At 38.7% G+C, this 70,377-nt stretch overlaps 7 protein-coding genes across 16 annotated transcripts in view; 4 read left to right on the top strand and 3 right to left on the bottom strand.

Moving 5' to 3' along the window:
• mgrn1b (mahogunin, ring finger 1b) overlaps nt 1-2,595 on the bottom strand; it is an 8,057-nt gene extending 5,462 nt beyond the window's left edge. For both annotated transcript variants that reach the window (XM_034893584.1, XM_034893585.1), the window contains exons 1-4: nt 2,252-2,595; nt 905-1,023; nt 640-728; nt 390-536 (exon numbers count right to left, since the gene is read on the bottom strand). In XM_034893584.1, the coding sequence (XP_034749475.1) occupies nt 390-536; nt 640-728; nt 905-1,023; nt 2,252-2,339 (443 nt within the window). In that variant the 5' untranslated portion in view covers nt 2,340-2,595. The remainder of the gene's footprint in view (nt 1-389; nt 537-639; nt 729-904; nt 1,024-2,251) is intronic.
• Nucleotides 2,596-5,274: 2,679 nt separating this feature from the next.
• On the top strand, nt 5,275-10,453 carry cdip1 (cell death-inducing p53 target 1). 2 transcript variants are annotated; one of them, XM_034893591.1, is made up of 6 exons: nt 5,344-5,476; nt 6,109-6,163; nt 7,210-7,359; nt 7,720-7,863; nt 8,120-8,396; nt 9,059-10,453. In XM_034893591.1, exons 3-6 carry the CDS (start codon nt 7,284-7,286, stop codon nt 9,168-9,170), a joined length of 609 nt encoding a protein of 202 aa, XP_034749482.1. In that variant the 5' UTR covers nt 5,344-5,476; nt 6,109-6,163; nt 7,210-7,283; the 3' UTR covers nt 9,171-10,453. The 2 variants fall into 2 exon arrangements, with proteins under 2 accessions (XP_034749481.1, XP_034749482.1); XM_034893590.1 differs by lacking the exon at nt 6,109-6,163 and having other exon boundaries at nt 5,275-5,476.
• polr3k (polymerase (RNA) III (DNA directed) polypeptide K) lies at nt 9,727-13,327 on the bottom strand. Its single transcript, XM_034893595.1, has 3 exons — nt 13,054-13,327; nt 12,817-12,904; nt 9,727-11,099 (listed from the first exon to the last, which is right to left on the bottom strand). The coding sequence occupies exons 1-3, from the start codon at nt 13,162-13,164 to the stop codon at nt 10,972-10,974; spliced, it is 327 nt and encodes a 108-aa protein (XP_034749486.1). The 5' UTR covers nt 13,165-13,327; the 3' UTR covers nt 9,727-10,971.
• Nucleotides 13,328-13,528: 201 nt separating this feature from the next.
• On the top strand, nt 13,529-16,101 carry snrnp25 (small nuclear ribonucleoprotein 25). Of its 3 annotated transcripts, XR_004659558.1 has the most exons (6): nt 13,531-13,952; nt 14,876-14,966; nt 15,069-15,174; nt 15,556-15,630; nt 15,718-15,838; nt 15,874-16,101. XR_004659558.1 is itself a non-coding variant. In XM_034893594.1 (5 exons), exons 1-4 carry the CDS (start codon nt 13,743-13,745, stop codon nt 15,604-15,606), a joined length of 450 nt encoding a protein of 149 aa, XP_034749485.1. In that variant the 5' UTR covers nt 13,529-13,742; the 3' UTR covers nt 15,607-15,630; nt 15,718-16,100. The 3 variants fall into 3 exon arrangements, 2 of the variants coding, with proteins under 2 accessions (XP_034749485.1, XP_034749483.1); XM_034893594.1 differs by having other exon boundaries at nt 13,529-13,952; nt 15,069-15,166; nt 15,718-16,100; XM_034893592.1 differs by having other exon boundaries at nt 15,718-16,100.
• A 139-nt stretch (nt 16,102-16,240) lies between these two features.
• Nucleotides 16,241-18,232, top strand: LOC117957676. 4 transcript variants are annotated; one of them, XM_034893588.1, is made up of 6 exons: nt 16,241-16,276; nt 16,715-16,864; nt 16,992-17,126; nt 17,208-17,288; nt 17,527-17,674; nt 17,803-18,232. In XM_034893588.1, exons 2-6 carry the CDS (start codon nt 16,723-16,725, stop codon nt 17,909-17,911), a joined length of 615 nt encoding a protein of 204 aa, XP_034749479.1. In that variant the 5' UTR covers nt 16,241-16,276; nt 16,715-16,722; the 3' UTR covers nt 17,912-18,232. The 4 variants fall into 4 exon arrangements, with proteins under 4 accessions (XP_034749479.1, XP_034749480.1, XP_034749477.1 ...); XM_034893589.1 differs by having other exon boundaries at nt 16,248-16,276; nt 16,995-17,126; XM_034893586.1 differs by lacking the exon at nt 16,241-16,276 and having other exon boundaries at nt 16,493-16,864.
• Nucleotides 18,233-19,575: 1,343 nt separating this feature from the next.
• mrtfbb (myocardin related transcription factor Bb) lies at nt 19,576-33,124 on the bottom strand. Of its 3 annotated transcripts, none has more exons than XM_034894714.1 (14): nt 32,896-33,124; nt 29,451-29,516; nt 27,610-27,665; nt 27,435-27,510; nt 27,047-27,208; nt 25,937-26,112; nt 25,496-25,642; nt 24,369-24,616; nt 23,906-24,044; nt 22,766-23,662; nt 21,944-22,054; nt 21,628-21,753; nt 21,472-21,532; nt 19,576-21,360 (listed from the first exon to the last, which is right to left on the bottom strand). In XM_034894714.1, the coding sequence occupies exons 1-14, from the start codon at nt 33,101-33,103 to the stop codon at nt 20,885-20,887; spliced, it is 2,949 nt and encodes a 982-aa protein (XP_034750605.1). In that variant the 5' UTR covers nt 33,104-33,124; the 3' UTR covers nt 19,576-20,884. The 3 variants fall into 3 exon arrangements, with proteins under 3 accessions (XP_034750605.1, XP_034750604.1, XP_034750603.1); XM_034894713.1 differs by having other exon boundaries at nt 25,937-26,097; nt 32,881-33,120; XM_034894712.1 differs by having other exon boundaries at nt 32,881-33,120.
• Nucleotides 33,125-62,532: 29,408 nt separating this feature from the next.
• shisa9b (shisa family member 9b) overlaps nt 62,533-70,377 on the top strand; it is a 14,654-nt gene continuing 6,809 nt past the window's right edge. The window contains exons 1-2 of the mRNA XM_034895091.1: nt 62,533-63,339; nt 66,336-66,442. Coding sequence (XP_034750982.1) covers nt 62,831-63,339; nt 66,336-66,442 — 616 coding nt within the window. The 5' untranslated portion in view covers nt 62,533-62,830. The remainder of the gene's footprint in view (nt 63,340-66,335; nt 66,443-70,377) is intronic.

A 70,377-nucleotide genomic window follows, 5' to 3' on the forward strand; every position in this document is an offset into this window, starting at 1 on the left:
TCAGCAGTATCCATAGCAACTGGAGGTTGGTAAGGACCCACCGTATCTATTCTAGTCTTTGTGCTTTAAGGCTTGAATCTCACTAGACATAAAACAGAATTGAAATGTCTCTGCCACAAGGTTTTCCACTAATATGATGCTGCTGTATCAGTTACATTATCTGTTCATGTGGTTCACATCTAAACACCTCATCCTCTCAACAACAGATATAGATGTGCTCCATGATAGTTTCAGAAATAGATTTAGATGTGACATTTAATTTCGAATAATAAACGATTCTGACTCCATCAGGTGAATATTTACGTAGCAATTTATCCTGTGTGCTACTAATAGCTATGGCTTCATCTGACTTTGCCCAATAAAAAAAAGTTTTGACATCAAATCCTTACACTGCCATCCCATTAGAAAACTCCTCAAACGCTTGGCAGTAGAGGGTGATGGCCACTCGAGCATCAGCATCAAAGGTGAACTCCACACCATACTGAACTTTTGGTTTTCCCCCTTCCTCCACCGGAGTGTCAGAGTCATCTTTATACCTACAATCAAGAGGTTTGACAAACTTTGGGTCAGCACAATCTTTATAACGGTCATTTGCTTTTACTGTGATTTGTATCGTAACTATTGCCTGGCTATCTTTACCTGACCAAACGCAGAGAGTCCTTTCTAATGTTGACCAGACTCCTCAGGGTTTTCACAGGCTCATGGGGTGCAGGCGTCACATACGGAAACTAATGAAAACCGCAATATGGATGATATTGATTTTGCTATTTGATCAACATAGTTTGACTAATCCTATTCCTAACAATGAATGTACAACTGCATATCAGTAAAAACTGTGGAAAATATACTGTACTGAATTCTCAGATGATTAAAACAACCGGGATGAAGAAACATCTGTTTTCACCTGGACTGGCCTATTTCCAAGAAAATTCAGGTCCATGTTTTCTCCAAAAAGGTATCCCTCTGGATGTGGTGTGTCAAATTTCTCTCCTCCCATAAAGAAGTGGCTCGCAAAATAATTACCTGAGGGCAAGAGAAAAAAAACATGAATAATAAAGCCACCGCAAGCAACATCATTGAGACAAACTTGTGACACTGATCCTTTTCTTTCTTTCATTTTTTAATTTTTTAATAAGGGGACCTCTCTGTCTGTGTCAATGTAAACAATTACTCAATTTAAATACATTTTCTGCAAATGATCTGTCTTAAAAAACAAAAGGGTAAGCTGTACAAATTGTTGGCTTAAGGGTAATAAGACTCTTTTGGACAACATGTTTGAGCTCTGGTTTAATAATGCAATCATTGCAGAAGCAGCGCAACAGTAGCCACACAACTTCAGACAGGTAGTGATAACATTATCTTTTCAGGTTTATTTCTTTGTTTTTTTTGTAGTGGATGTTATACAAAGGCTGGTCAGCTGACTAAATGGGATCAATAAATAAAACTGAGATATATCAGCAAGCCACAAAACACCATGACACTGTTGATTATATCTACATATCCATGAACAAGTTTACTCTGTATATATCTAAGATATTTTTTGTTTATGTGGTCATTTCAACCACGCAAACAAGACAATAAGATTAAGAGTAACCTCATTATCACCATGGTGTGTGTTACTGAGATGCAGGAGATCATATGACCAGCTGAAGTCCAGTTGACAATAATATGCGTAGCGTTCTTATTGATTTAAAACTGGGTGAGATTTTATGGTCTCGCATTCTCCATTCTGTGTTTTTACTACTGAAGGTAGTGAAAGTGTAAAAAACATGAGACGTAACGTTCCTTATCTTAAATACATTTGAAATAGCACACTAGAAATGATGCCTTAAAGATTTCTTTACGGAAGCTGGAAATCTTTCGACTATGGGTGTCAGCATCATTTGTTTCTCAGCTCTTGTGGCTTAAATTTAATGTATATAAAAACACTTTGTCGAAGACTGTGCATTCAGTTTTGGTGTTGGCCATACAGTGCTTCATGCTTAATGATCACAATGCTGTAATAAACATAGCGTTACACCAAATTGCATTACTTTGACAGTCTTTGCCAGTAAAGCGACCTTCAATACATAAACTACTGTAAATAACGCCTGACCCAGACAGTCACGTCTAGCTCATAACGCTAAAGGTTTCCAATAATTATGTAACTGTACAATAATATATCTTTGTCTAATATCTTTGTATATACAAAGGTAGAGGATACGTATTTATTGGGAATCTTGATCTGCTAAAGACAATGCCGATCCCTTACCAGATTTCGGGGGAAATCGATAGGCCGAGTTGGCCTGGATATCGATATCCTCAACACCAGCGATTCTGCGACTCAGGATGGACCCCATCTTTCTCGGTTGGGTCGCCGATGTTAGCTACAGTAAGCTAGCAAGGCGCGTCACAGCTCTGCCTTAACACGTACACTAAATCCAAAACAAAGGTTGCATCAACCAAGTGCAAACGCTTTCGTTAATTTAACATTTTACACGGTCGGTTTGATCAGTGGCTATGCTGCGAATGCTAACAGGAAATAAATTGAGACGGTACTGTTGTTTTTCCAGAGCTGTGCTAACGTAGCAGGGAGTCAACCTGATTGGCTGTCTCCAAGTGTGCCAGAAATTCAGGGCGTTCGTTCTGTGTGTTGGGACCGCCCGGCGGGCGGGGAGGAGGTCAGGAGGGGAAGGGGTCAGTGCAAGAGCGTAAATCAAATGTATTGGGACAAAGTAGATAAGTAAACATAATAGTAGAGCAAATTTAAAACAACTTTTGGAACTGTTTAATTTTGTTTTCTCCATACAATTACGAATCCTAATGTGTGATCCTGATATGTGAGGCTATCATTACCCCTCTAATTTTAGGCTACATACAAAAATGAATGTGCAAAATAGAAAAAAATAACGGAATCAATGTTAATGATGTTTACTCTTTAGAGGTATCAATAAGCGTCATGTTAGTACTTTCAGTAGTATCCTAAGAGTTCATATTATCTGTAATATACACTACTGTCAAAAAAGAGCCCTGCAATACATGCTTTGCTTTGTGAATGTTTTGGAGGTAGACAGAATTGTAGAAAACCACAGTGTTTCTGTTTTATTCTAACATCAGTGGTATTGTGTTTGTCTTGACACTGAGAGCAACACCCGGAGGTGTTGGCTTACTATATTATTAATATGTAAAAATACGATAACATAAAAATGGGTAAATTTAGAATGAATACAGCTTTACAGTTTTCAACACTTTCTGTTGTTGTAGTTGTTGTTGTTGTAAAGACAATTAGGTCTACCCTCTTTAGCGTTTGCTAGAAAAGTAAGCCCATATTTGTTCATTATCGATCTATATCTATATCTACATGGCTCCATATCTATATGGCTCTAGGCACAGTCTCTCTTTTTTGTCTTTCTCTATCATTCTGGAAAGGCCTTTATGTGAATTGTTGACCTGAGTGTTCTCAGAATCACTTGTGTTTACTGCCATCTAGTGGTCGCGGGGAGGAACTTCAAAACATTTAATCAAAATAGCGTCAATGTAGACGTTAACGATTTCCGGTGGTTACTTAAAAAAGAAGAAGAAGAAAAAAAACAGAAATATAAATTATCATTATTTATATCATCATGTATAATATTTGGTATGTTTATTCAATAGGACTAATTAATTATTGCTGCAAGTTTATATAAGATCCCTCGTTATGAGTTGGGCAATGGGCTGTGCTTGGATTCTGGAAAACTCTCAGTAAAGTGGCTACATGGTTATATAATTATGTTTGACTGCTCATGAATGACAATAGTGCCGGGGAGATGTGCCATTGTATCACCGATGTTATGTTGAATAAAGTGACGGTGTGGGAATCCCCATAATTGTTTCAAACAGTGTTGCGTGTTTGATGGACTGCTGTTTGTAGCTAACTGCAAGTAAAACATAAAATAATAAGACATATTTGTATCATTCACACATACACATAATCATGCTAAAAACAACCAGTGCGTAAATCTAATAATTAGGAATGCAAATTAAATCACAGTAATTGTACTGGTTTAAACTTTAAATCGTGGTTAGAATATGACGTGGTCATCCTTGATCAAGGCAGATGTAATGGGTAGAGAAGGTTAATTAAAAAATCATCGGCATGTATTTGACTTCATGCCAGTAGCTGGCGCTATTGACTCCACTTCTTTTCAATCCACAGGTATATTTTTAAACCTTTGCTTCAATTTCTGTTAGGTACCAAACGAGTATATCACTAGTATGGTTTTCTCAGTGACATATGTTGTCATGTTCTGTGTAGTGTGTTATATGGGTTGTATTTACTAGCGGTTTTAGCTAGCGAGCTAGGGGAAGTTAGCCTTTCAACGTTCGTGAAGGCTAAACCGCGGCAGTTGATATGCGCGTGCCGGTAAACTCACACGCCAACGGCTGACCGTTGCGTTGGTGATTGATTATCACATAGTCATGTGAACAGCTTCAATTTGAATATAGTACTCTTTGTATATGATCTCTGACAAGGTTGTTTGTATTGTAATATATTCCATAGAAGTAATCTAATGTGGCCTCTGATGTGCTTAATGTATTTACTTTAAATGAATAATTTAACAGTAAGGTAGCCTGTTTACTTGACGGTGTTATAGCAAGGGTTTCTCCAGGTAATCTGAGCTATAGTGTAATTTGTGGATGTATATTTGATATTTCACAATATGTTGTAGTTAATCTGATACATACTAATGTGTTACATATCTGTTTGTTATATATTAACAATATAATAATAATATATAGACCCAATAATATATAATTATATATATTAATATATAATTATAGTGTATTTTATAATTGGGTGTGTTATTATTAATCGTCCAGTGTCCTAGTGTCTATTAGGTCTATTCTGTTGGCATGGTCATCAAATTATTTTTGGCTCACAGAAATAAACAGCCAGCGCTTGAGAAAGACACAACTTTTGTATCTCCACTTCTTTTCAATCCACAGTGCTACCCAACCTGTGGCTTTGTACCTGCCCAGATTCCCCTAGGTCTGAGGCCGGTAACACAGACATCATACAAGCTGAACTTCCGTGTAATACTTTCAAAATAAATACATTTATTAATTCGATATTTATTGATTACAGCACTTGTTTAGCTACTTCACAATGTAATACGTAGACTATATAGGCGAATTATTCTACATTAAATGTACTGGTTTGAATCAAGGAATTTGACGTGCGGATTCAGCAGACCAATCAATCAAAAGCACTTGTCGCTGACGTTAACTACCTTAGCTTTTATGTATGTTCAATCTAAGTTTTTTTTTGTTGTAGAGTACAGTAACGTTATGATACGCATTTGTACATGTGTTTACAAATTCCCTGCCTGTGAAAATATTTAATGACGTCAAGTGTAAATCCGTCTCACCGGATGTTGATTCTCACCGAAAGGGTCGGGCTGCTAACGGTAAAAGCTTCAGTGACACCGCGGGCAGGCTGCGTTTCTCACAAAACCAGGTATCTGTTCATTTGCCTTGCAACACACTGACAGTTGAATCATTACAGTCGTGACCACAAACAATGTTTCCCTATGCTATACATATTTAGTTCATTCATTTGCATGTTTTGAGGACATCATTAAATTCAGTCTGTGTCTTTGCCTAGAATGGCGACGCTAGCTAACAGCTAGCTAGCAAACATGCTTTTGCTTTCGCTGAACAAACACACCCGTATCTTCCTTTACCAGCTGAGCACAAACAATCTCGCTAGCAGTCGTTCCTTAACCTATTTATGCGCCAGGTAGCTAGATAACTGCTCCGTTATCTGCCAACCATAGTGACGCTAACTCGCGCACACTACGCGTTAGCTACCGTGCCGACAATAATAACAATAATAATAATAATTGCAGATAAGTTACATGTTTTAGATACGCTCCCCAATTTAGGTTAACATCAGTGCTTCGTTGCTAGCCTCCATTACGTAACTAAGTTATTCATGGTTAGTTGTGCAAGTAGCTTTGAGCTGGATTATCTGGGGAAGGATTTAAAAAAAAAAATCAGATAGCTTAGCTACGTTAGTTGGTTAGCTGAGAAGCTGCAACGTGTATGCGTTACAGCTACTAAAGCACATACATTATCGTCATATTACAGGATGTGGCACATTTGCCAGATTCCTCCGGTGGAATCTTTCTTTTCTCAGTAGCAGGTCTATTTTCCTTACCTATAGTCAGTTCTGTGTTAATATGTTGACAGTTGCACAAATTAGTATTTGTCACAGGGTAATTTTACCATTAAATGTACTGTGCAAATTGTTGGTGGGGGTACCCACGCTATATTGCCTCAGTAATCATCACATAGAAGAACAACACCTTACTGACACAGTCTCAGTTTCATTATTTACTCCGTTTTATTATGTAGTCAAAGAAAAGTCCCGGTTCCTGCCTGAACTTAAGCCCGGAGACAGGACTGGAGAGCTCTCGCTTAGGTTGCTATAGTTCTCTATTGAATCCATTCAGACCTCTAAAGTTGGTGTATTTATGTTTTGAAAAACCTTTTTGTTAATGCCATGTTTACTGTGCTGATGATCATCATTGTAAACACTCATAGCTTCGTGTTGTCTACTGATTTTATATGCATCATCCTGTCTTTTGATAAAATATAGTGACATTCATAGTTCCCACCAAACTATTTCCAGACCTTCCTCCTCCACAGTGCTGTGGATGAAGGTCTGGCAATGCAAGACTACCACAAAACTAACTTTAAAAAAAAAACTTTAATAACTCAAGCGTACACATAAACAGGTGGTGCAGTGGTGTGTTGTACATAACATAAGCGTAAGCTATCCTAGCCTAGCAGGATATTATTCACCTATTAACAATTTCACTAATAACACTAATTACTTTGGTAGCGCTCACTTAATCAATTAAATGCACTATTTTTTTTCCAGATATAAAGCATTTTAAAAGAGCAGTTTTAAAAAGGGTTTTATTATTTTAATCACTCAGTACGTATTATCATCCAGTGCTCCAATAAACACAGAGCAATTTCACAGTCATTTCACTGTTTTCCATCACAAAGTTGCGTTCTGAAACTTGCCAATAATGTGCAGACTGACCTCAGCAGTTACACCAAGATAGTACTTCATTAACCTCTGTCGTTAGAACATTTCATGACTTGGGATAAGTCGGTGTCTGAGAGTAATGAGCCTTGGGACTTAAAGTGGGCATGTGTTTTTTTTTTTTCTCTTCACAGAATAAAAGTGCACAGTAGAGTTGTGAGCGTAGCACTGTGTCCAAGCCCTTTCCCTATACAGACATCCGGCCAGCATGTCCAGTGATCCTCCCCCTCCGTACCCCGGAGGTCCCAGTGCTCCACTCATTGAGGAGAAGAATGGACAACCTGGTAATACAACTAAACATGCAGAATTGTGGTGAATGTTAACATGCGCTCACAGCTGCAGTGTGTGTGTGACCACATTTGAACCATTATGAACTTGAGCAAACTCACCGTGAAGATTTAAAAATAGTCAGTGTTTGTTAATAGAAATGTTATGAACACACTGATGATAAAGCAGGGCCAGCTGTCTGGTGGTTGAAGTATTGTTTCATGTTGATTTGAAACTGAAATATTAACCAGACATAGTGCAACACTAATCTCAGATTAATTATTGCAGTATGAATGTTGTTGACTCTGACTCAACCCTATGGACACCTCGCAAATGTCATTTTCTTTCTTTTTTTCTGTGTTATCTGTCTGCAACAGTTCCTATAAGAAATGCCCCTATACAAGGACAACCCTTGCCTCCAGACTACGGTCCTCCACCCTACGAGGGCCCACACCCAGGCTTCCTTCCCCCACATGTTCCTGGAGAAGGGCCCATGCCCATGCCAATGCCTATGCCTCAAGGTGCTGCAGTCTACATAATATAAAAAAAACACAGAGCATCATAACAGGCTGACACACTGCCATGAAATATGATTGATCTATTAAGTGGTCAAGGCTCATTTTTGAGCAAGTAAACAAAGAAACATTACTTTTTTGGTTTGGAGTCATGTCTTTAGGCCACGTGACATGACTATGTATGTCATACGCATTTAGACAAAGATAATCTTTGTCTAAATGCATATTTATTAAAATTAAGTGTCATTTTCCTTCTGTACAGGCGGCCTTTACCCACCTCCGCCCGGTCACTATCCACACCCAATGCCAGGACACATGGGCCCTGGTCCCAGTCACTTTGTCCACATGGAAGGTCACACAGCGACCGTCCTCGCTCCTCCAGGAGCAGCCACCACTGTGACCGTACTGCAGGGGGAAATGTTCCAGACTTCACCAGTGCAGACTGTATGTCCGCACTGCCAGCAGGCAATCACCACCCGCATCTCCCACGATGTCGGCCTCATGAACACACTCTTCTGCCTCTTCTGCTTCTTTGTTGGGTAAGTAGCAGACTGATTAAGGTCACACAACAGCTGGTTGTGGTGGGTTTTGTAGCATTGTGGGAAGGATTTCCACCCTCTTCTTTATAAATATGCATCACACATAAGACAGCAGTTCTAAATTGCACAGGACTTCTTCAAACGGGTCTAAGAATTGAGAAGAAGAGAACTTTCAGCTGGTCGTAACAGACACATTGTTTTTATATATTGAAATCTAACTTGAAATGTGAACAAAAATACTATGCGTCAGAAAATAAAGCTCAAACTCCTGATCATCATTTTGGAACGGTCTAGTTAGTTCACACTCACACCATTCTCAGCAGCATGTCTAAATGCAAAGCAAGTGCACCTGTTTCTGGTTTGACGCATGCAAATAAAAAGGTACTGTTAAAAACAAAATATGCAAACATCTGGAGTTAGAAGAATTTCACCAACATGTTCTTGATTCTGTCAGCTCGTTTATCTTCGTATTCATCTGCATATTTTGCATACAGTGACCTATTTGAGTAGAAGGGCAATAGCTACTCGTCTTGCTCTTGTCACAGGACCAATGCTGACTACAGATGTGTCTATGTTCAGACAAAAGTATATTGGCACTAAGTAATCACCCACAGGTGTTTAAATTTGCAACATAATATTTTGTGTCTGTTCCCAATTTTCAGGTGTGATCTCGGCTGCTGCTTGATTCCCTGTCTGATTGATGACCTCAAGGATGTGACACACACCTGCCCTTATTGTAAGGGCTACATTTACACATACAAGCGTATATGCTAACCACCGACAGCTATATGCTACAGAGAAATGTACATGCACCCACACTAACTCACAGCTCCTCCTGCTGGTAATGACAGGCTTCCCCTCCCAATTTTTGCAAAGTGTTGTAGCCCTCTTAAATTGTAAGTGCAGTTTTCTCATTAGTTCACAAAATATTTACTGTATATATATATATATATATATATATATATTATAGCATAATTCCTTCATGTATAGACATGCATTTGAAATGTAAAAATCTCACGGGCACTAGCACATCCACAGAGATGGATAGGCTGAAGGTGCATCTGATCCTGTATGGAAACCTGAAAAAAAGGCTTGTGATGTTACGCATGTTAACAAGAGAGTTAGAAATCTGGATAGATGGACAGCCCTCAGTTAGAGAAAGCTGTGAAAATGGTCACTTTATTTATTTGAATTCATCTGTGAATCTTGCTGAGAAGCAAGCTTATTGAAGTCAGTCATGCTGGGTTAACACCTGTTTTTTTCCTATTTATTTAAAGTATTTTATCCACTATTAACAAGTTATTAAGAACTGTGAACATGTTTGTCCATGTCTGATCATTTTGTTCTAACAGATCTAGTTTTTTCCTTTTATCATTATCCCTTTTTGAATGTGAGCAAACTAACGAACCATTTTCAGCTCGATAAACTGCTGTATTTGCTTATTTGGGAATGCCTACGATTGATGTTACTTGCTATATTTATTAATCCCCTGGGCCCTTAGTCAGTAGTCACTAAATGTTGAGTGATTTACAGTTAATGCCCCCTGTCCATGATGTACTTTAGTTTAATAAGGAAGCAAATGTTTGCACTTTAAGTTGGAATTCAAGTTCCCCTTCTGATGCATCTGTCGTTAGTCTGAGAGATTTGGGCTTTACTGTTACTGATAGAATCACACTGAATTCTATCTTAGCAATTTTGTGTTCTGTCTCCCGACAAGTGTGTTGGCAAACAAATTACAGTGATGGCAACATCATCACATAACATTGTTTAGCCTGTTACCCTCCTAATATGGCATCAACCCTTTAAGATTACTCACATTGTTCTGATGCATGTTCGATAATAAATACAGTTGTCTATATTGACTAATACTAAATAGCGACCTTTCTCTGCTAGGGATATGCTTCAAATGAGTGATTGTATCAGACATCTTGCAAAATGACATTGTGATTCCACTGAGATAACTAACAATAAGACAACCATAGTATGCCCACCACAGCATGTCCCATCTGCCGTTCACCTTTACTCACAAAGTGCAGTTTGTCTGCATGAGCCACACATCAAAACAAATAATTCTCACTGGCTAGTTCCTTGACTATGGGCATCTGATTACTTTTCTTCTTGAGACTAGCCAAGCTGTGCAAGAAAGTAAATTTTGAGTTGAAGGATTGCATTTAAGTTTTAATACAAAGTACTGTATGCCATTGTTGTGGATAATGCCGGTCTGCATTGCTCTCTAAATGTCTGTGATATGTACAACTATGTAAGTCAAAATTTGTTTGACTGTTGTACACAGGTACTATTTTATCAATAAAAATCAGAACATTACTTTTCCTTTAAACTTATTTTAATGTGTTTTGGAAAATGAAATGTGCATGCAAAGTTAATACCATATGTAAATATCAAGAAATTCAAATGTCTTCAGCTCGGCCTATGCAATGAAAAGCAACTGCACAGAGATCGCCCTTAACTACCCAAGCCTGTTGGGAGGAAATAAGGGGCTCAAAAATGAGAGGAGGGGTGGATCTTTGCCACATAAGCATTAAATGCATTACAATTTTCAAAGTGCAAAAAGGTTTCAGTCTCTCCATCGGTGTCCACACTGAGCATTGCAGCATTTGTAGAAAGTTGTCATAGGTTCATCAGCTGATCTGGTCTGAATCTGCATGAAATATGCCCGAAGATGCCCACACTTGGGACAAGTTTCTGTAAACATAACAAGAAGTAAATGTCAGTTTGGAAATATAAGTCATCCTGGAGTTGGCCATATTTGGTTATACTTTGAAAAAGATTATGCTTTAGACAATAAAAGGTATAAAAACACAAATTAATAAAAGAATCCTCTCCAAGAAAAACATCAAAATCAGTATGCGTGCACAGTCTTTATTTAGTCTAGTCAAGATTTGCCAAGTAGACATTCAAGGAATCTGAGCAATTGGTGCTACAATTTTATTAGAAAGTTCAACAGTGTAATAATATTAATAATAATAATAATACAGTACACTTACGAGTGCTGTGAACAAACAAATTGTACAATTTGTTGTGCTACTATAGACTTTGCATTCTGTGTTACAAAATGATCCTAAAGGGAAATAATTTGATTTTTTAAAGTTATGTTAAACAGTGCATGCAGAATAATGCACACCCCTTTTGGCATCAGTGTTAGAATAGTGAGAAATATTTGATCAGAATTTTGCCTAACATTTTATGCTTCAAGTTTTGCATATTCATCAATACAACTAATAGTTCAAATAAACCTTACATTTAAAACATGAGGATCTCAACAAATTTTGAGGGATAGATAACTTTAAATTCAGAAAATATAAGATTAGTGTTGAAACATGAGCTTAACTTGAGGCTTGAGATAAAATGACACCTCGAATCCAGCGATTGTTAAATAAAATAATGAATTTGAAAATGTTATTACATGTTGCCCATGACGAGGATACCATGGCAATACATGTGATTCTGCAATATACTGCAAAACACAAGTAATATCATATCTGTGCTTATCATGAAGACTTTCACATAATTGTATAGGTAGACAGCAGACTGGCGTGCACACATCTCTTAAACACCATGTACGTATTACTTCTGTGTCAATTAGAAAATACTATATAGATCTCAGAAGAATATAACAACAAATTGTGTAAAGGGTGTTTAGCATAGAACGTAAGGCGACATTGAGTGAGCACCAGTGCAACTTTTTGAATAATAACATGCAGCACAGGCACAATGGAGGGTTTTGGAGTTCAAGTTCAAGTCTTCACTATGCCAAAGCAAATAAAATAAATAAATAAATAAAAATGTAGGTGATTTTGCTCACACAGGACAATACAAGACAGTATAGGACAAGGACAATATAAAGAAACAAAAAAGACAAATGTAAAACATGTGTCATTACAATAAGTAAAAAAGATCAGACAAAGTGCCGGTGCATTTAGTGACCATGAGGAGGAGGACGTAGCCGTGCAAGCAGAGCAGATAAGGGTTGTTGATGAGAATCGGGGACCCTCCCAGCTTTGGGTAAGTGATATTTGAAAAACGGGTGGTTCTAGATCTGATACGTTCTAGCCTTCTGCCTGATGGTAGAGGGGTAAAAAAGGAATTAGCTGGATGTGGGGAATCTTTGAGTATTTTCAGCCCAGTTTTGAGTAGACAGATGTTGTAAATGTTACAGATCTTTGGGCGGTCCAGCCTAACGATTCTAACTACCCCGTTCACCACCTTACAGTGATGGAGAAAGTAAGAGTGGTCTCTATCACAGCCCTGTAGAAGTGGAGCATCCCAGCCATGGACACTTTAAACTTCCTGAGGTGACTCTTGCTTCAAATGTTTCAAGACCAGAGACCCAGGATTACTAGCCTTTGACACAGTAATAAACGGAAGTCTACATCATAAATTGGTTTGTAATGTGACTTACCAGCAGTTGAGTCCACGTTTTCCCAAGCTGCAGCGCCACCCAGAACATCATCCACCTCTTTCAGCTTGGGATACTTTCTGCTGTTTACCTTTAGAAGAGAAAATGATGTCAACGAATGACACTACAGAGGTAGCATCTATAACCTCTACAATACAAAACGTAGACAGTAACACGGATTTAAAATAAAACTTCGACGTGACAACATGTTTGCCACGATTTAATCTCAACATAGCTCACCTTTCTGGTGATGTTGTGTACATAGGGACAGGTGTTGCAGGCGAATCTCATGCACTTCTGTCCCTCCTCAACAATTAAAACATTTCCGCAAGTTGGACAAAAAAGTAGCATGTTACCCGGGATATATATATGTAGCTAACAGCTACAAACTAAAGCAACTAACTCAAAATGAGTACTCTATGTTACCCAGCTAGCAAGCTGTTCAAGTCTCCGTGTCGTACACTACACACTGCATGTATAGCAGCGGAAATGGCTGGTGATAGCAGGTGCTACCCTTTTCATCGATCGGTGGGAAACAAAATTTGAAGAGAAAAAGTGGTTGTTTATATTATTTTAAGGACCACATCCAAAAATACTATCAGTAATAAATACCTGAATGACCTAAACATTTTTTCTAAACTGTTGTACCACCTCGTTGGTTGTACTAAAGGTATATCTGAATTGACGTCCACGTCGGGGAACCATTTGTTTTGAGCTACAGTTGCTTTCCGGTTTGGTATATTAACTGTACACATTTTATGTTTACTTCATGGCTTTTTGCAGTGAACATTTTTCCAGTTAAATATTTTGTCAGCTGTATTTGTTAAATCCGGGTTTCAAAGTAAATGTCAAGTCTTTTTATTTAGTTTAGTTGAGTAGTTTTAACATTACCCACCTGGCAAACCGGATTGCTGTGTGTTGAATGTCCGATGATGGAGGAGCTGAGTCAGGACGCAGATGGAGGAGGACTGTCTGTGAAGGTTGAAGAGGTGGAAAACGAGAACCTGGCAGAGATGGCAGCTTTAGACGCAGATGAGGAAGACGAGGAGGCTCTTCCTCACTCAGAGATCTTGGATATCTTCGAGGAGGGACTTGCTCAACTTGTGCAGGACCCTTTACTTTGTGATCTGCCAATTCAGGTTGGTTTTATTTGATCTGACACTAATATCCTGTGATGTAATAGCAACATGTCATAACGATATTTTAAAAAATAGTTACTATTAAATCACAGAAATATCACATTTACTTGCAATACAGTTATGCTCCTCTTGATTGAATACAACCTGTTTTCTTTAATCGTTTTTTAAGATATATCTCAACTTAACTTAAGTGGACCATTCCATTCCACTGGTTTAGATTTGCTTGGTTAAATTAAGTTCCCACTTCTTCACAATGAATGTCAGAGCCAAACCAACCTCAAAGTCAAAGATGTCTCCCCACATCTCATGTCTGTCTGATAGGGCTATAGACTTTCTTTGCAGAATGTTTAAAAAATAATAATAATAATAATTTAGGCTAATGCATTATAGTAAGTGCTATTAAACAGATGTAACGTTCAGAATAGGGTCTAAAAAGTACATCAAAAAGGTCAAAAAGAAACTGAAATCAATTCCTTTTTTTGAATTTTATTGTAACTGGTTGCATTTCCGGTCTGTTAATTTTTCAATTAGGGATAAGTAGTTGTTTTTGATTAACATCCTTTAGAAAAAAAAGCCAGATAGTAGTTCAGGATTCCTATTTACAAACTCCCAGAAACAAAAGGTGACAATGAGTACTTAACAAAATTGTTGACAATTGTCTATCAACCAATCAATCAATTGATTGAATTATTGTTTCAGCACTATTTGTAATTTTACATAATTTACTAAACTAAAGTTTAAAGTTTGCCATTGTTTTACAAGTCAGCCATTTTCTTTACAGTACGACGCCTTGGCTGAGTGTCGTTCTGTTGGTTACTGGGCAAACTGTGTTTGAATTGTGAATTGCAGTTGTGAGAACATGTACCGATAGATTTAAAGAAGTCCTGTATATTTCCCTGAAACCTGATCATCTTTGTCTTTAGGTGACTCTGGAGGAAGTAAATTCTCAGATTGCTTTGGAGTACGGCCAGGCGATGACTGTGAGGGTTTTAAAGGCAGATGGCGAGATTATGCGTAAGTGAAAACTACACACAACTTGTAGTTGTATTTTTTTTAAATTTATTTTATTTAAATAATATATTAACCATTATTTGGAAAAAACAATTCCTCCCTAAGCCATAGTGGTGGTCCAAAATGCCACTGTCCTTGACCTGAAGAAGGCCATTCGCAGATTCTTGGAGCTGAAACAGCAACGTGAAGGCGGAGTGAAACATGTCAGCTGGTAAATACACTAAAGCACACATTTACATGGCATTGTTACAGTATGTTATGCCCCCCCCCCCCCAATATACAGTATTGCTGAAATATATAAATAAATACAAATAATTAGCAAATGTAACAACATAATATAAAAAAATTGCTGTTGCCGAAGTTTTGTCAAGACTGCAAAGCAAAGGTTACATAATCTGTGACCTTATTTTTGTAATATTTAAAAGCTGAACAGTAAAGTGACGCTGGGGTTAGCAGGGTCTACACTCTACTAATTGTGTATAAGTAAACAGCTGACTCAAGCTTCCAGCTGTGTCTAAAACTCTCCATCAAGTCTAGCAACAATAGGTGATTACGGCCTTTATTCCCACTGTGTGCTTCCTTTCTTTTACAGGAGATATGTTTGGAGAACTTATCATTTAGTATTTCAAGGGGAAAAGCTTGAAGATGACAAGATGAGGCTCAAAGAGTAAGTGCATAACACAATCACCTCCTTCACTTGTGATGCTGTTATTATCAGCACTGTTTGACTGTTTGTATTTCTTTATATCTTTAGCTACGGGATCAGGAACAGAGATGAAGTGACGTTCATGAAGAGACTCAGGAAAAAGTGAAATGTCATAGGAAAAACCACTAGTTCCTGGAGTGTGTACTGGTGCTACCGGCCTCGAAAAAATACAAAAAAAAATTAGGTACTGAAAAAATGTATCAAAAAAATTATTTTTACAAAATATTCACGACTGTATGACTTGTACTTTAAGTGTTTTGGGGAAGTTTTGATATAATTTTTTTTTTACACATTACAAACTCAGCTTGCTTCTCAAAGAGGCTAGATGTAAATAAGATATCTGGAGTACGAGATGTTTAGTCCCCCTTTTACTGTCAATTTGCAGTGATCTTCTATAGTTGTTTGCAAACATTAAAATATATATATTCAGTATTTTGCTTTTGTGTGTTTTATCTGAATTTTAAATAGAGTATTATGTGACATTTTCCAGAGAGTTGTTATCCGGTGATTTGAATATTTCCTGGTAGAAGTTAACACTGCATGCCCTTGTTGACCTAGTTTGAATGTTACCTGTAGAAGATACACTGGGAGCAGCTGTGGATATAGGGTAATACACATGGTTTCTCTTTAATTTAATATTTAATATGTTTGACTTAATATTATAGTAGTAGAGTATGTTGTATTACCAACCACCTTTATCTTTGTCTTTTTAAAGTATTAATTTAATCTAGGACTCAATATGAAATGTAGGAAAGGTACAGTGTCCAGTGAATGAGCACTTTGTTGTCTCAGTCAACTTTTTATGGCATTTCATTTTTTATCCAAAGTCTTCAGCTATACAGCAATGTCTATGTATTATATGCTTTTGGTCTGCCATCTTTCATATTACAAATGTGAGAGAAGTTTGCAAATGATACATGTAAATTGATTTTCCTAGATAGAGCGAATGATTCTTGAATTCTATTGTATTCTGTACATACATTATTTATAAATAAAATGTCAGATAGGATAAAAACAATCCAACAATTCCCTTTTGTCTTTTTAGCATCTACAATGACCTCTTCAGACAGTGAGTTGAAGCAGATATCTACAGAGTTGGAATATATTTCACTCAAGAGACAAGAACTTGTGGAAAGGAAAAAAATCCAGTGCATATTTCAGGAGTTGAGGAATCGTGCTGAATATAGACAATCAGGTAACTTATTCAAGACATTGAGACAGATATTTGCAACATGACAAATAACCTACCTCATATTTTTTCATATTAGACAGTGTATTGGCCTCTGCTGTCTCACAGGAATATGTATGTTATTCCCTTCTAGCAGAAGAGGTCGTCTCAAAACAGCATGATATTGACAGCATTGATGACAAACTGAAACAACTAACAGAAAGAAAGGCAGAGCTCCAACAAAGCCTTGAGAGTGTCCTCAATGCCAAAGAGAAAAATAGCGAGAGAGGCAAGTCCACATTTACTGTTCCTTAGCAAATCATTGCTCCATCACACTTTTGGTTTTGTCACCACCTTTCTTTTTTGTTAGAGGTCAGTTCCACCTCCAGTCAGATGACTGGTGTTCCTGGCTTCAACATTTTCTATGTTGAGGCTCCACCTGCTATCCCTGGTGAGTCTGTAATACACAAATGCTCACTGTAACTATTTGCTTTTTATCTTCTAATAACAAGACCTGCAGCGACTCACAGTGCTGTCCTTTATCAATGTAGCCTTTGTTGAGCTCCATCAGTGCAAACAATTTTTGGACTGATGTACCCTATGAGGTTTTTACTTTCATATTCTTTCTCAAAAATTGTGACTGAAATTGAATACTGAAATTTGACCAAGAGTCTTTTTGTTCTTAACAGCCCCTTCGGTGATTCTGGATTTGGAAAAGCTTCCACCTCGTCCATGTAAAACACAGTGTCCAGAGTGTCGGCAGTTCATCACAACAGAGACTTTTAACTCTGTCAGCAGCGTCACCTGGCTGGTGTGTTTTATGACAGCTTTGATTGGGTATGAAACCGTTCCCTCCATCGCTTGAGAATATATTCACATCTTGTTTGGCCTGTTTGTATTTGTGCAACTGATGTTACTGGCATATGTTTCCACATTTAATGTTGTTCCTGTTCCTTTTTTTGCAGCTGCGTAGCTGGTTGTTGCCTCATTCCCTTTTGTATCAATAAGTTCAAATCTACCACACACCGATGTCCTAAGTGCCGGACGTGTATCAGAACTATTAAAAAGCTCTGAGAGAAAAGAAGCTGGTGAGAACTTGAAGCTCAAACAGAAAGACTTTGACCTAATGGTAAAGTATATCAGCAGCATGACTCCCCTGCAGAGTTTATCTGTTTATCTGTGTTCACTATCATCCTACACCAACTTTGGTTCTAATGGAGCACATGTCCGATGGAAAGGATATGGTGTTGACTAATATATTCTGCCTGTATGTAGATGTTTATTAGTTAACAATTATTTCTCTATATATTTAAATTGATATTTCCCTGAAATAGAAAATCTGATCTACTGTATTTTACAATTCAAATGTATAGTTGTTCTTCAAATCTCTTCATTGATTAACAGCTGTTTGTTAAACTAAAATATACAATTAAAGACCTTCATATGTATTTGTTAAATTACAACCACTAAAGGTTTAAGGACATACTGGGGATGGGCATACAGTAGGTCTACTGTGAAATCCTAAACAATCTCTAGGTGTTCAAAACTACTGCTATATTGTTATCAAAGGTAACATAAATACCATGTGTAAAACATGGCATTTAAAGTCAAGTCAAGTCAATTTAATTTATATAGTCCAATGTCACAAATCACAAATTTGCCTCAGGGGATTCATAATCTGTACAGCATGGCACCCTCTATCCTTAGACCCTTGATATGAATAAGGTAAAACTTCCCAAAAATAACTAACTAAAAAAATGAAAGAAACCGAGGATGAGAGAGACGAGGACAATATGCATGCAGGGCATATAGCGAGAGGCAATAGGAGAATCTGAATGTCCTGGAGGAGGAAGATCCATATCCACAACATCTGAAATGAGGCACCGGCAGACGGGGGGAGGGAGAGAGGTCCCAGGACAGCCCATGGTCAAAAACAGAGATGCCTGAGTGAAAAAAGAGGACAAGGAGGAGAAGCTAGGAAGAAAAAGAAAGAGAGTGAGAAAGCGGCGTACAGCTTGGATATGCATGTGCTAGTGGGACAACAGACAGACAGGGTTAGAGAGATGCAGTAGTTTTCAGAATGTTTAGCATATCCTCTTTGGGAGGACAAATGAACTATAGCACTACTAAGCTTAATAGATTAATTGAGACAGAGACCGACCAGCTAGAAGGATAACTGTAACAGCTACACAAGGCCTGTAGTAATTAAAGAATACGTTATAATACGTTATATGTAACAAAAGCGTGAATAAGCCACATAAGTTTTTTGAAGTGGAAAAAACGATTATTGTTTAACATGTGAGTCGAAAGTTTCTGAGACAACTCTTTCTAGTAGTTTTGAAAAGAACGGTTATAGATTGATAATTATTCAGTGAACCTGGATAAAGTTGTGGTTTATTTGAATAGAGGTTTAACCACAGCAGTCTTAACGCTAGTGGGGACAATGCCAGTTGTAGGAGATAAAGTGACAATATTCAACATTGTAGGTCCCACAAATGGCCAGAGAAGTTTAGCCCGTCAGGGGTTGAGGAGGCAGGTATTTGGTTGGCTAAACTCCAGTTTAAAGTTTCTAAAGAGATGGTCTACAACCCATGCATGCAATGTCTGTTGGCGTTGAGTTATACTAGTAGCCTAATAGATAAGACAAAATATGTCTTATTCCAGCACATAATATCTTTCAAAGGGTGAAATTTGGAGTGCAAATGAGGCAATAATGTGCTGACAATAACGGAAAACAATAAGTCCTTTTTACAACAATTTCCTCAACATTTAGATGAGTTTGTCAGCAATGCTCCAGATAACCTGCAGAGGCAGACAGTAAATCCCTATTATAAGAATTCAAGAAAATAAAACAGACCTTTATGCTCAAACACACCCACCCCACTGTCAAGAAACTATCCTGCTGTGGTGCATCATGTTGTGTATTGTGGTTTCATATAGTGGATTTTTTCTTCTTTTTTATCATATTTTGTTAAAAAATAAATAAAAATAACATCAGACCACAGACTTTGCTTTCTCTAGCCGATTAGATTTGGATGTGGCCAGCAGATGTCACTACAATACAAATAAACTGTATTGCATGAATGCCATTTCAGTACGAAGTGAGCAGTGGTCCTTCCTTTGGATCCGTTATGTAGGATGTGTACATATGTCTGTTACAGAAACCAAGCTAAGTATAATTCAGTAATATCTAACCAGTCTAAGAGTCACTGAATGATGTTCCAAGAACTATTTATCATTTAAAACAGTCTTGACAGAGCACAGCAGATGACTCTTGTGATTCTTACAAAAGCATGTACAGTATGTTTAACTAAGTGCACAGACGCACACTGGAGATGCAGAATTAAAGATCTGGCTGATCTGCACAGTGATAGAAATCTTGTCAGAACTGGTTGAGAACAATATTAAATATTTTGGTATTTCAAACAGATTAAAGTCAGGCTGCTGTATATACACACTCTCAATTCAGTGAAATGTCTGATTTATGCGTCATAGTTTACATATACACAGGGCACATTTAGCAGTTGTGTGTTTACAGTCTGTTTTGATAGTGATAATCATTCCAAGACAGGGTGGAGTGAACTACATAAAAGCCACAAGCTACATGCCGTGTTTATCCATTAGTTCTTTAACCAGCATTGCGACATTTCCCTGCTTTTTGGGTTATTACCACAGTCAATATAACACTGTACATTCATAATGATCAGAGGACAAATAGAAAGCAATAACATGAGAACAGATTGATGACAAATCTGTGGCATAATTGGATTGGAATTTAAAAAGCTACTTCCACTGTCAGCTCAATCTGTCAGTAACAGTCCTACTTTACATAAGTCTCCCTGTACAATCAGAGGGTTTAAAGACCTCAAAGGAAAAAGCAATGCATGGACAAAATTAGATTATTACCAAGCTGATTTATATGACCAGACGTAAAACAGAGCTGCCCCAACCTCCAATAGTCATTATTTTTCCACAAAAGCCATCCTCCCTTGCATAAAAAAAGTTTATCTGAAACTGTGTGATAGGTGTATGAATTATCCTTGGCAATCAGTCCCAGTTCAAGTGCATTTCATGTGAGTCCAGGAAGTCAGAGGAGAAGACGCCCACTGGTGCTGACATGTCCAAAGGGTTGACCCCCTCTGCTGCCACAGACAGGGTGAGGTCCAGCCAATCCATATTGTCCACATTGGTGCTGTTCAAGCTTAAAGCAGAGGGCAACGTGTTTTCATTAAAGTCCACCTCCATGGTAACCACATTTGAGTGTAGCTCCTCCATCAGCTTCAGTGTTTGTGACTCGCTGTGAGCCCCCAGCCTGCCATCCAAAAGGGTTTCCATGTGGATGTCAGTGGTTAGGGTTGCCAAGCTGGCTGAGGGGCTAAGCTGTCCTGCAGGCAGCTGGGCCACCTGAACCACGGGTGGAGGGCGGGATAAAACTGTGTTGATGGGAAGGGTGGTGACACTGGCTGTCACAGGAAGAGGCTTGTCCGGGCTGGGAGGATCCTGTCTGATGAAGGGTGAGATCTCTGAAAAACAAATACAGATGTTCATTATGAGAATCCAATAATCACACACAGCCTCCTTTATATCTTATTTGACCAGTGCCGCCATAAAAGAAAAGTTGCAGAATATCTCACCACCACTCTCGATTAACACATCAAACAAGTCATCCATCTGCTGACTAGCTGCAGTGGGACCCTGCAGAGAAATACAAATGCCATTAAATGTTAAAGTGTCTATTTAGTCATTAAGGAATATACTGTACTAAACGGTGTATTAACAGTATTTGTCACCTGAACAGCTGTTAGCATGCAGCGTGTCTGTTTTACTGCGTCCTCGTAGCGGGGTGGGTCTTTACACCTTGACACATGATTTGTGAGTGTTGGCAATTTCAAAGTTGACTGGCTGTTACAGGGAGACTGCTGATAGAATGAAAAACAGAATATATCTGATTCAAACCATAATTTAAATGCAGTTGACACTGTACAAATAAGTAAATAAACCAGGACTAAGCACTTTTTTTTTTTAAACAGTAGTTATTACGTGCTTTAGAGAAAAACAAATCAAAAACAAAGAGAAAGTAAGAGGGACTAAAGAATCATCCTCTACCTTAATTGAAGCGTCTTTAGGAACACTTTGGCTAGAGGAGGCTCTCACAGGACATCCACTCACTGGGCTCGTGTGGAGTAAGCTTTGCTCTGTACTACCCATCCTCAAAGTCTGCAGAGACATTTTAACAGGTCAGCATGGAGACATTCATGAATAAATGCATTTATGCCAACAAAGACAACACATACACTTATAGTAACCAAGGTTTTTTGAGGGACAACAACTGGGACTTGTGGGCAACCTAAATGAAGAATGCTCTGCACTCCCTGCTTTTTAAAAGTGTTACTTTAGTTGAATTTTATGGGGCCTTCTATCAGCACTATGTGGCGTAGCTCACAAGTGTTCTCATCAGTTAGTATATACTTATGGCTTCTGTTGCTAATTCTGGCTGGTAGAGGGACGACGGAGGGCATTCAGGGCACTACTATCAGCCATCACTCACTGCCTGCTCCAGCAACACAAGTTTCCACTAGCCTTCTTTTGATGGGAATAGGGAAGTATTTCAGCACCCAGCTGATGCTTGTTATTACTGTGGCAACAAAAAGATACATTACCCATGACAGAGTTTCAACAATGTAAAAAAACTTGTCATTAGCCAGTGCCATCAAAAACACTGCACCAGATGTAGGATTTTCAACCTAACCCAAATTTACTGCCCAGAAAACAGAATGTATGGTTCAGGTGCAAACACACATGGATGAAAGCATACAACTAAAATGTTAAAGAAATCGAAAACTACTAGTAAATCACAGCTGATAGTGATGACAAATAAAGAGACGGACCGAGGCAGCCTGTACAAGCATAGCTGTGTTTTTTTTTTACCTTTGTTTGAGTCTGACTGCTGCATTGCTGTTGTAATGCGGCTGAGGCCTCTATTTTTTGTGGCACCTGTCCAGGGGTCTGGATGAGGCCTGGGGCCGCACTGCTAACAGTAGTGTGTAAGTTGATGCTGTTGGCATGGAGCTGGATACTGACTGCTGAGGCCGGACGGGATGAAGGCTGGATGATCTGAGCTCCAGCTGGGATTGGCTGCAAGGTTTCAGGTTGCTTAATAGTCTGGTTGCTGATGATGAACTGATTTTGAGGAGCTAAGTGGCTCTGATCTGCCACATCCTCTTCTTTGACCATCACTGGCACACCAGGAGAACCACAAGACGCTGAGCAGTTTGATAAGGTCCTGTTTTCCTCTTTGATCTGGATTGGAGCGAGAGGGCTGAGCTGTGGAGGGGGATCTGCTTGCTGACTCCTCTTCTCCACCTCCAGCTGCAGCTTCAGCTCCTCCACCAGCCTCTGCTCCTGCTTCAGCTTCCTTTTCAATTCCTCAATCAGACGCTCCTTCTCGTGGAGACGTTTGTCCTTTTCAGAGTCTTTCTCATAGGACCTCGTCTCTGTCTGACACGTCTCCTGTGGAGCTCTCTGTGGGGAGTTCACACAGGAAGCAGTGTGAGTTGGAGAAAGAGCATCTGAAAGCTTGGTTGGGCTGTCTGCCATACTACTGTCCTCTATGCCCAGACGGGACACCTTGGAGGATATAGGGGACACAGGCGGGGATACATTTTTGTTTTCAGACAGTGAGGCTGCTGTGACGACTGTCTCAATGGCAGTAGCAGTCTGGATGTTACAATTCTCCTGGTACAACTTTAGCCTCTCTATCAGATCTGTCTTAGTCCCAGAAACAGGCAAAGATCTGAATTTCAGTTCCATTTTTAGCTCAGCAACCTGTAAAGATAACAGATTATTATAAAATATCTCTCAACATTTTGCTTTTTCTCCTCTGCAGCATGCATGTGTGTGTGTGTGTGTGTGTATATGTGTAAATATATATATATATATATATATATATATATATATATATATATATATATATATATATATATATATATATATATATATATATATATATATATATATATATATATATATATATATATAGTCATCTGTGTGCAGGCAGCAACATGTCACCTTCATCTCATCCAGATTAGCTGGTAAATGATCCATCTTGCGGTTTGTCTGAGTGTGGTGAGGCTGCACAGGACTAGGGGCAGACGCCGCGTTTCCACTTAGAACAGTGGAACAGCTGGTTTGTACCTCAGTTGTTGGTCTGTTGTATTAAGGCAGAAAGAAAAAGGGAGTACAGATTTGAGAGGGAATCTAAACTATTATCCATTTTTCACGATCAACAGCTTCTGTTTAGGAAGCCGTGGGCAGGAAATGTAAAGTATTTCAGACAAACAGCAGCTGTGGTTAAAGTGTTATTACTCTTTGTAAAATCAGGTTTAAACTTTTGATTCAGTTCACTCAGTATTCATATAACTTAACTTTAGCAACATTTGTACTTTAGATTTGTTTTAGTAGATTAAGTAATGCACTCAACACAAAATTATCAGTCTATAAAATCCTTTTTTTGTGCTAAATTAAGCCATACTTGAGTGTGGTAGGCAGGACGGCCTGGTAGTTGTACTGCTGCTGTTGCTGGTTTAAGATCTGAAGCTGCAGGAACTGCTGCTGCTGCTGCAGGAGATGGGCGTAAGCAGAGTCCATTAGCACTTCATTGAGCTCCTGCTTCTGGTCCGGGGGGATATACTGATGGTACTTTAACCTTTTCACCCGTGGTTTGGGTTCTTTGCTCTTTTTGCTGCGGCTTTTTTCGCCTGGTAGCTTTGGCAGATTTTGCTGCAGAACACAACACAACACAACACACAATAGGGGCATGTTAAAGCTGAGAGGACCGTCTGGAAGATATTTGATCCCTGTGACTAATTTCAGTCCAGTTTATAGGGGAATACAGTTAACATTGCCAGTGACAACACTGCAAGACTTGGAACTGATACTGGACATTTAAAGTTTGAAGCATTAAGGTAGAACATTGTTCTGACACCAGAGGAGAACTGCAGGATGAGGAAACGGGTAGTGGAAAATGTGACCTTTATTGTTTTACCACCTGCAATTACAGGATACACATGAAAGCAGCTTGGCATGAGAGCAGCATGTTCTAACTATGAAACCAGAAACTCAAGCTGGGATACCCAAGCACACACCCTCCAATTTGTCAAACTCATTCTCCTATTGTATACCAAGAAAGGAAGAATTCATTGTATGCTAAGAGGATAACTGGATTTTACTTCATTTTTTGCTTCACTCCCATCCTTTAATGTTTGGGCTACATTTTACATAACTTGAATGAGGAAGGCCAGCCTGTCAATTGACTATAATTAAAGACAAATTGCAACTGGCTTCTTGTTCTTTGAACTACGTTTTACTTGGCTGAATGCTGACTTTTAGTTTAACCCAAAACTGATTTGACTTTAGTATGACAAAACACAGACTCTGTGTCTTCTAACATCACTCTTGGCACATTTCCAGAGGAAACAAAACAACATTTGAGAGCTCATTCCCAGAGGTCTATTTCATGTGAGCTGGATGTAAACATTAGAAGACTGTAAGTAAATAAACTAAACTACTTAAATGAACTCATCATATAAAGAAAAATCAATACCCCTTCACCACTTTCACACAACTTTGGTCAAACTTGAAGCCATTAAAAAAGCTCACCTTCACAAGAAGCAGCCCCGGTGTGATACTGGGGACACCGGTGGTGATTGGCTTAGTTGTAGATGCTTGTTGGTTGCTTTGTTGCTCACTGGTGGATACAAGGCTGACTACATCTGATGTGGACTGTATGTTTTTTGGTGTGGAGTGCTAAGAAAAGCAGAGACAGAAAGACACCAGATTATAAAAACAGGTTGATACAATTCAAAAGTTTCTACAAATGATACATACATTATACTCGGATAGTACACTGTGTGTGCATACAGTAATAAAGTAAACAATTATATAAAAAATAAAGAAATAATTATACAATTTCAAAACTCTTTAAATTAAATTACTTGTCAAGAAGGCTAGTTTTGTGTTGACAAGTAATGTTTTCTTGACAAGTAATCATTTAGGCTAGTTTAGCTAGTTTAATTGGAATAGGTCAAGGTATTAGTGTACCTGTATGGGAGAAGTGGCGTCATTCCCTCCAGACTCCCTTGGAGAGGCAGAGGTTGAGCGGGGAGATTTTTGGTTGGCAGGCTGTTGTGGTGATAAGACATCACCGTTGTCCTCATCAAAGTTGTAAATGTCTGGTGGTTTAGAGCAGTTTGCATCACCACCTTTAGGGCCAGCATCTAACATAAGCAATACAGCTAATTATTCACTTAAAAAAAAAAGAAAAAAAAAAAGCATTTGTCAAATTGAAGTGTGTGAATTGCTGACAGTGTATACGGACAGGGAATGCTGTCCGTGCATATAGTAAAGTATATACATACTATATACTGTTTATGATTACAAAAGGATAACTTGAGTTATCAGTGACTACAGAGTAAAGAAGCCATCACTTGAATGTACACATGCCAATACAGTAGAGACAAAGTCTACAGCCATACTCTGTGAGGCTTTCTTGTACAACTACAGCTAACATGCTAATACTAAGCATGTATAATGTTTAGCAAGTTCCTTCATCTTAGTTTAGCATGCTAACATTAGCTAATTAGCACCAAAAACAAAGAACAGCTGAGGCTAATGGAAATGTCACTGGTTTTGCGGGTCTTTGATCATCAACCAAAGTGTTTGACACATTTATATTATGACCTGATGGTAGCGCTAGATGAAAAATCAGGGGAGTTGACAAAGAGAGAACAGTTCATCTTGAGAGTGAGCTCATCCGTAGCAAATCTCACAGCAATCCATCCAATACTTGAGATATTTCACTATTAAATAAAAATGTCAACTTCATGGTGGTGCTAGAGGAAACGTCAGGGTATCACCAAAATCAGCAGGCTTCATGCAGCAGTCTCCATTAATGTGTGTACATTTCATACTAATCCATTACACAGTTCTTATATTTCAGTGTGGCCTCTCCAACGGAGGTGTAATAACATAAATAATGGCTAAAACATGTGCCTAATGTGCTGCAATGCTGGCTTGAATTAACTCTCTGGCTGCCACTCTAAGTGATGAATTGTTGGTGGTGAACATAGCACCAAAGAGGCCTAAAACACTTTTTTTCAGTGGCTCAGGTCTTCTGATAGTGTGGATATAATGGCATTTATAAGTATATACCATCTATATCTTCTTTGACGCCAGAGTCAACAGGCAGTATGTTCTTCTCCACTAGCTCCATGGGTCCAGGCCGCTGGGCAATCTTCTCATTGAGATCATCGGCCAGTCTGGCCCTCTTCAGCTTCATCTGTGTGGCGTGCAGGGAGGGTTCAGCCTGCGTCTCTGATAAATACACAATGTATCACTAGCTAACTGCTTTGTCAGGGTGACTCACTTCAGGCACAGCCAGGCCTCACAAACTTCTGGCAACCTCAAATACATGTATTTGCGTCGAACTTTGTAAAACAAATGCAAACAGGCAATCGGTGCGATTGGATGAATAAGCACCTTATTCATCTCTGTTATCTAGGCGCCGTGACACAGTAAGAACACACAGGAGGAAGATTACCTTGTAGGATGTGCATACGGACCAGTTCAGAGCGCTCAGGTCTGCTGCAGAGTTTGTGCTTTAAGAAGCTCCCAGTCTGTTAAAAACATAAAATAAATGAAACAAATTTTGGGGGACATAATCTAGATTTAGATACATAAAGTCATGAGCTGCAGCGTGATGCCATTAAGCTTACCCTGGCTCTCTCCAGACTGCGAATCTGCTCATGAAAGGCAGCAGGTGTTTTCAGAGCTGTGAAAAGGTGAATCAACAAAATCCATAACATGTCTTGGTCAATATGTTGCCACATAGAAGCAATGGGTTCTTCGTCAATTTTAAAATAGCAGACTCTTTATTTAAGGTATCCTTCTTGCTATTCCCTAATGCCATTTCAGATGTAACAACATAAGTGGAATACTGTGAACTACACAATATTTCTACTGTATGAACTCTTTGTGATGGACTTTGGACTAATGGAACCAGGTTATCAAAGGTGCTTCCTAAAAAAATACGACTAAGGCTACACCCCTGTTGAACATTGCTAAGTGTATACCTACTGTAACATACTTAAAAATAATCTCCTTTTGATGTAAATGTTTGACTCACTTGGTGAACTGAGGGACAGTATAAATTGTACGAGAGGAAAACACACAGATCAGTCATCAGCATTTGACATCAGCCACTTACCACACTGACTCGAGTACAGTGTAATTCATCTTTCATATCATTAATTCCATGTTTTTGGCTATCTCGTTTTGCACGTGTGTCATTTTAATAAACAGGAGCTCATAAGAGTCAAACAGGAAGTAACAGCTTTACTGACTCAAGCAGAGGGATTGTTGCAGAGTTAATCTTTGATCTCGCAGAATAAACTTGTCTGGGTCTGTCTCACACTGAGTAGTCACCTCTGCTATGACCAGCGCTGTTTGGCTTAAGAAACACCGGCAGGGGGGCGTTCTCAGAAGTGTGTCAGAGGAGCAAAGCAAAACATTCCTGCTCTTCACCTAAACCTCACTGCATACCTACCATAAGCCTAAAAGTGTGGGAGCAGCAGAGTGCTTTAGTGGAGAATGGCCTGGGAGGTTTGTGTGCAAGCCACGCTTGGCCAGGCCACTGGCTTCCACCGAAGGCTCAGTCGTTGACTCATGTGGCTGTGTGGAGCCAAAGAGGAGCTGGACGCCTGACTGCAGGAGGCTTCTCAATAGAGATCAGGAAAAAGAGAAGACATTTTGTCTTTTCCTCTTTCTACTTTTCCTGCTATGAGCATGACTCTGTTATATATTCTGCTGCTCCCCTTTTGTCACATCAAAGGATGAACAGTATAAAGTAGAAGCTAGTTCTCTCTGTTATGTTATGGCACTGGTGTGCTTCCTTATCTGCAATACATATTTGAGTCATTTTCATAATTGGCTATGTTTACATAAGTGCAATTACGCAACTATTAGCAACCATCTGAGTAGGACAATACACTAACACTGGCTAGAATAAAGCCGTTGATTTATGTGCAGATAAACACAGAATGTTATTAAGCTATTTTCACAATTCTATAACATAAAACCTCCCCTAATAAAGTTGTTTAATGCGCAAAAGATTGCAAGTGTAATCTTTATAACCTTTGTCAGACCAGTATCAGCACCAATACTATCACCTTAAATGCAACTAAAGCAGAAATACAGTACATGTTGCAGTGAATACACTTAGAAGAGGATAATTGCAAATAATGTTTTTTAAATGGATCTCGCCTTTGTCACATTGTTTTTCTGGCATCAAATATACCCTCCAAAAGCCATGAAGAAGTGTGGTTAATGAAGATGCTGTGGTTGAGTTAGATGTAGAAAAAGTTGAATATCATCTCTGATGCTATGCTTTTTGAGAGAAACAAAATACTGTCAGTAATGAAAAAAGAAGAGGATAGTTATGGGAAAGAAAGGCACTCTGGTTTCTGAACATATTGGTTACCCTCATAATTTTCATAGATGTTTTTTTTCTTCAAAGTACAAGGTGTGAGTGTTGTTAGTCTGTGATGTAAATACTCACGCGGCATGATGCCTTGCTCCACAAGCTGCTCCCGAGTTCTCCTCTGCTGCAGACAGAGCTGGAGGACTGTGAGAATGCAGAGACACAGAGGTCAGAGTTGAACTTTTACCATTCAGAGCCAAGTCAACATTGACCTCTTGCTTTAAGTGTGAAACCTTCAAGACTTCAAATAAAACAAAGCACTTCTTATTTCTCAATTATTATGCAAGCCTAAAGGCCCAACGATAAACCCTGTTCACCACCACAGACATCCTATCCACTTCCTGTATGGTTTTAACTAGGGTTGTCTAGATTACCACAAGTTTTATAACAGTTTTTTTCGAACAGTGCAACACGATTGGCCAAGAGCCTTCCCATTGAGAGTCACTATCTACATGTGGCATGCAAATACACAGATAAGTCAAACAAAGTAACTATAAAACCAGGTAAAAGAGGGGTAATGTTTGGGCTGCAGTCACGATAATAAGCAGAACTGGAAACGACACAAGCAAAAGTCAAGTGAGTCGTGTCTGTTTAATAAATTGTTTTTAAAATGTAATCTTGCTTTGGGTGTATAAGAAGTGATCAGTTATGTTATTGTAGCACATCAAAGATATGATTATCATCCAGCAGAAATTGTTGACTCTTGCATGCAGGCCCCACATATACTTGGACGGTCCTCAGTGGTATTTTCCCAGTAATATAAACTGTAGTAAGATCCCAGTTTAAACATTTATAAACAATGAGCGTGGCCATATTACTTCAGTAGAATAACACCACTCTGTGCAGAAAATGTTGTTTGAAGAGTAAGGGAATGGGTGATGGCGACGAATGAGGCGGCGGTTTGAGGTACATGAGTCCTTTATCGTCACCACTGTAGTGAAATGAAGCTGGTTTTGCTAGTTCTACTCAGTGGATCAGGGGAATAGCTACTCCCACCCACACACACACACACACACACAAACTCACAGACCTGCTCAATTCTCCTGGGAAAGGCGCTGGGTCTGAACAAGCCTCTGTGACTCACTCTAGCAAAAATAAACTGGGCAGCTGTGAGAACAAGGCCTGGGAACCATGAAATTTAGGGGGTAGTTAAGGGGGTGGGGTCTCCAGTTGTATGCAGAGTCAAGGGGACGTTCACGGGCTTTCACTGGTGGGCAAAGGAACACAGAGTGACAAGTGCTGAGGCAAAGGGTGGGAGGCCGAGTCTACTCTCACAGCAGCCCATCAACTCTGGGGCAGGGAACACAGTGTGCCTGCCCCGCCTGCTGTGTTTCCTATTACAAACCCAGGCCAGGGGGGTTATGGTCAGATCATACCAGGAGATTGTAACAAATTGCCATTGGTTTGTCTCAATATTAATATCCACTGTAACTTAGAATAAATGCCACAGGCAAGACAATTCATGAGTGCATAGTGCTGCATATCAATAACATCAAAAGCCGCCTTCCAGGGCCACAAAAGAATGAAGAGTTTAATTTAAGCATCAGCAGTGGGGTACACCTTTTGCCTGGGGTCCTCCTCACTTTGTATTATCTTATGTTCAACATGAACCTTGGGTAACCTCTCCATGATGCAAACTGGCTCCACTCTCCTGCTCACCAGCAGAGTGTAAACAGAGGTTGTGGAGAAACACAGAGCTCTGCTAAAATCCCTGTCTACTGATGTAATCTCTAATCTCAGACCCATGTCGTTCTCAGCAAAGCCTCCCTGGAGGTTTTCTATTAGACCTTTTATTTTATTTGACTTTTCAGTTGTTTTTTTTAGAAACCGTTCAAATAAAAAAAATCTGTTTGGTGTGGCTTCAGATACTCTTTGCCCAGACAAAGCCAAATTTAGTTTAGAAACAATCTGACACTGGGTTATGTTGACTTTACTGTTATAAATATCAAATACTCTAAACAGAATCCCATTTTAGCAAAGATTGAGGCATCTATAACAAGAGATAGACTAAACTATGACTATGGAGATTACATTGGTTTATCAAAAAAGGCATTTGTGTTTGCAAAGGACGATTCAGATTAATTTTTGCTATGTTACTTTCACAAATTGCACTTACAATGGGGCAAAACGGGGGGAATTTAATGGATTAATAGTACATTAATTGAATTGAATTAATAGACTTTGTATTGTATCGTAAGAAACTATTTTTTTTTGGTATTGTATAAAAAAACTTGTGATTATTTAAAATGTCTATAAACATACCAGCTGACATATTTTTAAATTAAACAATCAGTACATAAAAATACAAAGCACATCTACAACGTGAGACATCGCCCGAGGGGGAGAAGCAGGTCAAAAGTCGCAAAGAAAACTCCTGCACACGGTCTAACTTGCAACACATATAAAGTTTAATAGCAGGCAATGTTTTGTACAAGACCATCTTCAGGCAAAAGATGAGGTGAAATCAAACCATACCAGTACCCATTTTATTCTAAAACAGCCTTAAGCAATGAGAATTAGATGTAAGTTGAAAATTAATGTCTAAATGAAATGCTGATATGGGTAGTCAATGCCTTACGGATTTTATATCTGTAGCCCGGTGGGGAGAAAACATGAGTTTCCTTCCCCATGAGTGGGCCTGTCCACAGAAGCTGTGTTGGCAAACTGGTCTAGGTTTGGTTAAAGAGTTATATTTAGTCAGGTCATGGATAATAATTTATTGATGTGGAATTTAAATGAAATTTTAAACCTGCAAATTTTTTCATGACAGCCCTTACAGAAAGGAATTTACATTTTGCTTTTGCTTTGCTAATTCTTGCATGCTATACATATCCAGTATTGTATACTTTTGCCTTGAATAGGTTGTTATGAATTCTCTTCTATTTCAAAACACCTTACGGACCTGGGCATTTTTCATCAAACGTGATTTCACAAATGTCACAATAAGATAGTGTAAGTGTAGAACCTAAACACCAGTACCATAAAAAAGTATGTTACTCAAGGTCTGGTCTAATCTAAATACATTTGCTGTGGATGAATGCAAATAAGAAAAAATAAAGAATTTGATGATCAGAATAATGAATAATGATCAGAATCATGATCAGCAGCACATGTGGTTATTGCCTTTCGTGTGACTTCGTGGTTATATTATGTGACATGAAATCAAAATGATGTTTCAACAGAGTGCCAAAAAAACTAAAAACATAGGCAGTATAAACAGGCCTATTCTTTCCCTCACGGCCTCTTGCTGTTTTTCTACAGCAACTTTGATTTATGATCCATCTGAACACAATAGTCTCTCATGTAAGAACGATAGGCTACTTGGCATGAGTCATTATGATGACTGTTGACCTGTCATTTCCTGTTGGGGCTGTGTCTACGTCACTACAACCCCCCCTGCCAGTTCAGCCAGCATCAGTATAAAATTTAAAACGCACCTAATTTCATGTAGACATAACAATAAAACAATGAAAAGCATGCAGGTTAGGCAATGGAAAGAAAAAAGCACCTGATTTGAATTTACCCCTGTAGATGGAAGGGGTCTCCACACCAAGGCAGGCCATAGAGTAGAGCGGTTGGCTTGGCGGCCAGGTCTGGAGTCCCATGGAGTGATGAGTCCAGTAGAGAATGAGGGAGTCAGGGAGAAAATAGACCCAGTCGTGAGCGAACAACAGCTGGCTCTCAGAACTGCAAACAGTCCCTCCTCTCTGGCTCTGTGCTGGCCTCAGCATAGAGTGTGTGTGTGTGTGTGTGTGTGTGTGTACTCAGTCAATTTCAGGAGGAGGGAACACAGCGCTGCTCATGTTAACCCTCGCTAGGTCATTTTTGCTCTACTCACCGAGGGCTAATTATACTATGGCGCTGGGGAACGTTTGATATTCTCATTTGAATCATCATCATGGGACCAACTCTTTTACTGGTAACCAATCGATCAAAACAATATCTTTGGAATTTTATATGGGCACATCTCCATGAGAAACAGTTTATTCTCCAGAAATGTTTGTAGCACTAAATAACAATGACAAGAACAAACACGCTGGGTCCTCAGCGACAGAAAAGCTTATCTTAAAACATTTTTTAATCATTTGTGAGTTCTGTTTGTACATGACTATTGTGTTTATTGTTTTACATTGCAACATCACTGATTTATAGCAACTAATGTCAATTTTATATTAGGTATTGTATTAAGGAACTCCAACTTGTATGTAACTATTTTTGCATGATGAGAAAACATCAAACTAAACAGAAGAGTAGAAGTAGAATGGGAGCCAGAGCATTCAGCTATCAAGCTCCTCTCCAGTGGAACCAGGTTCCAGTTTGGGTTCAGGAGGCAGACCCTGTCTCCACATTTAAGAGTAGGCTTAAGACTTTCCTCTTTTATAAAGCCTATAGTTAGGGCTGGCTCAGAAGAGTCCTGAACCATCCCTCAGTTATGCTGCTCAAGGCCTAGACTGCTGTAGGACTTCCCATGATGCACTGAGCACCTCTCTCTTCCTCCTGCTCTCCATCTGTATGCAACCTCATCCCATTGATGCATGTTACTAACTCAACTTCTTCCCTTTCCCGGAGTCTTGTGCTCTCTCGCCCCTCACCTCTCTCCCCCTATTGCTTCCTACAGGTGTTTCTGGCTCTGGAGCTGTGGAGTCTGGATTTGTGGTTGGAGTCATCTGTTGCCTCCATGTTCCTGCTCGACACCCCCTGCTACAATTCTCCATGTCCCTCTCTTTCTGTCTGTCTGTCTGTCTGTGTCTCTCTCTCTCTCGCTCTCTCTCACTGTCTGTTTCTTTCTCTCACCCCCAACCGGTAGAGACAGATGACCGCCCACCCCGAGCCATGGTTCTGCTGGAGGTTTCTGCCTCTTATAAGGAAGTTTTTCCTTTCCACTGTTGCATAGTGCTTGCTCTTGGTAGGAATTGTTGTGTTTCTCTAAATAAAATCACAGAGTACAGTCTAGACCTGCTCTTTTATGAAAAACGCAATGAGATAACAGATGTTGTTGTGATTTGGCGGTATATAAATAAAATTGAATTGATTTGAAGAGGTGTGTAAAAATGCAAGAGGAGAAAATGCAGTGGCTCATAAAAACATGCTTAGTTGTGTCTTACAATGGTGGATTGGCCTTCCATGACTACAAAACGCACCAACAGGAAATGAGATAAAAAGGTAATTAAACCAATTGTGGTGAGTTCTGGGTGTCTCAGTGGTTCCAGGAAAATATGTCAAAGCTAAAGAGCAAGCGTCTGATCCCGCAGAGCATCTGATCTCAAGGCGAACCTGCAGAGATACAGGATTCTGTGGAGGACCTGACCTCTGTGCTTTGGACTAATAATCCAGAAATATACATGTCAAACAGCATGGGGCAGGGGAAATGTGGATTTGATCAAGTAAAAGGGTACTGGTACACTTCAGCACAATATGTTATGACAGTTCAACGCTAGGATTGACTAATGATGAACAAGACCATAAAAAATAGCTGAGTATAGCTGGAGCATTTGGTATGTGGAAAAACATCTTTCCGCATGTCACACCGATAATACTCTGTTGAAACAAAACAACAGATTTAATGAATGCTCTTACACCTGTTTTTTCCCACAATCAAAACCTCTGTCCTGCATCAAAGGCAGCTGTGGGCTCTCAAATTCCAATCCAAGTCCAAAACAATGCTGTTTCTCATTTTCAGAAACAATTTAAAAGTCTAATTCCTTTTCTTAACCCACAATGTGTATTCATTCAATATGTTTTCCATACACACAAAAACATATTTGAAAATATAAACCCTCTCTAGACTATATTTGGTTCAATGGGATTTTACATCTTTTTAACACTATAACAAATTCACTGCATTGACTATTAATTGCCATCTTAGCTTAATGATTATCACACTCATTAATCACATCTGCTTCCCCCTGGCCAGCTGTTTTTCATTACTGATTACTCATTCAGAATAGAGTGAAAACATACGTATGAGCAACAGTTGAAGTCATTAAGCAGTGTTTGATTCATGATGCAGGTTTGTGTTGAAGAAAGATACAATTCTATAACTTCACAACCAATCACGTCAATCAATTATTAGGCTGGCTCAGGTTTGCCCTGGCTTTGACCAGCTCTTACAGTGGGGCTCAAAAGTTTGAGCACCCCAGGTGAAAATTTGTATTAATGTGCCTAAAGAAGCCAAGAAAAGATGGAAAAATCTCCAAAAGGCATCAAATGACAGATTAGACTTTTGTATAATATGTAACAAAACGTTTGATTTCATTTCCATCACTTACACTTTCAAAATAAGAGAAAACAAAAATGGCGTCTGCTAAAGTTTGGGCACCCTGCAGAGTTTATAGCATGCACCGCCCCCTTTGGAAAGCTGAGACCCGACAGTGTCCTGGATTCTCAATCATTGTCTGGAAAGACCAGGTGATGTCAATCTTAAGGTTTTAAATGCCAAGACCCATCTGATCTCGCCCCAACAATCAGCATCCTGGATTCTTCTAAGCAGCTGTCTAGAAAACTGAAACTGAAAATAGTTGACGCTCACAAAGCAGGAGAAGACTATAAGAAGATAGCAAAGGGTTTTCAGATGCCAATATCCTCTGTTTGGAATGTAATTAAGAAATGGCCGTCATCAAGAACAGTGGAAGTTAAAGGAAGATCTGGGAGAAAAGTAGTTTAGCATTTTTAAATGATGCTAAAATAAAATATCGCCTATCATAAAATTATTTGGTTGGTTCACTTTTCTTTCCCGCCCCAAATGAACTGCACAACTTAGTCCCTCCTTTTTAGGCGGTGTTGGTTGTTTACTTCACACCCACGTTTGATTGCAGATCTTGGTTTTGGCTTTATTCCAAACCATGTCATAAAGTAACCTATACATAACACACAACACTTTTAAACCAGCCTAAAACAAACAGAACAATAACCCAAACAATACACAGACAAACAAACACACCAGAGTTGCTAAACTGAACCTGAATAGGGTTAGATGTGGAAAAAACAGGGTAAAACTTACATTATAGCTCACAAATTACAATGTAGTATTTGTAAATATGTGCTAAAGTGCCTATAAAATACTGACAATACAGGGGAAGTATAATAACAAGTGTTTAAGAGACAGAGAAAAGGGGTATTGGGTAATTACTAAGACACGTTGGAACTTTAATCACAAAACTAGTTCTTTGGAATATCAATTCTGTTTTACCACATTTTCTGTGTCACTTACAGTGAAATATATTTCTATATCCCTCCTACACACAAAACTGTTGCTGCCTTCCTGTGTACATATTTGTACCAGCAGACAACATGGGCAAAAAGGGAACTGTGAATTTACAGGACTTACTACTAGGAGTTACTACATTGATTTAAAAGTCTCAGTTTTGTAAAGTGTACTTGCCATGAAGAGCATTGCCACATGCTCTACCAGAAATGCGTAAGCCACATTATTAATAATCCTAATTCATTGTACGTCATTTTTAAGAGTGATCATTTATGGCTAACTGAGTGAGAACCAGGATACTTGGAGATAGAAAAAAGTACTTATACATATTTGTAACATTAAATCAAAATTAAAATATTTCAATGACTGATAAGGCAAAAAAGCTTTGCTATAGACACATAATAAATCCATGTTCCCAAGAAAAAATCTTTGATTTCAGTTAATGAATGTGCGTGATTATGTGTAGGCTTTTTTATCTAATTCCTAACATCATTCAACAAACAAATCCCTCAAAAGTGTTTGTTTTCCCAGAGTGGCCTTGCTCTTAAATGGTCAACAGTATGTGCTGCCAAACGGTTTATGTCTGCTCACTGATTCTGCACTCCTTGAGGCAGCAGAGGCTATAGGGAGCGAGACAACTCTTGGATGTCAGTAAAACACAACTCCTGATCATCCAGGAGCTGTGATTCTGCACGGGGAGCAAAAATCAACATTAATTGCATGATGGGAAGTTTATTTAAAATAAATACATGGATATGAATTGGCCATATTGAGTAGTGCATGGAAAAACAAAGTAATTAAGTTCCTATACTGTAGTTCACGTTACTGTAAATCAACTGTTAATCTGAAAGATATTTTTTTCAATTTTTGTCTTCAAGTAATTTCTGTGACACAGAGCCAAACATTGCACAGGCCTCCCCCACTAGATGAGAATCACTGTAATTATGAGCCGCACATTCCCCAAGGGTAGAAAACACCATTCTCATCTCTCCCATTACCACAATAGAAGTTTTTCAATGAGGCATCAGCTGTGTTACATGGTTCTTGAGAATAACTCCTTCAAATGTTGAGAAGTAAAACTCAAATTTGGTAGTAATTAATTCATATTGGAGAATGCATGACCTAGCATTAGGGAACAAAAACCTAAAACGGCTTTAATGTTGGTGTACAGTGCAGTGTTGGTATTGTCGGGACATGTGTACCATGAGCCTCGAATCTCAGCCAGGAGTAATGCCAGCCTTCAATGCTGTGCTGTCAATGTGAAATCCATACTCTCGTTCCCAACATCAAGGCTGTTACACAGCACCAGGGCACAAATGGAATATTGATTACTGTATGATTGCCAGGTGTGTTTTCATTTATTTCACAGAAGGTAAAGAATAACTGTAGCCTTTTTAGTCACTGTTCTACATAATTTCATCTTAGATACAGTATTAAGTAAAGTAGCACTCAAAGTCATGAAAGCACCATGCCAAAAGCCACACTAGAGCTACAACTAATATCTGAGATTAAATAAAGTTTGTGGAAATTAGTTTGGTTGCGGATTGTTCATGTGGGTGATTAAAATCTCAGGCACATTACTATTCATTCTACTTCACATTTGACCAACACTTCTGGCCTGAAGGTATTTCTAACAAAACAGTTTTCCGCATAAAAAGAAGATGTACGCAAAAATGTGCGCATCATTTTGACAGACTAAAAGAACTAAGTGGAGTTAACTATCAGGAAGTGAATGTTACTGACTTTAGGTAACTGACTTCACATCTTGTCTTTTTAATCCACCTATATTTGACAACTAATGACAGCTCACTGAAACGATTCTTATACGATGTTGCCTTTGTAAAGTGTCCCATGTGGGGACTTCATACTAACGCACATACTTAGATTTACTAAATCATGCTCAGCCTATTTTTGCTCACAGTACAGTGTAACAAGCACTGATTTTTAGCTGACAGTACATCACATCCATACAGTCATCATCCATACAGTCATCCATACAGACCTTTTCAACTGACATACAGATGATGTCCAACATCACTAACCTTAAAAGTCAAATTTTTTGGTAGAAGAATAGCCAAAATGCAAAGGCTCAACCAATGATCAGCTCCCGGAAAATCAAAGAAGACTTAAAGTCACCTGTGAGTAAAGTGACAATCAGAAGAAGGCTTTGTGAAACAAAGCTATCAGCTAGAAGTCAACGGAAAGTCCCATTGCTTAAAAGACATGAACTGAATAGGTTGAAATTTGCCAAGGGACACATTGACTGGCAAAAGGAGAAATGGCTTAACATTCTGTGGATTGATGAGAGCAAAATTGTTCTTTTTGGGTCTAGGGGCCGCAGACAGTTTGTCCGTCAACCCCCCTGCACTGAATTCAAGCCAAAGTGTGTTTCTCATACTGTGGTGTTGGGCCTATTAATCACATACCAAGGATCATGGATCAGTTTCAATAAATCAAAAATACTTGAAGAGGTCATGTTGCCTTATGCTGAAGAGCAAATGCCTTTGAAATGTGTCTTTTAACAAGACAATGACCCAAAACACACCGGTAAATGACCACTGTCTTGGTTCCAGATGAACAAGATTGATGTTATGGAGTGGCCAGACCAATTCCCGGACCTCGGTCCCATTGAACACTTGTCGGGGGACATAAAAAATGCGGTTACTGAGGCAAAACCCACTAATCCAATGGTCTTGGGCTGGAATACTCAGAGTTCTCAGAACTGATGGTACCCAAATATTAGTGCAGTGATTCAACGTAAAGCAAACCTTTGAAATGTTCAGTTTATACAGTAAATGTTTGCGTTTTAAAAGAAAAATGCAAATACTGCTATTTTTTTGAACAGCCTAATATTCCGCTTTCTTCACTCTCTATAAAGGTAAAACACAAACTTGATCAATTTTGGTCATGTTTTGATTTGGAACTGAATGTGCAATGTTCCAAGTGCATTCATTTTATGGAATTAAAAGCTATTCTAAGGATTTTTTTTAGCATTATTCACTTTTTTAAACACACTGCCATTATTCTGAACACAACTGTAGGTATTACCTATAAAGCCCAGACTGCATCAAATTCCTAGTGGATTTTCACTGGGGTGGTTCCAGAAAGAATCCCAGCAAAGGTCAGGATAAAACGCACATTTGGAGTTATTTGGGTGCAGGTATGCGAAGCTGACAGCTTTCATGACACACAGCTTGTTTCTGGCCCTATCAGAATCAAGATGTCAGACTGAATAAGATTGCAAGCACATTTTTTTAACATGTGCTGCTTGTACACCAAAGACAGATGTTCAGTTTAATCAAAATATGAATCTGTTAATCAAACTAGTTCTCAGAGTATCAGGTGTTGGGCTGTGTGTGACTGATTGCAGGGTTACAAAACACTGACATTTTAAGCCTTTGAGTACAGTTATTTATCATGATAGTGAAAAGTCTGGAAAGCTGCCATGGCATTGTCTTCAGTAAAGGCATTAGTTGTATCACATTACCATTACACCTAGACCTTAATTTAGTCAAAGACAACATAAACCAAGAATGTGCTATAATGATGGAATGCAAGTCAAATTGTTCTGTAAGCTGGCGGGTGGCTGAACATTAGCCTGAAAATGGATGTAAAAAGTATGTGATTTAAAATCATGAATATGAACTTATTAAATTATGTTGAGATAGATTGCATGTGTTGAAATAGTTTGCAGTAAAAGTGGATATTCATTTTCACAGGGGAGTCTCCACAGCATGTACAACCGTCACAACCCATGAAGGCCTCTGCAGATGGTGGGAAAGCCAAAGGGAAATCCCTGTAGGCCTCCAGCTTGCTTTGAAGCTGCAATACATGCAGTTGCTATGGGAAGCTAAAAAGACAGGCCTGTGGCAGCTTGGGCCACATTAACATCACCAAAAACAACCAATTGCACACACTTACTAAAAAGTAAACATAATCACAGCTGCCCAAAGGCAAACTGTAATTACGTTTAAGTGCACACTTTAACAAACATGCAACCACATATCATTTGTATTTGCTCTTTTTTGGATAAACCTTGGGCAGTCAAAGACATTCCTTCCCACGTTTAAATATTGGCAAGTAATGTTACTGCCAACTGTTTCACCAAGATTACTAATCAGTCAATATTTATAACAATTATTGGAGAGGCTAAGGCTTGCAAAATGCTGTTTTTCTATGATATCCAAATATCATGGAAATTCACTAGCTGATTTACCATTCCTATGACTAAAACACAATAGTGCAATACATCCTAATTATTATTATCATTCACAACATCAGATGGATGCATTTATTTAAATATTGGTAGCATTTTATTGATAAACATCCCATACTTGTGGCCTATTTTTCATTGGTATGTCAATTCCTATACACTCAGACAAACTAAAATAATTAAAACTCAAAGATTTTATCTCCCAAATGGTCTTCTAAACTTTGCATATCCTTGTAAAGCTAATTATATATAACAGCTACAACACCAAGATTACTGTAGCATTTTCATTTTTGTGTTAATTTTTTAATTTGTTTTTGATTAACATTTAATTGATAGGATTGAGTATGAACTTAGTTAATTTTTCAAGTATTTTGCAGACAAGAAGGCAAAGAAAGTGTGTCTATGATAATTTGTATCTGTGTTTGTAAAATTAAACTGTACAGAGGTAGCCTGACTGAGCCATCATAAAGTGTATCTGGTTTCAGGTTGGAACAGGAGGAAAACAGCACAAGATAAGATAAGATAAGATTTGTTTTAAAATGAGTTGATGAGGCAACATAAGAAAACATTTCAAGATGTTTTGGGAGAGTTTTCCACAACTACAAAAAATCTTGTAAGGAAATAAAAAAAAAAAAGGATGTGCAAAAACCTTGCCATCATACGTTTTTTTTCACATTAACCAGCGGTTACCTCAGCATTATAAAGCAAGCGCAGACTATGCAGCTAAAAATAGCTAATTGTATAGCCAGAACAAGCAGTAAAATAATATTTTCCGTTTCTAACATTCTAACCATTTATAATGGTGTCCCCACGATCTCGACATGTGAGAAAACAAAATGTTACTACAGTGATGGGCGGACAACTGCTTCACACTTCCCCTCTAACATTCCCTGATTTCAACAACCATAACTTTCCCATAAGTCTAATTAACCCTTGAGTGGTTGTTACTCAGAGCAGTTGCACACAACACAAGCCCTCCCCTCTCATCTCCTGGTTGGACCCAACCGGCTGTGTGATTGGCAGGGGGTTGGTTAGGGGTCAACCACAGACAGAAATAACCTCTTGTTTGCTCACTGGCATTCTGCAACTCGTGGTGTTGTTCTGGGAGCCAGACAGGGCCTCTGTGTTTTTATCTGGTATCAAAGTGGATTCTTAAACTGAGTGACAGTGATACGGTATGATCTGTGGGTGGCAGCATCAAGAAAATAGATCTACAATGACTTTAACGATTATATTATTAATGGCTGCAATTGGCTTTGAATCAAAACAAAGCCACATCCTCTCTGAATGATCATGTTTTCTGCAGTCTTGGATGTAATCTCAGCCAACATTAACTTAGCGGGCTCCATTTTAAAGCTAGAGTGAACATATTGGTATCATATTAAAAGTACCGATCTTGTGAAGCTAAAGGTGGCTAAACAATGCTCCAAAGGTCGGCACAATTTTGGCGATGGAACAACGGGCACGGCCATTTTCAAAGCGGCCCCTTGACCTCTCACCTTAACAAATCTACTGTAAATTAAAATGGGTTCTATAGGTACCCACGAGCCTCCCATTTACAGGAATGCCCATTTCATGCAAATTCCAGGCATTTTGGCAAAAAACATGCCTTTTTTTGCGTGTGCTATTTTTGAGTAACAATTATGCATTTAAAATATTTCTGCAAACTGGGGTTCCCACACAGTCTTGGAAACACATAAATTGGGTGGAATTGGAAAGCTAAGCATCTTGTTGAATCCATGAACCCCCTTTTATTCATGTTTTATTATGTTAGTCCTTTCATTGGTATATTGACAACAAGTTTTTTTTTTAGCGGTTTCCAGAACAGAGGGGCTCCACAGCCAATTGCCAATAAAATGCAATTCTTGCAGAAATCTCCTAATCACAGCATGGATTTTTCTCTGGTGTTCCTTAAGGTCTTAGTGTGGTATTTGGAGGGATCGTTAACCATTTTTATCAATTATTCTATCTTGAGTGGTCAAAAATAGTTATGTGCATAACAAATGGTATCCAACCCAAAACAGCTTATGAGACATAATTGAGCATGATAATAGCCATCATAAGCCTTTATACACTCTAAATTGGACTAGGTGCCTAACAAAACACAATGTTTATACCTAGAAGAACTTGACACACTGTGCTGAGCAGCATCCCCAATTTATCATCGGGTCTATGGTGGGCCTCTAAGAGTTAAGTAACTTAAGTAGATTTTGCATTACAATTGTAGGAGTGCTTATTGGAAGATGTGTTATACTTTATGTAATACAATCAGACCTGCGTCTCTGCTGACTCAAAGGGAAAGCATCTTACTCCATGTTATAGTCTTCACATTGCATTAGATTCATGTGCTTTTAATTCTAATGCCCTTAGCAGAAACCTGGGTTTAGCATTTGGCATAGTCATAGACTGATATCAGAAAAAAACATTTTGGGAGTTCCAGAAGAGTGAAAAAAAGTAATTAATCTAAATCAGTGTTAATGCACCAGGCTTACAAAGAGGCGAGGTGCCAACAAATTGTACCGCATCACTTTTCAATGGAAAGTGAGAAACTCTACCTTATTCAGTTTGGTATATTAGGACACAATTTTGTGGTGCAACTAAAACACTTTGGAGACATGTGTGATCTTAATTTCAGAAGATTTACACCAGCATGCAGATGCCCTCCACTGTTTCCTGAATCTTAAAATGGAACATTTTCTTCCTGAACTTGCCAACAATATACAGAAAAAGATCGGGAATAACATTTGCTCATTGGAATAACAGGTAACAATAACAGTGTAGCCGTGGCCTCAGGAGAGACGGACAGTCAGAACAGCGGGCTGCCAGAACACAGTCTAGACCACAAGGGAAGCGTTAAATGCTCTATAAATGCCAGGAATATAAAGAGTGCAGTGTTGTTTTCTAATGGACAATGCATAATGCAGCATATACACTAAAGGCAGCACAAGGTCACATTGATCATCACACAAATGTACTTCCCAGCAGAAATGTGTTGTGTCAAAAATGTCAAACAATGTCCTATTGATTATGCTTGCCTGATAAAATATGATACATTACGCTGTCTGAGCTACATTTTATTAAAAAACTGGAAAGAAATGCTCTCTCAATTTGTCATCTCCCTGCAACCGATTTACATCCTGCCTCAGCTATGGGAAACAGTGAAGTTACCCTGATTAAAGACATTTCCTTCCTCCACCATTCACAGTTATGCCAGGAATGGCTGCAGTATTTACTCAGGCCTGAAGCGGTAAATGGCAGATCCCACACGGCAAATGCATCATAGGTTACAAAGGCCAAGGGTTCTTGGGAGAGTAGTTCTTCTTAATCAGACCAAAACAAATATTATATTCTTTTGTTATGTGATCATGTTGGTTCATCTTTTTAAAAACCTTCTGTACTGCATGCATCCATGGGTGCCTTGACGAGACCCAATGCAGGATTTGCTGTTCAAAACTATACAGGAGCACATTGTCTGTCTGAGCGTCCCCCCCCCCCCCTGAAAGTCTCCTTTCCCCCCAACTAGTGAAAACTATGTTTATGATATTTTATTTTATTACCACTTCTTGTGGTTTCAAACATGAAAAAAAACATGTGTATAAAAAGCCTCTCTGAGTCCTGGAAGTTATAACACTATCCCACCACTCTTGATGTTGAACTAACCCAAACAAAACCCAAAATAACTCTGTTATGCTCCTTAAATGTAGGCTGTACTTACCAGGGAAAATAAAACGACCTGGCACATGATTTTTGCCAACTATCACAGAGAGAGTGATCAGCACTGGTCTAATTATGTCCAGCACTACAAGCTAGCCAACGTTGCTGGTGATAGTCTCGCCAGAGGGGGGCACTAAGAGCTCAGCAAGATCAAGTTTATGTTATTACACATATACAGGTAAGTCAGGAAGGCATGGATTACACTGCCATCTAGTGCAATAATAATGGACTATAGGTGCCTTCTTCCATTTTCTAGTGTAATGTAAACCCATAGATATTTTCCTTTCCACTCCAAAAAGTGACAAGAGGAGTTAGGTGGTAGTCATTATTTCTGCCCTGTTTTTACTCAAAATACATAATTCTCCTCCTCAGAGACACATAATGACAGAAGCTTAAGCAAATGGTGACATTGTTTACAGAATTAATTGAGGACAGAAACCAAAAGCAGCTGTAACCTATTAGATCCTCTACCCATCGGAGAAACTAAAACCACAAGAGCCAGCAAGTGGCCGAACCCATTTTTCATTTTGCTATTTAAATCAGAATGCTAAGCAATCATGTACTATCATTCTCTGTGTGTAGCAAAAAATCTGAATAACTCCAACCCGTCGCCCTAAAGATGGTGACATAAATTAGTGGTGGGCGCATCGATCCAAACATCAATATTATCGATACCAACGTTGATATTAGTATTATTATACACACAAGCAAGCCAGCACCAAGACAGAGCGGAAAGAAAGAGAGCAGAAGAATGGCAGAGAGGAAGAGAGGTGCTGTATGGCTGTATTTTCAGGCCAAAAATAAAACAACGGCAAGCTGTATAATTTTTAAAAAGGCTCTAAGATACAGTTTTAACACAACAAATGTAAACAAGCATATGTCAATTTTGTCCTGGGTTTTAATTTACTAACAATCCAAAGGAAAAATCCCCAAAACACTTAAAAGTCATGAAAATTCATTCAGATTTAGGAATTTGATGATGAATCCACCTTAATTATTGAAAACTATTGGTATCATATTGGTGATACTGGCCCTGGATTTACTTTGTGTTGGATCAATACCAAATGTTGCTGTATCGCACACCAGTAGCATAAATTACCAGCTGTGGCCTTTCTGTCTACGTAGCATGTTAGCCAAACTGCACTACAAACTTCTGCATGAGTATAATCTAATGTTCAAACTGGAATGTCTAGCCAAGATGGGTTGGCAGACAGTCTGCACACTGAATTGAATGCACTAGTAGTAGGGAACCTTAGCCTAGAAATCTAGACACACCCTAGCAGCAGCAAATGTAATTTGCAGCTAGGGTCAGTCTAGCAACTCTTCGTTGGCTTGCAAGCAGGGAAAAACAAATTCTGGCCAATAACATTCTGTATAGAGTCTGCAGGCTTAACGTAATACAGCACAGTTGCAATGGTTCTGCGTGACTTAACCAAGGGGGTAAACCAGCCTAAACTAAGCGTGGCTACTATGGCGCCGTTTTTATGCTACCTAGCACTCATCCGCCGTTAGCATTCTATTAACTGCCATTCATTTTGATGTCACTTTGACAGTGAATAACTTTACATTTGAAGCATTTAAAGACTCTATTTCTCCACGCAACTTACTGTCACATAGTAAAGGAATTACTGAACAGAACAGGATAAGCTTGCAGGCAGTTTCAACTTACATGAGCTGTTTAGGTTTAATTACTAATGTTAACTAGCCTTTTAGTTAGCAATAAGTAGCCTGTGCCTATGTTATCTCCCAACATATACCTACCCTCTCTCTCTGCATGATTTGGAATGATTGACATTTCTCTTGACACAGCTACCAGAAGACTTACAACTTTCAGACTGGTTGCTAACGTTCCATCTACGTCTTCAAGCTCAGTTTGAGGTTGCGGAGAAATGCTCCGCCCTTACCGGAAAAGTGCTTCTAATAGCCTTCACTGGTCTCCGTCCAAAGCAATGGGATCTGTTGATTCATTTATTTAACTGTCTATGGACTTAACCGTCTATTGACTTCCCTGCTACTTGAAAACAAAGACGATGGCTGCTGCTGCCGTCTTTCGAAATGGCTTTAGCCGCGAATCCGGAAGACTTGGAGTTAAGCTTTTCTTTTAGAAAAGAACAAAGAACGGCACTGAAGTCATTCTTAAAAAAGGAAGATGTGTTTGGATGTATTCTTCCAACCAAATACGGCAAAAGTTTAATCTATCAACTAGCGTTGCTCTGGCTGGTTGATTTCAAAATACTTTTGCTGGTTTATAAATCTAATCTAAATGGTTTAGGGTCGAAATACATTTCTGATCTGCTATTGCACTATAAACCACACAGACCTGTCAGTTCATCTGGGACATGTCTGCTATCTGTCCCCAGAGACAGAATTAAACATGGAGAAGCAGCGTTGAGTTTTTATGCTCCAAATATCTGGAACAAACTCCCAGAAAACTGCAGGTCTGCCGTAACTCAGTTCTTTTTAATCAACACCTTTCTTTTTGATGCTGCCTTTCTTTAAATAATTGTTCATTTCTTATGTTGAAGTTGATATTTTTAACAGTTTTTAACAGCTCTTTAATGTTTAATTTCTTATACTGCACTGTATATTGTTATATTTTAATTGTTTTATGTAAAGCACTTTGAATTGTCCTGTTGCTGAAATGTGCAATACAAATAAAGCTTCCTTGCCTTGCCTGCCTAATATGTCACAGCACCATATAATTATACTTTTCGTACATATAACAAACACCTTGCTGTTTCATAGAGGATTTCTAAAGAGTTTTCACAGATGGAATTAGCAGACTGGGAGGCTGAGTATATAACTAGAGGATTGATAGTGTAACAATAAAACTGTTGTAGACTTATATTTTAATATAGTCAAGTTTGGCTTTTAAGAGTCTAATCTTAATATCTATATCTCAAGTAATTATTTAAAAAACCTCTAACCTAAAAGCTGCTTTGCATAGACAAATGATGATATAAGATGAAATTATTAAACCTTTATACTTTACCTACTTATCCTTTTAAAGTAGGAAACAGATACTAGCCTGAATTTAATCCCAGACACATGGGGGCAGTGAAGGTTAGCTTGTTGCAGTTTGTCACTTGGCTCCTTTAAATCTGGGAGGTTAAAATTATGTCTGAAGTGTGGCTTCAGTACCACACAGTGATAATGTTAAAATCTTTTCAATCCACGTGCCCTCTGTCAGATCTGTCCAAATATAGATCTAAGTACGAAGCTACAAGAGTGTTAAAATATTAGTCAGTGATTATCTCCTTTGGAAGTGAATCGTTGCGATTGAATCCATCATGATTCTGCAGAATGTTATCTGTTCTCAAATGTCCAACAATGGTTGGTATTTTTACATTTATTTTACTCATTTCAAAGGCGATGAATTAAAAGTTTTAATGAAGTATTTGCTATATTTAAGTCAGTGTGACTCCTGTCATTTAGAGGGGTTCCTCTCAGCACACTTTGCTGCTTCACGACTTCAATCACAAAGCCAATGTGATGAATCTGGACAAGACCGTTTCTGCGGTGGCTGCTTGGGGCATCACGATTACTTGGGACACAGCAGAGTTTAAAAATGAAAGTGTGGGATACAAGTGTTCAATGTTCAGCTGTGTTAGTAATAATAATGGCTAGAGTTCATATGTCCGTCATTCAAATTTTGGTGCACAAAGGTCATGAGACTTTGGCTACCAAAAGGAAAATATGGAAAACAAAACACATGAATAACTTCTCAATGCCTTAAAATATGGAATTTGTCATATTTGTAAAACATTCTTTTGTAAAAACTTTGTAAAAAGTCTGGAGAACATGACTAAGACCAAACTTCTTCTTTGGTCAGAGGCCTAAACATTCATCAAATTTCATCGAAACCCATCAAATTCACGCACTCTTTTTTTAGATGTCCTGCAAACAAAGAAATAAGTAAACAGAACTGAAAAGATAAAGTCCTTGGCCAAGAGAACCTGGTAATCTGAAATCATGTAAATCATGTAAACCTGTGAAAATAAAGGCACTATCCATCCATCCATCTTCATCCGCTAATCCGGTATCGGGGCGCGGGGGCAGCAGCTCCAGTAGGGGACCCCAAACTTCCCTTTCCCTAGTCACATCAACCAGCTCTAACTGGGGGATAACGAGGTGTTCCCAGGCCAGGTTGGAGATGTAATCGCTCCACCTAGTCCTGGGTCTTCACCGAGGCCTCCTCCCAGTTTGACATGCCTAGAACACCTCCCTAGGGAGACGCCCAGGAGGCATCCTTACCAGATGCCCGAACCACCTAAACTGGCTCCTTTCGACACAAAGGCGCAGCTGCTCTACTCCGAGCTCCTCTCGGATGACTGAGCTTCTCACCCTATCTCTAAGGGAGACGCCAGCCACCCTCCTGAGGAAACCCATTTCGGCCGCTTGTACCCTGGATCTCGTTCTTTTGGTCATGACCCAGCCTTCATGACCATAGGTGAGGGTAGGAACGACAATTGCCCGGTAGATCGAGAGCTTTGCTTTCTGGCTCAGCTCCCTTTTTGTCACAACGGTGCGATAAACAGAATGTAATACCGCACCCGCTGCTCCGATTCTCCGACCAACCTCACGCTCCATGGTCCCCTCATTGCGAACAAGACCCCAAAGTATTTAAACTCCTTGACTTGGGGTAAGGACTCAATCCCTACCTGAAGAAAGCACTTCATCGGTTTCCTGCTGAGAACCATGGCCTCAGATTTTGAGGTGCTGATCCTCATCCCAGCCGCTTCACACTTGGCTGCGAATTGATCCAGTGAGTGCTGAAGGTCACAGACCGAAGACGCCATCAGGACCACATCATCTGCAAAAAGCAGCGATGAGATCCCAAACCCACCGAACTGCAACCCCTCCCCGCCCCGACTACGCCTCAACATCCTGTCCATAAATATTGGTAAAGGATTGGTGACAATAAAGGATTGGTGACAAAGCGCAGCCCTGGCGGAGGCCAACCCTCACCTGGAATGAGTCCGACTTACTGCCGAGAACCAGGAAACAGCTCTCGCTTTGGTCATACAGAGATTTGACGGCCCTGAGAAGGGACCCCCTCACCCCCATACCCCCGTAGCACCTCCCACAGTGACCCTGGGGGGACCCGGTCATACGCCTTCTCCAGATCCACAAATCACATGTAGACTGGTTGGGCATACTCCCAGGCTCCCTCCAAGATCCTTGCGAGAGTGAAGATCTGATCCGTGTTTCCACGACCAGGACGTAATCTGCATTGTTCCTCTTCTATCCGAGGTTCGACTAAATGCACTATGTTAATTTAAAATCCACTCTTCAATTGCTTGTTGCGTCAGGCAACAAGTAAGTAAATTGTATTTATAAAGTGCTTATCACAGATACAAAATTCACAAAGTGCTTTTCATAAGACATCCAAAATGATACATGTTAAAAACACAATACAAATGTTTTACAGTGTAAAAAATGTGTATTGAGTTTTTAACATAACATTATTCTTGGTGTAAAATTTACACCAAGAATAAAGTGCAGACAGATCAACCAAAAGGTAAGTATTTAACTGATTTTGAAAAGAGTCCACAGAATCAGCAGAACGTAAGGGAGAAGGCGGAGGATTCTATACTCATGGTGCTTATGACTCAAAAGAGGATCGTCACGGGTCTTAAGCATGGTGTGTGGAACAGACAGTAGGTTTACATACTGTAGTACATAACAGAGAGCGAGCCGTCTAATATGTTTGCAGTAGGTTGGACACATACAGTGGCTTGCATAAGTTTACACACCCGAGCTAAAGATGATTAAAAAGAATAAAAAAACATCTTTTGGTAATTGATCTTAATGCCTTAATTAAAAAAAATAGGAAAATCCAACCTTTTGAGGACACCAATTTTCTTTGTGAATGAATAATGTATTGTAAATAAATAAATGTTCTTCCTTAAAATACAGGTGTTAGAAGTATACACACCTCATTTTGAAATAAATAAAAATACCCATAGAAGCAGGCAGATTTTTATTTTTTAAAGACCAGTTATTTCATTGATCCAGGATACTATGCATCCTAACAAAATTCCCTTGACCTTTGGAATAAAAATAACCCCACATCATCACAAACCCTTCACCATACATTGAGATAGGGGTGGGGAACTTTCCATAGGATCATCTCTCCACGTAAATCAAACCAGCTGTTAAGCTAACTGAAATAACAACGAGCCAATCCCTATGTGAAGGGTATGTGATGATGTGGGGTATTTTAATTACAAAGGCCAAATGAACTTCATCAGGATGCATAGTATCCTGGATCCATGAAATAACTGGTCTTTAAAAATAAAAATGTGCCTGCCTCTATGAGAATTTAACATTAGAAGTGTGTATACTTATACCTTGTATTGTTAAGAAGAAAATTTATTTATTTACAATACATAATTCATTCACAAAGAAAATTGGATTCCTTAAGAGGTTGGATTGACCTAATGTTTTTGAATTAAGTTATTAAGATCAATTTCCAAAAGATGTTTTTTTATTCCTCTTTTTAATCAACTTTAGCATGGGTGTGCAATCCACTGTATGCAAGTGTAATAAACCTTATCCTCAAACATATACTGGTGAACCTTTCAGCTAATACTGCAATATTTTGTCCTGTTGCTTTGTCCAAAATTATGCCCTCACATATGTTTTTTAACAATTATCTCACAACCCAAAGTGCTCAATCTCTTATTTTAGTAAGAAATATCACTAAGAAATGTAGAAAAACACAAGTGTTTTTTCCCCATGCATCAAATACACCACTAATTGTATGACAAAAGTTATGAGTGCAGTATGACTGATTAGTATTACATGTCAGTTAGGATAGGAGGCATATTTTGAATTTTGTTTTCAGATTAACCGACCAATTAAACAAGTAACTCAATTTCTCAATTTCTCATAAGTCATTTCATTTCCAAACAGTGTGCTGCTCTCGCAGTGTGACTGCAGTTAATTCCTCTGAGTCTGCAGCTGTGATTAAGGCCCATACAAATAATCCAGCCTCGGTTTGACTCTCACTGAATATAAATGTCAGAACAATTTTAGAGGTGGGACACTGTCATTTGGCAAAAAATTCACTGGAGCCACAGAGGCTTTTGAGCCCTATCATCTTGAGAAGCATGACATTTGTTTTAAATAGATAAGAGTTGATCTGAAATCCCCCTTGGTACTGTAGCTAAAAAGCTCATTAGCCTTATAATTTGTTTCCCATCTATAGTATTTAGTTTATAGTTGTCCATTACTGTTTCCATAATAACCCAACTTTGACACAAAAGGACAAACTCACATTGTAATAAAACAGCTATTTAGGGGTATTTGTCAAATTGCAAGAACTTTTTGGAGTCATTTGCTTTTGCTCACCGGTAATTTGTGTTTACGTGAATTTAAATGACTTTTTAGATCTGTGTAGCTGATTCCAAATAATCACAGCTAATACTGGAAGCTGCCCTTGAAAGAAGCTTTTTATGGCTTTTTCTTTTTAACTATCACTATCAATACATAAGATATTTGTCCACAATCGTGTTAATTCAATCATTTGGTCCGTCATATGGTCAAAAAAATAGACCTTCTCTAGGATGTTACTTTGTTACATACTGTAATAGATAGTTAAATAATGTGGCTGTTGAAATGAAAATGTATTGTAAATTAGTAATTCAAGTTTTCATATTTCAGTGAACAAGGAGACAGTGGAATCTGTGGGTATTAAAAAAATATAACACAGAAAGATTCACACTTGACCACTAGCTTTTTAAATCTGCATGTTGTTTGAGTCTGATGTCACATAAATATCTGAGGCTGTCAGAAAACAAGTTCCATAAACAACAAATTAATAGCTGTGATGGCGACAGTTGTCAGTTTCAATTCAGCTCCACCAAACAATTTAAGCAATAAAGCTGTGAAAATATTGGGCATACGGAACAGCATGGAGAGATTTGGGGAAAGTAAATTTGCAGGTAGAAAGTGAACAGCAGCAATGAATGTCCATCCTAGCTGTGGTTACATACAGGCAAATAAAAGCACAATTTGTCATAAATGGAAAAGTCTTCTGGTCCTTACACAAATTGGGCAGCTTGATCATGTTGTCAAAATAGTCAAATGGTGCAGCACCACCAGCTCATTAAAACAAACGGATTGAAACTCAACATGACAATGTACATTCTTGATTTATGAAAGACAAATCTGCGAAATTAGTGACATTTTTTATCTGATGATTGCCTTCAAACTGATACTTTAGACTGACAGAAAAGTAAACATATATCAGCTCAATATGTGTTAATGTTACGGAATGTTTTCACATCCCATTGCAGATGAGGATGGGCAGACCTGAGACTTTCCCTCAAAGGTGACATTTAGCAAATCTGTGTGTGTGTGTGTGTCACTCCTGCCAAACCATCCAGAGTGCATGTTAGGGAGATCAGCTTTGCTCCAGCAAAATGTGTGGGCTGAAAATAGGCCTGATCGAATAGTGTTTCATATTACATTGCACAGGAGACCCATGCAGCTAAAGCTCTTACCAATGTCCTCTTCACTTTTCCTGAACAGCACACAGTGGACTCTTATAGGACACCAGTGAAGGTCACATTATTAACACAGGCAGGAGCCAAAGACAGTGAAATGAGCAAATATTAAATGTTAAATTTACTTTTAGATTATTTAAACATCAACAATGTTTTTCTCCTGGCTTCAACTGTAGTCCATTTTTTTATTATTATTTTATCAATAGAAATATAACATATGTCTACGTTTTTTGCTGACGAGATGTAGCGCTTAAATAATGTAGCCTTTCACTTTTGGACTATTATTGTTCATGTGAAAGTTATGAGTTTATAATCACAAAAAATTGTGAGTCATAAACATCTCGGTCCCTTGAGCAACACAGTGTTTGTCTTGTTTTCCACCGGTATCAAAATGTTTCAAATATGACTTTGCCTCTTACGCTTGTGCTTTGAAAGCTGCTAAAAATAATCAAAGAAGCCATAAGTTCTGTAAACATAGTAATGGGTGTTTTGTGGGTTGGCTCACCTGGGAGCGGACTAGACAGACAATAAATATTGCTAGAGTTAAGTCACAATTCTCTGGGATATGTGCCAAGGCTGGCAGCCCAATTTTGGATATCTCTGCTGTGGCAGGTCCACAGTTTTTTTTCCCTCCAAGCAGCTAATGTTCCCAGAACCAAAAGCATTACGGCCCCCCCCACAGACCCACATATCTGAGTCTCTCACACATAATGCATTGCCTACAGCAAGAGTGTTTCTGAAAGGCAAGGTGAATACTCAATAACATCTGAAAATAACCACCAACAGCAATGATTCTTGAAATGGGCGAAAAAGTCCCTGGAATAAAGCTACGATTGTACATCTTTTTGTTCTGCTTAACTTCCAAATATACTGAATAAAATTATAAACGCAACACTTTTTGTTTTTGCCCCCAATTTCCATGAACTGAACTCAAAGATCTAAGACTTTTCTATGTACACAAAAGGCTTATTTCTCTCAAATATTGTTCACGAATCTGTCTAAATCTGTGTTAGTGAGCACTTCTCCTTTGCCGAGATAATCCATCCACCTCTGCAGGTATGGCATATCAAGCTGCTGATTAAACAGTATGATTATTGCACAGGTGGGCCTTAGGCTGGCCACAATAAAAAGGCCACACTAAATTGTTTTGGTACGTGTGGACATGGCCCTAGTCTCATATTTAATGGACAGATATAAGTGTGGCACTGATCTTCTCAACTAACTCCCTGTCTGAAAGTGAAAAAGCACAATTCCCAAAATGTCAAATGTTTGCTTTTACGATTACAACTACGCTGTAATCAAATAACATGCAATCACAGTATTACATTAAGATGTATATGTATATAATGTATCTAACATACAGTGAATAACATTTTTAATACAAATGTGAAACTATGGAACTAGCAAGTTAAGGGTGATTTGCAAGTTGACATGCATCACAGAGTATGATGATGGAATTCAAGAGAGCATAAGAAAAACATTGAGGAGTAAAATTTCCACTGATAGACGTAGACAGACTGAAGCAACCAGACAAGCATTTACTCCCAGTGGACAGGAGGCTCATTATCTCCTGTGAAGCCCACATAGTTAGAGCAGAAGTGAACTCTCATCCCGCTATAATGATCCTGGCATTCCACTGGAGACTTTGGCATGATGCTGGCTACCGTGTTGCTCCGCAGCTGACTGAGGGAAATGAAAGGAGCCTCTGATGGGGTTCTGTATGGGCTGTTAGGTATCTACTGTCAGGCGTCACTGCTTCCAAATCTCTTTGTGGGGCGGGATGCCCTATTTTTTTTTTTTGCAAGAAGATTAGGCGACTTATTGAATTATGTCTGTTATATTCCTCCTTGTTGATGTTGTTCTTTTCGTTTGAATCCATCTTACTCTACATGTATTTGCACTTCATCAGCTGCCCTGTGTGTATAGTGGCAGACCTTAAAAATGATCTTTAGACCAGAACATGTCAGATTCCCCAAAACCATAACATCAGCATTATTTGGATTTTTGTGTATTATATTAGTATTATTATTTTCATTTCTCTTTTATTTTGGATGAAAGAATGTATCCTAATGTGTAGTTTTATTGTTTTAGTTACAGTGTGTTCAGTATTTTCTTTTTGGCCTCTTTTTTTTTTTTTTTTAGACTTTAGGTGCAACAGTTTACTACATCTTTGATCCTGATGTGTCATATATCATACATTGCATGTAGTGTTTGTCTGAGATGTTGTTTTATAAGTTAAACATTTACTTTTTGCCCTTAAATAGATCAGTAGATTCAAATAGTGCCAACCTTTTGTGGTTCTAGCTTCTGTTTTCCCAGATTTTAATTATGCACGATGTATTTATTTAATTTTGCATGAATGCAACTTAACGACATTCAAAATAAGTACGCTGTATAGTGTATATGTAAAGAAATAGATTTAAATGTCTGTATAGTCTAATTTGTTAAGGGTTAAAAGGAGAAATTCAACATGATGATTGATGTGATCAATGAGTATTTTCTCTACAGCTCTCTTTCAATATGCCTCACTGTTATTTTTAGTGTGATTCAGACTTGTCCTGTTGGCATCAGAGATGTCTTTTCTAAGTAGAGACTTGACCACAATAGCAGAAATACACTGACCCACAGACAAGACATTAGATAAATGAAGAGAGGAAAGGAGATGAGACATGTTTCTAAAATAGCCATTTTTTGAAAAATAACTCTTCTCACATTCAAAGAAAAGAGTTTCAAGTCTTTCCGGTGACTATTTCCAGCTATAGAGGCGTCAGATCTTATCATTGTTGTCAGAATAATAAGCAGACATACCTACAGGTATGTCAGTGACCGAACTCAGCAAAGTTCAACTGTTTTTTTTTTTTTTTTTAAATGTTCTTGTTAGACAGAGCAGCCTGTCTACATGTATGGGGCTGAGCGTGACCAATATGTTTGGGATTGTGAACTCTTAAAAGAGTTGCAGAGAAAAATATACCAATTACAGCATCTGAAACATCATGAGAGGTTGAACACTAATCTGCTCATGACATGTGTTGAAATCTTCAAATCTAAATTCTGTGGTACTCCTGAAATATGAGTACATTTTCAAAAGTTCCTCCTAAGAATGTGCATCATCTAAAGATAAAAGTTCACGTTATCTTAAAACCTTAAGCTGGGCGCTTAACTAATCAGATTTCTTTGAGAATACTTCTCTAAAAGATTTCACACGCTCAATATCAAACGGTAGACCACAGAAAGCTATCAGTGATAAATCAAAAAAATGCTTCGGATCATTGTGAGCTGCCGGTCCATCTATTGAATGGTTTGGTCTATACAAAAAACAATGTATGCATTTACCAGCCAGTTTGAACTAAATTTTCAGAAGACACATTGGAAACAAAAAAAGAAATTAGTTTTTTTTTGCTTTCACAGCAGTGACTTCAGTGATGACCCAAGCTCAGAATTATGCTGCTCTGCAAAATTCACACTCAATGGCTAGAGCAAAATTTACATTTATTAAAAATACATCTTAAGGGAATGAAAATCTTCAAAAAGCCAGTTTCCAATAGAGTAGTGACCTTAAAGCTCATACTACTGTCTCACTGTTTCGAGCATCTTTTTCATCGTGTAGGAAATCTCAAAGTAATATCCTGCAGCTGTAGTGTCGGGCCATGAAATACTTTGCACAGTACAGTGGGCTATCAGGTCTGTCTCACTCATGGTCATCGTGAATATGTTATGTTACCATGACAACACTCTTCACTCCTCATTCTTTTGATTGTGTGGAAAACGAAAAAGAAGACAAAAGGAAAAATGTCAGATGCGAAGAAACAGCGATTGAACATTAACGAACAGTCACCACTGACTGGCCTACTTTGACTAAAAATTGCCTAAAGGCTCAGCTTGATGTTTTAGAAATGTTGAATATCTCACCAATTTTAGTCTCAGTGTTCTCAGCTATCTATAGTAATGGAAAAATGTGAATTCAATCACCTCACCCAAATCCGGATGAGCATGCATTTCACTGCTGAAGACAAAACTGAAGGGAAATAATGCATGAACAAGCAGGAACTGAAGACAGTTGCGGTAGAGGCCCGGCAGAGCCTCACCGGCGTCTGGTGATGTCTATGTAAAAAAAATTGCAACCGAGTATTAAAAAGTTAAAGTTTGATTGATGATTGTTAATCTGTCCCACTACATTTGGTCCCTTAAAAAATGGGACGCACTTATACAAACTGTCAAAGTAAAGTTGAAAGTCTGCAGTTAAAGCCCATCTTGTTTGTTTACTTTAAAATCCATTGCAGTGGTGTATAGAGCCAAAAAGGTTAGAACTGTGTCAACGTCCCAATATTTATGGACCTGACTGTATGTAAAATATTTGTCCAGTGACTTTTCTTTAGATAAATTCAGTAAAGAGCTCCACGCTACACATTTAGGGGGGCTTCGCTTATTCACTTCTTTCCGAGAGTTAGATGAGAAGATTGGTGCATTATTACATTAGCTTAGCCTAGTATAAAGAGTGGAAACAGTTAGCCTGCCTTTGCCCCATAAAAATACAGCTCACTAATTAACATGTTACATCTTGTTTGTTTTATCCATACAACAAGTGGTTTCGTGGTTATACGGGAGGCTTGGCCAGGCACAGTCTGGATTCTCTGTTGGTTGCAGCCTCATTTTGATGACAACATTTTAGTAATGTGATAAAGTTGATGTAATCCACCCTAATGGCTTAAATCAGTCATTTCACTTGGCCAGGACACTCTTGGAAAAGAGATTTTTAATCTCAATGAGTTTTCTTTCTGGTTAAATAAAGGTAAAAAAAGAAGAAAAAAAAGAAAAATGTGCAAGAAGAGTGTAGATTTTCTCTGCCTTGACAACAAAGTATTATTACTCTCTATTCAAAATAGTAGTTATCTCCCACTAAGACATGTTGTCCCATAGCCGTACAAGAGGAAAAAGATCCCACAAAGTTGAACATGTCAATTCAGAAGGTTATGTTTTCGTCTGTGTCTCACCTTGAAGCAGAGAGCTTCAAGCCACGGCGTCATAAGTCACTCCTCCAGCTGTGAGCTGAGGCGGTAACACTGTGACGAAAGACTCTCGGCATGGGACTTCTGTTTATACTGATGTCACAACCTTCTTTATAGAAACTCTGCTGAAACGTAGCTGCAAACAGTTTAATGTTGTGACTTAAATCCTGCAAAACATTAAAATCCACGCATCAATTTCACTGGAAAACTATTAAAAATGTTCAATTATTCCCAAAAACTGGGATAATAGAGCATGATGCCAAAATGAACGCTAGTCTTTGTACATGTATGTAATTGTAAATATTAATACACTGTATTTTTGTTGGACTTTGATGTTTTTTTCTTTAATTTTTCTTTAATTAAAGGATTAATGCAGTTATCTAACATGTACATAATACATACTATTCAGTACATCTATAATATAATAATATATCATTTTATGTATACTTTGATCTTTGTTGGAAAACTCAAATTAATATACTCAATAATCAAATAAGTACTAGTTATTTCTTGTACAGCAGAGTACAAGAGTACAAAGATTAATAATGAAGGAAGCAAATGTGGATTTTGTCCAGTGAAAATCTTATTCTGGAAAGCACCCTTTTGAAATCTGATTCCCCTTGTTGTTAAAATGACATGTAGAAGCAGTTGCTTCAAAAGAACAGATAACTATAGACACCCAATGAGCAGGATTGGACTCGACCGGATAGAACAGATGTAACAGGAGCAGTTCAAGTATAGATCAAAACCATTGTCCCCAAAAAGTTTAAGTATATATAAATATGCAGTTTTTTTTTTACACTTTTAACAAGCAGCATCAAAGCCACTTTCGTATATTGTCACACTGCTGATAACACAGGGTGTACGTCTGTTTTTACTGCTCATTTATTCTTTTTTCTTTTGACTGGGCCAGATTATTGACTCTATAACTTAAAGCATAATCATTGAGCTACTTAAAGAATATAACAATAAAAAACTAACTTATCTTTAGCAATCTTAAAAAGGTGTATATATCTTGCCTCTTAGAAAATTGTACGTGCAATTAAATATACAAAGTGTACAGTACAATGATAATTTAAATACTTTTGGTCAAAACAACCGTCCCCTTACCGCAAGTCACGGAACCGTAAGCCAAAAAAAGTCCACCCACAAAGTAACAGTGTCAAAATGGACGTCTCAAATGTAACAAAGGGATTACTATAAACTCCCGTCTGTGTGAGCAGTTAATCAGGCTATCTCCCTGTCTGAGCAGAATTACAACACTCTCGCCTGCCCACCTGCTCCCCCCCAAAGCATGCCAAAGAATGCCACTTAAAATTTGACAAAGATGTAACTGCAAGAGTCATGCCGTTGTCATGTGGCGACCCTATCGTGCAAACGGCTGAACTATATGCCTGTATATTTGATTCAGTTCTGAAGACTCCTGTAGAAATAGGTCACTAAAAACATGGCCGCAACAGCGGCAGCCCTTTCAGTGATATTTCAGTGCTGGGTATTTTTTTACTGGTGCACCATCCCAAGTAAATCTTTTTAAGTGGAGTTGAAAATAAGGGACTAATGGGACTATTTTTCAAGTCTGTTTTTTGTTGTTTTTGTGAAAGGTGTATTACAAAATCAGCATCCACATGATGGAGCTGTAAAGAACAAAAGGTTTTGTTAGCTTCACTGCATGATTCATTATAATATTAAAATAGTGAAACATCAACAAGGTTTCAAAGGGTGTCGATGAAAATAAGCAGCTCCACAGCGTGCATAACAACTGGGGGAGGGTATAAACAGCAACAAAGCAGTGTGTTTGTTTCACTTGGCAGTTATTCACCATTTCCTTTACAATCAAACATTGAAATGGAATGACATTGTCTTGCGTTTCTCTGGTCCTAATAAAGCTGGAGTGTTTTCACTTTAAAGGAACTCTGAAGTTTCATTGTTGGGTGCTGTGCAAACTATTTATAAATATCTTTTAAGAAGCACAAAGACAAGACAAGCAAAAACTCCCCTGATGATTGTAAATAAAAGTAGCCTTCCATGGCTAAGACAATTCAACATCAAAGAAAAAAAGAGTGAGATTTCTCAAGTGGCAGATGGGCAGCCTCCCTCAACTAATCATCATTTTAGATAAAAAGGTTTCTCTAAAAATAAATAGCCAACTAGAATTTTTTGCAGATCCCTGCTTGTCAAGGCCCCTTCATCATCTGTTAATGTTTGTAAATGACCAATAAATAATAGCAGAAGGTGCATGGTTGACACGTCTGTTGATAAATAAACACTGGAAAAAAGACCTCTGCATATGATAACTGTAAATTTTAGAAAACAATTGTAAGGTTAATCAAACTCTAACAGATCATCATGGTTACATAGAAACATCCTAATAGCAGTTACAATATTCAGGTATTTTACTTCCTAAAACAACAAGATTCAAAGCCTGTGAGCAGTAGTACCAGTTGGTGTATTATGTACAGTGGGCTCAAATGTTTGGCCACCCCAGGTAAATTTTTTTATTAATGTGCATAAAGAAGCCAAGAAAAGATGGAAAAATCTTCAAAAGGCATCAAATGATGGATTAGACTTTTGTATAATATGTCACAACAAGTTTGATTTTATTTCCATCACTTACACTTTCAAAATAACAGAAAACAAAAAAATGGAGTCTTAAAAGGTTTGGCCACCCTGCAGAGTTTATAGCATGCACCGTCCCCTTTGGAAAGCTGAGACCTGACAGTGTCATGGATTGCTCTCAATCATTGTCTGGAAAGACCAGGTGATGTCAATCTTAAGGTTTTAAATGCCAAGACTCATCTGACCTCGCCCCAACAATCAGCACCATGGCTTCTTCTAAGCAGCTGTCTAGAAAACTGAAACTGAAAATAGTTGACGCTCACAAAGCAGGAGAAGAATATTAGAAGATAGGAAAGGGTTTTCAGATGCCAATTTCCGACTCCTCTGTTTGGAATGGCATTAAGAAATGGCAGTCATCAGGAACCGTGGAAGTTAAAGCAGATCAGGAAGACCAAGAAAAATATCTCTAACCTCTTCTACGTCCTCACCACAAAAATCTGTTTGAAGTTTGCAAATTAACATATCATCAAGCCTGATGCATTGTGGAAACAAGTTCTGTTGACTGATGAGGTTAAAATAGAACTTTTTGGCCGGAATGATCAAAGGTACGTTTGGAGAAGAAAGGGCACAGAATTTAATGAAAAGAACCTCTGTCCAAAATCAAGAGGTGTAAACTGAAGGTTTTGCCATGGCCTTTACAGTCTCCTGACCTCAAAATAATTGAAAATCAATGGATCGACCTTAAAAGAGCAGTGTGTGACAGACAGCCCAGATATCTCGAAGGAGTGGAAGACTTTTGGAAGGAAGAATGGGTGAAGATACCTCAAACAAGAATAGAAAGACTCTTGGCTGGCTACAAGAAGCATTTCCAAGCTGTGATACTTGCCAAAGGGGGCAGTACAAGGTATTAACTCTGCAGGGTGCCAAAACTTTTGCAGACGCCATTTTTTAGTTTTCTGTTATTTTTAAAGTGTAAATGACGGAAATACAATCAAACTTTTTGTGACGTATACGAATGTCTAATCTGTCATTTGATGCCTTTTGGAGATTTTTCCACCTTTTCTTGGCTTCTTTATGCACATTAAAACAATTTTTTACCTGGGGTGCCCAAACTTTCGATCCCTACTGTATCTCTATTCAAACCAGGACGGGAGTACATTTAAATTTGACCAACACAGGTTTTTGAACGCCATGCAGTAGCTATGATAAATTGCCCTGCTGATTGTGACAACACATCATCATTATATAATCCTGTATTATGTGCTCTTGATTTGACGCTTCTAAACAATTGCAAAGAGTAATTATCTACAAACCTATTCTTGTTGTGAGTTTGCTTAGATATCACTTCTGTTACAACTGTGTGGGAGAGGTGATATTTACCAGAGGCCAGAAGGGTCACAGCTTGAATTAAAACTGTCAAAATATTCTCATTATATTGATTTCTATGAAATGACAACTTGTAAAATTAGATATATTTAACAAAAAGTGTTGGTGCAGCATAAAAGGGCAGGGGAAGATATCAATCATCAGAAAGGATGGTCATCTTAAAACCATAAATGTAAAATGTGGCAAAGACTTTTTAAGAGGGTTTTCTGTGTGCCTAAGGACGTTTGAATAGACAGAAATCCTTTTCTTAACCCAATATCTTTTTATAGTTTTATTTGTATGTATTTCTTTCCTCCCATATACATGTAAACACGTGTAAAGATATAATAACTGAAATAAATAATGTAAGTTATTGCTAGTGCCTTTATTTTATGAAAGTTCCTTCAATTTAGAAGTGACTCTCGATGACGGATTGTACCTCTACAGATACGTTTAAGACTCAACACAACAATGGCAGGAAGGGTTGTAATTAGAGCTTTCGCTCTCCTCCCATGAATACCTATCTACCTCCCTCCCTCTCCCTCTCCCTCTCCCTCTCTCTCTCTGTGTATGCATGACAGGCTCTGTGGAGTGAAGCAGGCTCCGAGGCGTCTGACACCCTCCACTACTGACAGGTGCACCTCTTTAGTGATACACCTCTCCAACTATTTGCTATAGTTGACCGCGCTTTGGAAAGAGCCTGAACTATAACACACCTTTTTACAAAACCATTCGTTATCCAATGAGTGAACAATACAGGGGCGCATTGTGCTTTTACGCATGGAAGTTGGAATCAGCCTAAATAAATTTACGCATGGCTGTGTCTAGTCTCTTCGGAAGATGCATTGGGGCTTAGGTTGCTCTTGCACTTCAAAAAGTGAGCAACGATGCGGCGCACTGAGCTGCTACTCGGTTACTTTCTGGTTAAAGTTATGGTGTGCAACGCGGAGGGCGAGCCGGGTCAGACCGCCGACGAATTCATGCTGGTGACCGGGTTTACCGACTCAAAGGACGGGGATAGAGGAGTCACGGAGAGCCCGCATATGGAGGACAAGTGCCGCGGCTACTACGACGTGATGGGCCAGTGGGATCCGCCGTTCGTGTGCAGGACAGGCAGCTACCTGTACTGCTGCGGCACCTGTGGCTTCAGGTTCTGCTGCGCGTTTAAAAGCTCCCGGCTGGACCAGACCACCTGTAAAAACTACGACACCCAGCCGTGGATGATGACAGGAAGACCACCGCCAAAGGTGGACGTCTCGCTGGAAACCGCGAAGGATAAAACCAACATCATTGTGTATGTCATATGTGGAGTTGTGGCCATAATAGCACTGATAGGAATTTTCACCAAGCTGGGTTTGGAAAAGATGCACCGCCCGCACCGAGAAAATATGTCAAGGTAGGTCATCATTTGACCGATGATCGTGTGTGCAAAATCCTACAATTTGATCAAAAACTAGTCCCCAAGCAACACGTTGTTTTACAACTAAGACTATGAAAAAGAAGTTTAACTGCACGTAAAGTGATCAACCTGGGGTTTTATAGGAAAAATGGATTCAGTTGTAACACATTTCAGTTTAACATTAATTTCCTCAGTTGGTCACAGGTTTGATGACACTTTGCATCGTTGCAAATCCTGTTTTCCTAACAGTAAGTCACAAGCCCATATCAGTGTTACAGACAAAAGTGTGCTTTTTATGTTTATTGCGTTTTCCTTGGCCTGTGACTTTAATTCAAAATGCCAGTGTTGTTACAACATCACTGGCAATAGTGGCATTACATGTGTTACATGTGTGCCTGCTCAAGTTTTTTTTTGTCCAAATATAACTCAGAAAGTGAAGATGGTTATCCCCAAAAAATGGTTACATTCTACTAAGATTGAAAACAAGCACAAGGGCCGCTGTTGCACTGTTGTATATATTTTTTTTTCTGCAAATCAAATTATGTAATGTATACCAGATACAACATGTATAGTTTGTTAAAAAGGCACCATGTGCTAACTTTTGTTTTTAGAATATATGTGAAAATGTTAGAAAAGAATTGCACATTGTTTGTGAGCATTTAACACTTGCAGATAATTAGAACACAAAGACACTCAATCTTTCCTTAAACACATCAAACATATGCAGGCAAAGAGGCTTATTTCTCTCTTCTCAAGAAACTGATTTTGGGCTTAACATTGTCCGCACAGAGCACTGCGTTGTCAGTGTTGTTCTGTGAAAGAGCCTGTAGCCGTCCAGCTAGTTCTCCTCCTTCAAAACAGATGCGTGTTGTGTTGACATTGCACCATAATGATTTAACTTGTACACTGTAATTTAGATAAGGTGGATTTCAAAGCAGCAAGTTTTTTAATATAGACAATGTTACTTGAATCCAAGCTGACACCTGTGACAAAAGTTAATTACACAGTAACTGGTCTTGAACTTATGTCGAAAAAATGATTTTGAAGTCAACAGGCCATAGGACATGCGTAGAATAGCTATCATAATCAACTTAAGTCCTGAAATGTATTATTCTATACATTTTTTTAATCTGCCGATACACTAGAAGTGTACTCAGGGTTTGGATCGGTACACTCTGACAACATTGCTGGGTGAGTGTAGCTAAAGTTGCACCATAGCACACTTTTGGCCACCCACAACCACACCTAACAGCAATGTTGGCAGTTTTTTAAAATGCAGTAAAATGTGTGACGGAAGCCCAGTATTCTTGACCTATCATTAGGACCTGCAGTGGGTATCTAGCCTGGTTGACACCAGACCCTTCTCAGTTGTACCAGAGTGGGTCTGGGCAGGGTTTCCAAAGAGGCATCACCAACGGATGCTGCCCAAATGCCTCTGGGCGCAATTGGATAGACCTAAAACCAATTGGAGCGATGAAGGAGATGAAGTATGGAGAGCAAACGAACAACCTCTCAACCAAAAAGCAGGTTGCAGAGCTATCGTCATTGTGGTTGTGATAGGTGCCTCGATTTAGAAAAACTGGAGATGGGCTGGAATGGGCTCTTGGCCATGCATACTTGCAGAGTTCAAATTTGCCAGAAGTTCATCAGGGTTTTCCCAGGCAAGTGGGTATCAGGCTGTGCCTTCATAAATCCACTGAGCCCTATGATAAGCGACACCCTAACCTGACGTATAGTGAGCTGCCTTTAAATCCTACAATCCCGCAAGCAAAGAGCAGATATACCACATGAATACCACCCTTTACTCAGTTGTCCAACCACCCTTGCTGTGACAGCCTTAGCAATAGCCACTAGTTAGCAACCCCTCTGGTATGAGAAACGTTTTAATATTGTGTCCCCTGACCTCTCTGGCCAAAGAAAAAAACATGGTTTCAATGTGAATTTTTGAGAGGATGCAAGAGTGCAGGTAAGTCAACAGGGTCAAACTTTTAAGGGGTATTTTATGGGAAATGACACTCTGAAAGCCTTCAAAAACAGTTGTATAATGTTGTCTGTGGCTTTGGAGGAAGATGTGTCCAGTTTGAGAAAATAACTGCAATGATGTCATGGTGATGACATGTGGGTTATGTCGAATTGGGGTAGAGATTTTTTTTAACAGAAACTTGCCGTTAATAACTTGAAATGTGGACCATGACAGATATGGTGATTCATGAGGAAGAAAGGGTCTAAAGAAAGACTAGTTTGTAGCGGGACATGTAGGATCCAGTTTTGGGGAGTTTGACCCATGCTAAAGACTTAAGGTCAACGATTTCTCAGACTTTACTGCTTAAATGTTAAACTATTTAAAGTATTTTTTTTTTATTAAAAAAGGAGAGACTTGTGGATACCCACAGGAACGATCTTCATTCAAATATCTTGGGGTGAGAGGTCAAGGGACCCCTATGAAAAAGGCCTTGCCAGTTTTTCCCTTGCAAAAATGTAGCCTTAATTTGGGGCTCTATTTAGCCCCTTACCCAACAAGCTAGCTGATTTGTACCAATGGATTCCTTAGATTGTCTAGCTTCATGATACTAATATCTTCATTTTAGAGCCTTCTACAGCCTTGTAGAGACAGTAATGTCGGCTGAAATCGCAGATAGTCCTGTTTCTTTAATGTATAACATTGGTCTGACACTCCAGGCCTTTTGACTGGCTAGGCTATTGAGAATACCAGGTCTGTGTTCCTATCTTCTGATTTTTGTTTACCATGAAGATAATCTTTCCCCAACCTTATCCAAGTACATAACCTGTGTAGACTTTGAGGGGGCAGATAAATTATGCTCCTATTATTTGTTTTTCAAACTGATACATAGGTTATTTAATGGGACACAGATAAACGCTTTACTTTGTCATTTAGGAGGACATGTTGCACTGCTGGCCCATAATAAATCTGTATTTTTTTTTTTCACGAAAAATGTAAGTGATATCTCTGAGATTGTTCTTCATTTTTCCAGAGCTCTTGCACATGTTATCCGCCATCCTGCCTCAGAACATATGGACGACAATGGACTTGGCCCGCACTATGAGAACATACAAACCAGAGTCACAGTTAACAGTCTCCGTAAGTACTGACAGCAGCAGCACACAACACAGCTATACACCTACATATAGTGTGTGCACATGACAGATCAGGGTTTTTTTCCAAACACTGTGTAGCATATATGTATTTACTAATGCTGCTTCCACATCCTTTCACTAATGGGTATGAAACCCCAACAACCAATCTAAGAGATACTCATAAACACAGAGATTATATTTTAAACAAATGTAAACCTAAAATTGTGAGCCCTGTTTATTTGATAACCTATCCTAAATTAGCTGTGGAAGGTGGTGGAAGGAAAAAGGTCACTCCCTCCACAATCCTGCTGGTAAAGCAATTAGTTATGCCCTCAGCAATCACTTAACAAATACACTAATTACCACGGACAACCTAAAGCTCTGCTTCTCAGCCAATACTTATCACAGTATATTCCACGCTTATTCTGTAGGTCATAAACACCTACACACACCCACACAGAAAAGATGGCTTATTAACGCTAAACTGCTTACTGCCTTTAAAGCTACAATCATTAAAGACCCCCCTTTCTCTAGCTGAATAACTTAAAAAAAAAAGCTAGATTATTTGGTTAAATAGAGGATAAACTCTACTGATTCTGATTATGTACAACAAAGTATAGGAAAATAATTACACTTTACATTCTGTACAGTTGAAGTTAGAGGCCAAGGAATCAAGAAAGATTAATTGAGCCAGGTTACGATTTAATCTTCAGTTACAGTATAAAAATAATTAGAAAATAAATAAATCACATTAAGTGATGTACTGATATCCCTTATTCTAGATGCTTCTCAAGACGTCACATTTGAGGCAGATGCAAATCCACATTAATGATTATTCACATGATATGGAAAGCCAGAAGTTTCCATGTTCTCATTACAACGTAGGCGTTTAGCACGTGATTTCACTGAGTAGTTTGGAAGGTTTGCTAATTAGTGAAAACACCTGGTGTAATCTGTGAATGGAATGAAAACCTGCCTCTTGTTGGCACACACGGCAGATGCCTGCCCATTTCAAATATACATAGCCAGGTTTAGTGATGCAAATTTTTAAGCAATTTTAATGAGCAGACTGTCTGTAATCAATTAAAATTTATTTTTATAATTTAAATAGATGAATACTTTATTACAAACCAAGAAAATGAAATCCACATTGTCTAGATGCAAAATAATCTCAGATTTTGCAAAATTACGAGGATAAACAATCTTAAACCCTAGGCAGTCATCACAGACATTGACAGTTTTCTACTTGTGCTGTTTAACTGTAACCTAAAGGTGATCTTTTAGCATTACTACCAAAATGCATTCTGTATGCTATCTTTGGTATGTACAGTATTATAATTTTATCAGCTATTGTAGTATGACAAACCGGGGTAACTTACTTTCTAACGGCACATTAGGAGATTTTTTTATAGTTATTCTGCCTGTATATTGTGACGTTCAATACTTGAACAGTGCCGGTTAGAAATAAATAGTCGGTTCACAACACAGGGGAAGTGCTTGTCCACAGCTTTTTGATGCAGGGAGCAAACAGACTGTAGGTCAACACACTAAGGAACTTGTGTCCTGATATTAAAATCCCATTTTTCCTGCCTTTAACTGGAGTAAGTGAAAGAAAATGATCAATGATGTGAGATAACACCACATCATTGTACCTTAAAGCAAGTGGAGTCTCACTGATTTAAAGGTTGTCACTTTTGTAAATAAAGCTAAAAGATGTGCAGTTGTCTCACCCCACCCGCCTCCTTTTTTGAGTTGGAAAACAACGTTCTACCAGCTGATCATTAAATATTTAGTATTACTTTAAGTCCGTCATTTGTAGTATTCATCCAGATTATTACCAAATGCTCCTTGTCCATATGGATGTTTCTAATTATATTGTATACACACCAACTTCGCAGTGCATTATAATAGCATTCATCATATCCACATAATGAAGATTTCCAGGTGACAGGGGTATCAAAAAAGAGAAGGCACAAGACAGAAGATTACTTTTGTATGATGGATACCTCCCAGTTGATGGGCTTCACTAGTTGCTATGAAACACCTTAGACAAACACTTTTACAGTATATGTATGTTAAAAGATGTATGTTTTATTTAAGATAAAAAATTGCTATTTAATTCATATATTACAACACTGAAGAAAAGAATGATGTAGCTCTCAACTGTTTGGTGACCTTGGATGTGGAGAGCCAGGGCAGTGTGCTGGCTGCTGTCTCTTACAGGGATGTATGGGAGGGAGTCAGTGTAATAGAGTTTGCGACAGCACAGGGATGATTGTTGTTTTCTTGACAGCAATCCTTACAAGGTTACAAGAGGTGAGGTGATATTTCTTGCCACATGGATCCAACCTGTACTTGTCCTCTCCAAGTCTGTCCTTTATGTGACAGGTGTGACTATGCCCTTGCTATATTAGTCCCTGTATATGATTGAAATACTCCAAAGGGAGCCCCTTTTCCTCATCTATTGCCTGTCAAAGATAACAAAAAACTGGGCAAGGAGCTTTCATTCTGCTCAAGACGCCAGTGTTACAGTTTTTGTGAGCTGTGCTTCTTTGGCTATGGTGACCCAATGATTAGTACTGTGGCCTCACAGCAAAGAAGGTCCTGCTTTCTAGCCATGTTTCCAAGCTGGCCGATCCCCACTGATGATGGTCCGTCTGCAGGACCTGGAATTGGTATTTGAGAGTTTAAAAAAGTATTTTGAGAGAGAGAAAAAAAAATTAAAGTTTCAATTTCTTTTTTATATTGAAACTTTTTTTAGTCTCAAATATTATTTTTTGCGATTGGTATGACAACTTTTTCTCTCAAATATTTTTTTTCTCTAATAAAGATCATTTATTTTCTCGCATGTAATAAAGAAACAAATCTATCTTCATAGCTGGCCATGTGCACACATGGGGCAATAGGGAAGGCCTCTTTTCACTCCAGGCAGTCAACGAAAGAGAACAGTCTCTGTGATAGTCCATTTCCTCACTGCCATAAGTATTTCAGCAGCATGACTCCTAACAGCAGCTGAGAAATTGCTACCAAATGTAGAGTCTACCTATGGTTCTATTTTCTTCGTGTCATTTACTGTACTCTGAACTGTATAATGAAGCCTCATATCTTTAAAGAGACAATTATAAACTGACAATAAAGAGAGCTTGAAAAAAAGTTTGAGTGGAGACACATGGATTGGTTCACTTCTAGTCTTGCCTTGGCAGACCTATCTCCACAGCGCTGCGGAGGATGGTGTGGCAAGTCCACACAGCATTCCTGGACACAAGAAAAAAATGCTGTTGTTTATTGGCATTTCTTTAAACCAATCACAATCACTTGGGCGGAGCTAAGTGCCATATGCAGCAGTGCCTCAGCAAAATAGCCTTGGGAAGGAACTTGTTTTGGTGGAACATGTGCATGTAAGGAGGCGAGTTCTGGAATAAAATGGCTTAGGAGAGTGTGATGAGAATTTTACTCTAAAAAAAGATGAATATAATTTGATTTTCGGTTTTAGTTTGGAGGTAGCCTGGTTGACACCAGACCCTTCTCAGTTGTAACTGAGAGTGGGTCGGGGAAAGGTTAATTCACAGCCTATTTCCAAAGGGGCGTCACCACTGAATGCCGCTCAAATGCCTCTGGGCGCAATTCATACTTAGCAGTCACGTGATCACCATGGATACCTGGCAGGCAAGAAAAGACGACGTTTGCTAATGTATTCCATCATGTGAACGCTAAAATGTGATTTTATAAATTTATCCCGAATTATTAACTAAACCCATGTAGAAAGACTAATAAAGCGTCCAGCGTATGATTTTAACTGCGTGTCAGTTAATTGTAATGGTCCGTGTCTCTATAATCTGTGCAGCCAGAGTTACGATGTAGCCTATATTTTTAGACATTGTTGCCATGCCTGTTCTTATCGGTCTTGTTTTAACCAGTCCCTCTAGGATTTGGCTGCCT

This window comes from Etheostoma cragini, chromosome 15 (genome assembly GCF_013103735.1).
Source record: "Etheostoma cragini isolate CJK2018 chromosome 15, CSU_Ecrag_1.0, whole genome shotgun sequence".
In the NCBI taxonomy this organism is placed as follows: Eukaryota; Metazoa; Chordata; class Actinopteri; order Perciformes; family Percidae; genus Etheostoma; species Etheostoma cragini.

Excerpts from the sequence above, each read along its gene's own strand:
- cdip1 (XM_034893590.1), top strand. The coding sequence starts at position 7,284 with ATGTCCAGTGATCCTCCCCCTCCGTACCCCGGAGGTCCCAGTGCTCCA. Across the intron at positions 7,360-7,719 it reads GGAGAAGAATGGACAACCTG|TTCCTATAAGAAATGCCCCT; the intron begins GTAATACAACTA and ends TGTCTGCAACAG. Across the intron at positions 8,397-9,058 it reads CTCTTCTGCTTCTTTGTTGG|GTGTGATCTCGGCTGCTGCT; the intron begins GTAAGTAGCAGA and ends CCCAATTTTCAG.
- polr3k (XM_034893595.1), bottom strand. The coding sequence starts at position 13,164 with ATGCTACTTTTTTGTCCAACTTGCGGAAATGTTTTAATTGTTGAGGAG. Across the intron at positions 12,905-13,053 it reads TACACAACATCACCAGAAAG|GTAAACAGCAGAAAGTATCC; the intron begins GTGAGCTATGTT and ends TCTCTTCTAAAG. Across the intron at positions 11,100-12,816 it reads AAACGTGGACTCAACTGCTG|AAACTTGTCCCAAGTGTGGG; the intron begins GTAAGTCACATT and ends TTATGTTTACAG.
- snrnp25 (XM_034893592.1), top strand. The coding sequence starts at position 13,743 with ATGATGGAGGAGCTGAGTCAGGACGCAGATGGAGGAGGACTGTCTGTG. Across the intron at positions 13,953-14,875 it reads TTTGTGATCTGCCAATTCAG|GTGACTCTGGAGGAAGTAAA; the intron begins GTTGGTTTTATT and ends CTTTGTCTTTAG. Across the intron at positions 15,175-15,555 it reads GGAGTGAAACATGTCAGCTG|GAGATATGTTTGGAGAACTT; the intron begins GTAAATACACTA and ends TTTCTTTTACAG.
- LOC117957676 (XM_034893586.1), top strand. The coding sequence starts at position 16,666 with ATGTCAGATAGGATAAAAACAATCCAACAATTCCCTTTTGTCTTTTTA. Across the intron at positions 16,865-16,991 it reads TGCTGAATATAGACAATCAG|CAGAAGAGGTCGTCTCAAAA; the intron begins GTAACTTATTCA and ends ATTCCCTTCTAG. Across the intron at positions 17,289-17,526 it reads GGCTCCACCTGCTATCCCTG|CCCCTTCGGTGATTCTGGAT; the intron begins GTGAGTCTGTAA and ends TGTTCTTAACAG.
- mrtfbb (XM_034894712.1), bottom strand. The coding sequence starts at position 33,103 with ATGCTGAGGCCAGCACAGAGCCAGAGAGGAGGGACTGTTTGCAGTTCT. Across the intron at positions 27,209-27,434 it reads CCGTATGCACATCCTACAAG|AGACGCAGGCTGAACCCTCC; the intron begins GTAATCTTCCTC and ends TGTATTTATCAG. Across the intron at positions 22,055-22,765 it reads GCAGTCAGACTCAAACAAAG|ACTTTGAGGATGGGTAGTAC; the intron begins GTAAAAAAAAAA and ends ATGTCTCTGCAG.